The 72,089-nt window shown below is 41.7% G+C and overlaps 1 protein-coding gene and 1 long non-coding RNA gene across 2 annotated transcripts; one reads left to right on the top strand and one right to left on the bottom strand.

Moving 5' to 3' along the window:
* Window positions 1-32,282: 32,282 nt before the first annotated feature.
* On the bottom strand, window positions 32,283-34,943 carry JUN (Jun proto-oncogene, AP-1 transcription factor subunit). The gene has a single exon (XM_081949315.1). The coding sequence runs from the start codon at window positions 33,891-33,893 to the stop codon at window positions 32,949-32,951; it is 945 nt and encodes a 314-aa protein (XP_081805441.1). The 5' UTR covers window positions 33,894-34,943; the 3' UTR covers window positions 32,283-32,948.
* A 6,327-nt stretch (window positions 34,944-41,270) lies between these two features.
* LOC309390193 lies at window positions 41,271-47,652 on the top strand. Its single transcript, XR_014175085.1, has 3 exons — window positions 41,271-41,429; window positions 42,034-42,120; window positions 47,573-47,652. It is a non-coding gene; the product is annotated as an uncharacterized lncRNA (long non-coding RNA).
* Window positions 47,653-72,089: the final 24,437 nt, after the last annotated feature.

The raw sequence follows: 72,089 nt of genomic DNA, 5'->3' as shown, positions 1-72,089 counted from the left end.
GCACCTCACAGGGTTATTGTGGGGAAAATGCATTCAGTTCTGGTTGCCACGATGTAGAAAAGATGTGGAGACTCTAGAAAGAGTGCAGAGAAGAGCAACAAAGATGATTAGGGGACTGGAGACTAAAACATATGAAGAACGGTTGCAGGAACTGGGTATGTTTAGCTTAAGAGAAAGAAGGACTAGGGGAGACATGATAGCAGTGTTCCAATATCTCAGGGGTTGCCACAAAGAAAAGGGAGTCAAACTATTCTCCAAGGCACCTGAGTGTAGAACAAGAAGCAATGGGTGGAAACTAATCAAGGAGAGAAGCAACTTAGAACTGAGGAGAAACTTCCTGACAGAACAATTAATCAGTGGAACAGCTTGCCTCCAGAAGTTGTGAATGCCCCAACACTGGAAGTCTTTAAGAAGATGTTGGATAGCCATCTGTCTGAAATGGTATAGGGTTTCCTGCCTAGGCAGGGGGTTGGACTAGAAGACCTCCAAGGTCCCTTCCAACTCTACTATTGTATTGTATTGTATTGTAAATAGGAGGAGGGAGGATTACTATGCACATTTGCCATCTTGAGTTATTTATCAAAATAATAAAGGCGAGATAAAGATAGAATAAATAATAACATAAATTAGAATGTCACTACATTATAGTCATTGTTCTTAAATTTATTTGAAAATAAATCTCAGTGGATTATGGTTTAACTAAGGCTAGGCTTTTCTCTTCTTTTTACGACTTTGTTTTCTTCACCACCACCGTCATGTCAGCGTCCCTGTGTAATTATCTCTCTAATTTCATACATCCTTCACGATGTTATGCTTAGCTTTATTTTGTATGTAATGTTTACTCCTTTGGAAGAAAGCTTCTTTAAAATCACAGCACTCATTTACACAAACATTGTTAAGATGGCTTGCTAACATTTAAAACAAATTTAGGGAAGAGTTTTAGGTCTTTTCCTCAAGTAAATGTATTAAGATTGCTATTTAAAATTGTATACGTTTTATATAAACATATAGAAATTATATGACCCTGACCTGATGTAATCTTCTTATCATAAGACACATCACAAGACTCACTGATGACCAGGGATGGGTTCCTGCCAGTTCTAACCTCTTCTATAGAAGAGGTTCCACAAATCTATAGTGCCGTTTAGAACCGGTTCCAGCTCCTTCCCCCTGCCCGTCCGCACATCATCAAGATGAAGAGCGAGAGGAGGAATTCTGGGAGTTGAAGTCCACAAGTCTTAAAGCTGTCAAGTTTGAACACCCCTGGGGGAGGTTTCTAAGGGTTAGGGGTGCAAGGGTCTTGTAACTTGACAGCTTTAAGACTTGCGTGCTTCCAATGCAAGAGTTTCTGAGCCAACATTTTGGTTGCTAAGCAAGAGCATTGTTAAGTGAGTTTCATCACCTTTTACAAGTTGGCCATGTCCACCAATCATATGACTGGTAAGCCACTCCCACTCGGCCACATGGCTGGAAAGCACTCCCACTCAGTCACATGGCCAGCAAACCACTCCCACAAAGCAGGCCACACCTACAGAAGAGGTTCTAAAAAACTTTGAAATCCACCACTGCTGATGACTCATACCTGACCTCTCACAAGACCCATTATAAGAACCTCACTTGACACAACCACACCTGAAGAATACTGACACCCCCTAAACTCTGCTGAAGATGTTACCTAGCCTGGTAATGAAATGTTTGGAAACCAACCCACAAGGTTGGAGAATGTACCTTCACCACCCTTATTCTATACTTGAGCTACAGATATTTGCCACTATTGCAAATGTAAAATTGCAGTTCAAGTCATGAGCGGCAACTTCTATCTCCTCTTCTATCCATCAACCAGAGGTTGCACACATGTGCATGTTGATGTGTTCAGGGGTGCCCACATTCACAATTAGTGCCACATGCTGTCCCTCTTGGCTGTCCATGCTTTTCCCAAACAAGGACAGACAAGAGACAGGCAGAGTTGGGGAGGGGAGGAATGCCTTCTCACAGTTCTCTATTAGGCAGTTAAACGTAAAGTTAAAGATTCCCCTCGCACATATGTGCTAGTTGTTCCCAACTCTAGGGGGTGGTGCTCATCTCCATTTCAAAGCCAAAGAGCCAGCACTGTCCGAAGACTTCTCTGTGATCATGTGGCTGGCATGACTAAATGCTGAAGGGGCATGGAACGCTGTTACCTTCCCACCAAAGGTGGTTCCTCTTTTTCTACTTTCATGTTTACGTGCTTTCAAACTGTTAGGTTGGCAGAAACTGGGACAAGTAACGGGAGCTCACTCCATTACATGGCACTAGGGATTCGAACCACCGAACTGCCGACCATTCTGATCGACAAGCTCAGTGTCTTAGCTACTGAGCCACCAGGTCCCTTTTTATTAGGCACTTAGCTGATCATAAATAGTGTAAACTATTTTCCTATTATAGTGGCCAGCATTGTAAATATATTATTAGTTTGAAGTTATTCTTATTTGTAGGCAATATATAAACATCAGTAGCCTTTTCATCAACCATTTTCATATAGGGGTTGCAATCAGATCTGTGCATGAAAATGTACGTATTGCCTTATATTAAAAAGATAACATCAGCTTCAAGTCAGCCTTCACTCTGATGACTTCACTGGTACATCTAGTAGCTTTCCTGACAACAGCAGGGAAGTATTTGTCATGGCTTTCTTCTGGGAAAGTCTCTCTGTTTTCCAGTCCTGTTATTCAACAAATAATATATCAGCAATATAGAAAAGATGGAAAAGATGCGTCTAAAAGCCCTTCACCATGCCACAGGCCCACTCCTGCAGTTTTTCTTTTCCCCATCAAATTCCCTTCTGTGGATTTTGCTTGCATGGATACAAGAGTCTCAAAAAGATGTGGATTAGTTGCTTGGTAAAGAGGCAGTTTGGTGTAGTGGTTAAAGCATAAGGGACAAAGCCACTTGGGAGACCTTGGGCCGGTCACTCTCAGCCCCAGGAAGGAAGCAATGGCAAACCACTTGCCAAGAAATCTGCAGGGTCTAGTCCAGGCAATCCCCAGGAATAAAAAGCTGACTCAGGCATACCCAGAAGTTGCTTAGGGAAGACTTTGCCCAGGAGAAGAAGACCTCTGGTTGAGCAGATGTCCCATAACTCCCCTCATACTCATGAATCATCCCATCCATTTTGCCTCTATTAAGACAGATGATTGATGTATGGAGAGAAAGGGCAGCAGACTTGTGGGACAGTTATGAAAAGAATGTTTGATATCAGAAGGCAGACTCTGCTTTCTATTTTTGGAAAGAGATGCAAAACATCTCCTATCTCCTAGGATGCCTCCTATTAACCACAGAGCTCCAGCCAAACTCATCTTACGGATCCTTGCTGAAACAGCCTCATTTACAATATTATTTTAAAATGTATTATATAAAATATATTTTCCTTTGGTATAATTTGGCAGCTGAAACCTAAAAGATATTCATTCAGATCTCCAAGCAGCACATTTTCAATAAGAAAAAGAAAGTTTTTTTCTTCAATAAGAACAAGAAAGTTGCAGCCTGTGAGTTAGGAAAATTCATGTGAAATCAGGTTATTTATGTGATGTCCTAGGTCATCAGGGCTATTTGAGCTTTAAAGATTAATATATGTATTTCAGATGAAAGCAAACAAACAAGTCAGTTGTGGCAGGTATAATCTCAACCGTTTTCAAAATAAAAGTTTCAAAATAAATTATTGTGGCCAGATCTGATTTCTGCTAAAAGAAGGCATAATATTCCCTGATCCCACCACCATCTGAGTAAAGGAATAAGGCTTGATCATTGTACTTCCCAAACTGCAAATCTGCTACTGAAGAAAAGGTGAGCAGATGAATGCAACTTTAAAAAAAAAATCCAATATGTCAATACCAAAATGATGCTTTGCCAATTTGATAGATCCATTGGCAAATCTAAAACAGGCGCTGTATAAGGTACTGGAGGAGAAAAATAGGAAGGAAGGACTCTTATAGAAACAATGATAAACATCCTTTTGGACTCTAATATTGGCAGCAAAGAACATCTACAGAATGGACATGGGGCAGAATGGCTGCTCGATAAGTAGGAGAGAGAATGAAGTTCTCAGGATTTGAAATAACCATCTGGAAATCAAATAGCCAGATCAACCAATGATGGCCATACTTCATTTAGCTTCTCAGATTAGGACTTAGTTATAAACCTTCACCCTGCTACTCTACGCAGCTTGATTAGGCTTCTAGGTTTAAGCCAGGGCTAGATAAACATCCTTGAAAACAGAGAGAAATCACTTAAATGATTGTTGCTCCCAGTCTGAATAAGATACTGTCCCCATAACACTTGCTGGTGCTTCCTACTTTCCCTTATTTCAGCAGGCTACGTGCCCTCTGCTTCTTCGTCTTGAAGCTAAGCAGTGATTGGCTATTGACATACCTAACATCGGTGGTGGGATGCTGCCGGTTTAACAAGCGGCTCAGAGAGTGCACGCTTTGCGTGTGCACCCCCCTAAAGCACTTGCCTGCAGTGCTTAAAATGGAGCATTTAGATGCTCAGTTGCTTACCTTCCAAGTCAGCAACCGTAAGTAGAACAGCGACGGGGGAAGGGGGTAAATCAGCTGTGCCATACGATTGAGATGAGCTAGAAAGCAGGAAACAAAGGAGCGGAGAGGATAGGGCGGGAGCAGGTTGGCGAGGCCAACTGATCGTCCGAGCTACCGGTTGGCCTGAATCGTTACGAACCAACTGAATACCACCTCTGCCTACCATCTCTACCTTAAGTACTGCTGGCTTCTGTCTTTCTATTCATACTACTAAATACAAAGAGTAGAAAATGGAAAGTAGATTCTGGAACGCTGATGGACAAGTATCAACCTGTTAGGATTATTCTGTCATCCCCTGGATATGCAGAAGTGAGCAACTCCACAGATGTGATGGGGATAGGATTGCAATCATTCAGTCACCCTCATATTCTTAGACCAAAGGAAGGAACAGCCACTCTCTTCCTGACTGGAAACACCATGACAGTTTTCAAGTATCCTATGCAGATCCATTAAGTTAAATCCCCAGTGGCAGCCTTTGTCAACCTGACACCCAGGCCGCTTGGCCAAGAACAGTCACGAGCCGCTCGCAAACACGTTGGCATTTTTCTTTTGGCTGCTGTTTCCATCCCTTCCCTGCAAGGGTGAAATTTGGGGTTGGGGAGAGCTGAGGTGACGTACGCAGAAATAACAACCACCAGTCACTTCAGAAAGAAAAATGTCAACGATAAACTTCACCTTTTTGTCCGGTAGATTTTTCAGGAGGTGCCCAAAAAGCTAGCAGAAAGTAAAGCTGAAGGATTCACATACTGAATTGGTTTCAAGAACCTGAAAATGGAGAGAGATCATAACACACTTGGCAAAAGGGTCAGACTCTCTCCTTTCCAGTTTCAGCTAAAGATTTCTCTCTGTTTTTCTGTCAAAATTAAAGCTTTCTTGAATAAATCTTTTTCTTTTCTTTTCCAGAGAGGTGGGTAAAAAGCAAAACGTTGACTTCTTTGATCCCTTTGCAATCAAATTCTCCTTGGGATTTTTTGCAGATTTTTTGCATTAGAGTCATATTAACTATTCACGTTTGGTTCCAGAAGACACATCTGAACTTATCCGGACACTTCTAGAGCTTGCTCTGCACCACATCTAAGCACTATGAAGCACCAGAAAATGGATAGATCAATGACGAATGGGGAGGGTAGGGGGACATTTATGTTCTCTTCAATTCTGGAGTTACCCCAGCTGGAATGTATGCAAGAGACCCCGGATAGCCTCTGGAATAGCTATCCATCTATATCCCTCCACCCACTGTGAGTATTAAGATTTGTAAACTCAGCACATTGGGATGGTGTCAGGTTGGGATAAACAAGGGTTGAAGGATGCCATATCTTCCCCTAGGACAGACCTATCTGGTGCTGGCTGTTTAGGCAGGTCAAATAGGAGCAAATATTAGACCTATGAAACACTTCAGATGCAAATCCAATGCATCTTTTCCCAGAATTGGAAAAATAATAAAGAGTTCTTTCTGAGCACATATGCACGTGATTGCACTGTAAAACTAGTGACCAGGATAGGATGGATGGATAAAGTGCAAATATTGATCAAATTTATATATATACCATCCAGAGTCACCTTTGGTTATAATCCTTCTGGATTTGTTTTAAGCATGGGATCTTCATTTTCTTTGCACCGTCTGTCCTTTTTCTCTTGGGTTCTACCATGTTCAATATTGTTTTAAAATAATTCCTTAATGATAAGGATAATCGGCTCTTTGTTTTCTCTTCCTCTCATTTTGTGATCTTTAGTTCTGGCAGAATTATGGTTGTAAGTCATGCCAATCGTTAAGCAGGTGCCACTTTTTATGACCTTTTGGTGCGGATTATAAAGCAAGTGTAATGAATCCATCATCCACAAAGCACTTTTTTTTTTTGCCAGAAATCAGAAGTAAAGGATAGTTTCTGACAAAAAAAACATAGTAAATTTCCACCACATGACCATAGGAATGTTGCAAATATATGTGGGCTGGTTGCTGAACCAAAATGTGATCATGTGACAACGGGGATGGGAGAGGCCTGGTCCGCAGAACTTCGGATCAGTTCTGGTCGCCACGATGTAGAAAAGATGTGGAGACTCTGGAGAGAGTGCAGAGAAGAGCAACAAAGATGATTAGGGGACTGGAGACTAAAACATATGAAGAACGGTTGCAGGAACTGGGTATGTTTAGCTTAAGAGAAAGAAGGGCTAGGGGAGACATGATAGCAGTGTTCCAATATCTCAGGAGTTGCCACAAAGAAGAGGAAGTCAAACTATTCTCCAAGGCACCTGACGGTAGAACAAGAAGCAATGGGTGGAAACTAATCAAGGAGAGAAGCAACTTAGAACTGAGGAGACATTTCCTGACAATTAGAAAAATCAATCAGTGGAACAGCTTGCCTTCAGAAGTTGTGAATGCCCCAACACTGGAAGTCTTTAAGAAGATGTTGGATAGCCATCTGTCTGAAACGGTATAGGGCAGCGATGGCGAACCTTTTTTGGCTCGCGTGGCACAAGTAAGGGGAGCACGGGGGGGGGTCGTGTGCGGGCGTGCCGCACCCATAATGCAACGCGCATCCCCCAGTGCGCATGCACGCACAACGTGTGCCCCCCATTTTTACATGCTTTTTTTGCCCTCCCCAGGCTCCAGAGGCTTTATAGGAGCCTGGGGAGGGCGAAAAGAGCCTCCCCCGCCCCCCCGGAGGCCCTCCGGAGGCTTCGGGGAACGTCTCGGGACGGTCCCTGAACAGGCACGAGACGTGTGTCTCCATTGCCCGGGCCCGGATTGCCTCCGCCGCGCGGCTCCTCGGGCCCGGCGTCCTTGCGCCGCTCCGCCCAGCCTCGGCGCACTCGCCAGGGCCTGGCCTTCACATCGCCGCCGCCGCCGCCAGGACAGGCTCGGCCGAAGGGAAGTCCGTCGGGCCTCGGTCGCGCCGCCCTCGCTGCCGCCGCCACCTCCTCCTCTAGCCCCCGCCGCATCGTGCTCAGCCCCGCGGGTGGCTCCGTCCTCGGAGCTCGGCTGCCTGCCGCCTTTCCCCTCCTTTGTCTCCCAGCCGGGCGGCCCGCCGCCGAGTTGCGACTATTGCCTCCACCGCCGCCGCTGCTGCCGCCATTCACGGGACCCACCTCTCGCCCTCTTCCTCCGGTCGGCAGGTTCCAACTCGTTCGCTGCCTGCCAGGCCCCGGCGCCGCATTCGAGCCGGAGGGGGAAAGGAGGAGAAGGAGAAGGAGGAGGAGGCTGGGCTGGGCTTGGTTGGTCTGCGCCACCTACCCCCCTCGCTGCCTGTGCAATGGTATGATCCGGAACACTCCGAGCCATCGCCTTGACAACAAAGCCCCCTTTGCTTTCCCCCTCCCCCTTCCACTCCCTTTCGGCTTAACCCTTGCGACGCCTGCGCAAAGCCCCAAGGGGACAGATTCCTGTGCGGGACGCATGGCAGAAAGACTATAGAGTTCCCCCTCCCTCCACCGTCCGGACGTCCCTGAAGTCTTCGGAACGCTTAAAACCACCCTCCGACCAACCCGGAAGTCACTTCCGGTTTGCTCGGAGGGTGGTTTTAAGCGCTCCAAAGGCATCAGGGAAGCCTCCGGACGGTCCCTGAAGCCTCCGGGGGGGCAGGGGAGGCTCTTTTCGCCCTCCCCAGGCTCCTATAAAGCCTCTGGAGCCTGGGGAAGGCGAAAAATAGCTTTTAAAAAGGTGAACTCAGCTGGCCAGCGCGCGCATGCGCCTCACATGCTCTGATAAATGGCTCCGCGTGCCACTTGTGGCACGCGTGCCATAGGTTCGCCATCACGGGTATAGGGTTTCCTGCCTAGGCAGGGGGTTGGACTAGAAGACCTCCAAGGTCCCTTCCAACTCTACTATTGTATTGTATTGTATTGTATTATTGTAATACACAGGCAAACAATAGATACAAACTCAAGGAATCCAGGCCATAAGTAGCCGTGGGAGGTCCATTGTAACTTTGAATAATCACTAAGGACTGGTCATAAGTTGGGAACTACTGTATCTGTATTTGCAAAACATGCTCTAATTTAAAGACCTTCTGAACTTGAATTACCACTGTATTCCTCATGGCAAATTTATATAATCTTTTAGTAATACAGGTAGTTCTTGACTTACAACAGTTCATTCAGTGACTGTTCAAAATTACAATGGCACTGGAATAAAGCGATTTATGACCGTTTTTCACACCTATGACCGTTGCAGCATCCACGTGATTAAAATTCGGATGCTTGGCAACGGACTCATATTTATGACCGTTGCAGTGTCCCGGGGTCATGGGATCACCTTTTGCAACCTTCTTACAAGCAAAGTCAATGGGGGAGCCAGATCCACTTTACAACTGTGTTGCTGACTTAACAACTGCAATGATTCATTTAACACCACTGGCAAGAAAGGTTGTAAAATGGGGCAAAATTCACTTAACAAATGTTTCTTTAAGCAACATAAATTTTGGCTCAGTTGTGGTTGTAACTCGAGGACTACCTGTAAGTGGTAGCGGTGCCTTTACTCACAGAGAAGACAAGGTAAAATATACATTATTCAGAAAGGGACTCCAAAGCCAGGCATGGTACTTGGACTAAAGAAGCATAGCTGTCTCTCATAAGGAACTCCAAGAATTTGAATCCAGTTAATGGCATTATTAGGGACATGGTGGCTCAGTGGCTAAGACGCTGAGCTTGTTGATCAGAAAGGTAGGCAGTTTGGCGGTTTGAATCCCTAGTGCCGCCTAATGGAGTGATCTCCCGTTACTTGTTCCAGCTTCTGCCAACCTAACAGTTCGAAAGCATGTAAAAATGCAAGTAGAAAAATAGGAAACACCTTTGGTGGGAAGGTAACAGCGCTCCATGCGCCTTCGGTGTTTAGTCATGCTGGTCACATGACCACGGACACGTCTTTGGACAGCGCTGGCTCTTTGACTTTGAAACAGAGATGACCACTGCCCCCTAGAGTCAGGAACGACTAGCACATACTGTATGTGCGAGGGGAACCTTTACCTTAATGGCATTATTGGCCAAACGTGTGATTACATTTGATTCATTCAGAACTTCAGGATTAGAGCCAGGGCATGGAAGACAGTAACTGCTGAGAGTGGTCCAATTTTACTTTCTATATTGGCATTAAGATGTGTGTTACTGCCATAAGACCCCAAAAGTTCCCATTGATAAACCCTTAAACATGATGCCCAAAGATGCATTTTTCCATTCATAGAGCTATGGAAGACTCAAATAAAAGAGACTCACCTTAATAGGCTTGTACATATTGGGGCATACAAACTAGGAAAGATGACATCAGGTTTAGATCTGGAGTAAAAAGGAAAATGGAGAGAGGGATTCCCTAGGGAAGCCCTACATACAGGGTTGTTTTATGTGCTATGAACATAACAGGAGGAAGAGAGGATTAACCCTCTCTTCTGTATTTGGAAAACAGCTGCAGGAGGGAAGATTAGTTTAATTTTTTAAAAAAAACAAAACCTTGGGCTGTTTCAAAATCAAACTGATTTCCCATCACTTAGTATCGTCTGGATTATGGTGAATGACACAACAGGCATCCTGGATGTAATGGTCCAAGATTCCAAAACTAAATAAGACGGCAAAAGGCCTCTGGTTGAAACTCTACTCATCTCCCATTGATATTAATAATACTGATTTAGGTGGAAAACAGTGTAACCTGGTATTGTAGGAAGTTAAAACCCACTCCTCTGCTAGAAAGATGAAATATCCTGGGAAACATTAAGAATGCACAATATTATAAGAAATGGAGAAACATATTTTAGGCAGGAAACAGATTCCCTCTTAATAGCCCCCACTTTTGTCAATGGGCCATTAAAAAAGCCTGGGCCAATCTATTCTACATAACAATGATCTCCCCCCTTCAGCTCCAGGGTGATGGGATTAAGGCATTATAGTATTATCCCTTTATCCATCTCATCACAGGGACCATCTGGGAACATAACCAAGCTTGGGACTCAAAAGACACACAACCTACAAAGTTAGCTAAGACACACACACACCGCCCCATGGGAGTCTGACAATCAATCAGAATACAAGATCAAGATCAAAGGGCAGAGAGGGCATGAAACCAGGACCTTTCAGCATCTCACTTTCTTTTTCTTCTTCACCCAACATCTGGAAGCATGTGTTACCCCTTTTCTGTTCAGGAGCTCAAGCCAGGTGATCCTGTCCACCATTAAACCATCTTTCCAAGCAGCCTCCATGTTTCCAGTGTCTTTCCCCAGTTGAAACCTAGAAGGACATTTCTTCCAACAGTATAAACCAGTTTATGGAAAGAAAGATGGGACAGAAGAATACTGTGAATATGAAAACATCAAGATTCCATTCATCCAAAGGGCATAGCAACATGTACATCTTTCATGGTGTGGCTTTTATGCAATGCAGCATAGGAAGTGAGGCACAAACACTACGATTGAATAATGGAAGCCACAGAGAGTTTTGTGGCATCTTAAAAACTGGATTTATTATGGCATAAAGTTGGATGGACTGGAGCCCATTCATCAGCTGGAGTCAACAAAAGCTTCAGTCAAGATTTCCTGTTGTTTTAGCTGCAATAGGCTAAGATACCTATTCCCCTGGAAAGGATATAATGATTACAACATGGAGCTGCTTAAAGTTCTCCTGCTATTTTTTGTCCATATATTTTTCAGTCATTGGAGATTGAATTTTAACTTCAGAAATGTTCAACTTTGTCTCAGAGTTTCCCACGCCTTCCTCTTACACAGTTTACTTATTAACTAATTGTGCTCTTTCATATTTTAAGTCATAAATGCCTGTCAGTTTCCCTCACTTATGTACAGTAATGTGAGCAATCCAGAAAAAACAAAAAAACTTTGCCCTAATCTTTTTGTGATAGTTTTCCTGGGACATTTTCTTCTTCTGTGGGATCATCACTGAAACCATACTAATCTTTCAAATGTAACTTTTAAATGGAGAATCGTCCTATATTTCTCAGTCTTGCCCTCAGTATAAATGTACTGCCTTTTATGACTGTCAGATCCAGGCTGCAGAAATCCAACGGGTCACTAGATGGTGGCAAATAAACACAAAACTTTCCTCTATAGTTCAATATTGTGGAAGCTCTTACAAAATGGATACAATCATAAATGTGGCCAATTACAATACAGCCACTTATTGGAAGGGAATTGATAAGGTTGCTCTGTGATATCTTCAGTTGCTCCTCACAATGTATTATGAACACAGTTTGCTTCCATTTTCCTCCTCCATGCCCAGAGATGATATTCAGCCGGTTCTCTATAGTTTGAGCAAACCAATAGTAAACGGCTGCGGGAAGCTCCGCCTATCCGCCCTGACATAATGCATGAGCACTGCACAGACGCAGTGCGTGTGCTCACATTTGTGAACTGGTAGGGAAGGCAAGTGAATTCCACCGCTGTCCACGCCCCATCTGATAGTCTGATAAAACTAGGTTCAAAGAATAGCCACTCTTCCTTATTTCTTGTGGGTCTTACATAAGGCTCAGAGGTATTTTTGTAAGAAAGGACAGCTCTAGACTTAGAGATTTGTTCTTAAGCATGCCAGTTTCCAAAGTCCTTTAAACAAAAAATCTAAAAGGATATTTAAAAAATCAGGCAGGGCAAGAAATTTAGTGGTCATTCCCAACCTATCCAAAGAGGTCAGGGAATGAATCTCTTTCAGAATATTTTGCCTTCCTAGCTATGAACTACTGCCTCTTCATTTAAGTTCCATCATATTTTTTCGATAACATCACTTTTTGGTTGCCTAGTCCCCAGAGTAAGCTCTACTGAAATTTAAGAGAATACATTCATGATCTGAAAGGATCTCAGAGGTCATTTAACCTGTCAACTTCCTCAGTGCAGGATCTCCTTGTCAGGGGAAAATTTCACCCTGAGCTAATGAGGTGTAGACCGTCGGCTTTCCTAACAGCATATCTTCAGAAAAAGCGAAAATAAGACCCGATAACAAGTTCTAATGAAAACAAACTTTTAATATGAAAATAAAATAAAAACAAAACCTTACTATCTAAATTAATTACATCTCTGCAGAGCTATGTGCCTGCCTCATGGCAGGCGAAGATCAGAAGTCTCTTTCCGGAATGTGTGTGAGCAGACGCAGTACGTCACTTGCTGATAAGGCCTGTGACCTGCGCAATAAATCTTTAGCACAGCTAGCAAACAATTAACGCAGTGACACTCCTGAAGTATTTTGGTCATGTGGCTATTCAACAATGGTGGGTTCCTACCGGTTCGGCTGAACCGGTAGTGGTTTGGCGGCCTGGGTCATTGGAACTGGTAGCAACCCAGGCCTACCATGCCCCTGAACCGGTTCTCCGGATGGCGCCATAGGGGACACCATCTTGTTTTTTGCTTCTGTGCAGAACAATTTTTATTGCAGTGTGCATACGCATGCACACGAGCAAACTGGCAGTAGTGCTTGCCAGAACCCACCTCTGCTATCCAACCTGTGTTTGAAGACCTCTGGTGAGGAGGAACAAGTCACTTCATGAGACAACTTGTTCCATTGTTTGGCAGCTCTTATTATCAGGAAAGTCCTTCTAATGTGTAATCTGAGTCTACTACCTTTTCTTTTCCTAGTGTTGGAATTGATCTCCAGGGCAAGATGTTTTTGAATCTTCTCTTGGTCTTCTCAAGTGTTAGCCAAACTTCCTTGTTTCATGTCATCTGCAGATGTGATAATCAATTGTCTACCACTTTATCATAGTTAATAAAAAATGTTATATATCCCAAAGCCCAGGTTATGGTCCTGTGATATTCCAGTCAAACTTACTCTCCAAACATATATGGAGCTCTCTGAATGCAGTCATTCAGTCATTATGAATTTACCTAACATGTCTATCCACTGGTCTATCTTTTATCATTTTATTAGAAAATATATCATGAGAAACTCCACTGAATCAGGTTGTGATAAAGAATGTCAGTGGCATTCCCCCAGTGCATTAATCTAGTAATTCTGTCAAAAATTAAGATAAAGTTAGCATAACAAATCTTGTTAATTTTAGCCCTATATCCAAGTCCTTAAAACATAATGTTTAATAAACCACTGAAGGAGCTTGCCCAGTATAAACATGAGGCTGACAGATCTGTAATGTCCTGGACCTTCTGTCTTCCTTTTTTGAATGTAGGGAATTTGTTTACCATCCACTCTTCAGTCTCAACAATCTGCCTTCAGGAGTTTTCAAAGATTAGAGTTAGAAGTTCTTCGATCACTTCCTCCGGTTCCTTCAATACCCAGGATGTAATTTATCTGATTTTGGAGGCTTGGGTTCATTTAAATTCACTCAGCATTCTTTTATCTTCCTCTTGTCTATCCTAAAATGCAAATCTGTCCTCCCCCAGTGGCATAATGATGACCAACTAAAGCTTCATTTCCCTTCTCTCAGAAGGAAAGAGACAGACATAAAGTAATTTATTTTGCCTTCTTCCTATCAACTGTTACTAATTAATCTCTTTCTCCTCATTACAGACCTACAGCCTCTTTGGGTTTTGTTTTTGTATGTGTGTGTTTCTAGTACACCTTGGAAAAAATCATTTTTGTTGGTTTGGGCATTTATAACAAGCCTTGGCTATTTCTGAGGCTTTAGTCTTTGACACACAATGCATACAATTTCTGGAGTCTATCTTGTATCTTTCTTCGATTAGATGATTCTCATTCCGTGATCTATATTTTATTTTGACATTTTGCAAAGCTGCTACTTAGATGCCTCTCATTTTTCTTCCATGCTAGGGAGTATTTGTGATTGCACTTTCAGCATCACATTTCAGAGGATTTCTCATCCCTTTCAGACATTTGGTTTCTTTAGGATTATAAGCCATTAGATCAGAAATTTATTCAACCTAAAGTCTTCAAGATCTACACATTTGGTAATCATCATCCTCTCAATCCTTTCCTTCATTCATCCAAGTCATTGTTTAAAAAACATGTTGAATAGCACAAGGCCCAAGAGAGATGCAAATGTCTAAGTTGATATGGAGCCATTTATGGATACTCTTTGGGTGGCCAACGAAGAGTCCATCCAATGGTCACCACAAACACTCAACGTGGTAGTTATAATCCGTAAATTGAAATAAAACATTCACAACAGTAAGTAAATAAAAGAAAATTAACACAAAATATTAGGCTCAGATTCTGGTCCTCCACTAAGCATAGATGATGGCTGGAGTGGATTTTTTTTTGATCAACAGATGCTTCAGTAATTACCTTTATGGCCACTTTTGTCTCAAACCTCATTAGCAAATTGAAGTATTTATATTCTGTTACTGATCTGGGCTACTATTTTAGCCAAATTGAAACAGCAGCAACTTTTGACTTGTTTGCTTCCACAATGGTTCCTTTAGGACTCCTACGTTAGATTATGACAGATTTAGAAACGAATGCCCTTCTCAAAACAGTGCTGTGGAATTTTTAATCTGCACCTGGGCAGCCACCAGAAGAGAGGTCAACCCAATAACTCACGTGAAGGTCATCACTTTAACAGTTGATACTGTCCAGCATACATTCCTTCACTACTGCTGCACTACATGTAGCATATGGGAACTGGAAGATTTGTTGTCCAGCTGGAATGTCACTCAGTGAGGGCCACAGGTGATATGTACATTCATTTAGCCCAGGGGTGCAATGAAATATTGGGGAGGGGGGGCACAAGAGAAGGGTTGTATTTAGTCTTTGAGTTATATACTAGGGTGGGCACTTTGCAAAGCAGGCAAGGTTAAAACAAGATGGGCAGACCTGGATTAAAAAATAAATAAATCTGATCAAATGAGAATTATACTTGGAATTAAATACGGTTCATCTGATAACTTTTCATGTATTTAATGACTGGGTCCTTTGATCACACTAAAAATGACCATTCAGGAGCCAGTTTTGGAGGGGCTCAAGCCCTGCTGTGGTTGTAAAGACATTTAGCATGTGGCTATTTATATCAGACTAAGCAACTGAGATTTTATCCCATGAAACTCTTCCTTTGCATGCAGATATTTCTGATCTATTTGATTCTAGAACTATATATAGTATATACTTCTTATTTCACCTTCACACAGTCACTAGGATTGGAATTATTGAAAGCTGTTTTACATCAGGCAAAATTAGTTGGCCATCTAACTCAATGTTATGACTGACAATATTTCAAAATTTCAACCAAATGTTTTTTCCATCATCTGTTTCCCCACCTTTCTAAAAGTAGAGGGTAGAGAATGATCCTGGGCATTTAAGTATGCAAAGCATGTGTTCTATGATTGAGCTGCAATCATTTTTATTATGGGCAGTTATTGATTGATTGCCCTCTCCTGCAGCTGGTTTGGATGGTGTGATCATTGCTTGATGGTGACATGAGCTACATATAGGGATCAATCATCCTGGGTTTAAAAATCCCTGAACAATATTGGCTCAACCTCATTGATTTGCAATGGGATCAGTGCATATATTGAGTATTTCATGGAAAATATATCACATCTATATTAGGGTTCAGATGATACAACAGGAAGTAGAAACCAGTTTAGAAGTATCATTGATTAATCAAAGTTTCTCAGTACTTGTGAGATGTTGCAGATGATACTGTATATAGTGTGGGCTACAATCCTCAAAATATATTGTTATTCAGCCTATATTTTTTTACTTATCTGTATCTTCATGCTGAATGTGTGATTCAGAGGTAGAATTATTCTATGGAATTATTTTTTCAAATACCTCTATTAAAAAGTTTATAAAAGATCTTCTAGTGATCTCACTAACTGTATCCCTACTCGGGACTTCTGTTTATTATCTGAAGTTTCTTGCTCTGTTAGTAAAAGTAGCATATTGTAGATGATTGTAGGCTTGACCATTACTCATTATAAAAAGGGAGCAACTGACCAGGGCAAGTTAACATTTTTAGATATTACCATTTCAAATCAGACCAAACTATGTTTTTGTTGTTGTTGTTGTTGTTGTTGTTGTTGTTGGGGAAGAGGCAAAGTTTGCTATTTCATAACTTCCCAAAACATCAATAGAAAAGGGTTTATAAGGAAGGTTTAAAATAAAATAAAAGGGTTTATAAGGAAGACAGCTCGCATCCTCGACATAAATTGTTTCAACTCCTACCATCAAAATGATGCTATAGAGCACTGCACACCAAGACAACTAGACACAAGAACAGTTTTTTCCCAAATGCCATCACTGTGCTAAATAAATTCCCTCACCACTGTCAAACTATTCACTAAGGTTGCATTTATACTACTGTTAATCTTCTCATCATTCCTATCACCCACCTCCTCCCACTTACGACTGCACTACTGTAACTTTATTGCTTGTATCCTTACAATTTATATTGATATTGATTGTTTCCTGATTGCTTATTTGTACCCTATGACTATCATTAAGTGTTGTACCTTATGATTCTTGACGAATGTATCTTGTCTTTTTACAGTATGTACACTGAGAGCATATGCACCAAAGACAAATTCCTTGTGTGTCCAATCACACTTGGCCAATAAAGAATTCTATTCTATTTATTTGCTCTGATACACAGCATCTATATTCTTGATTGGGAGCCTGCCCAGAGTTTCGTATAAGATGGGCAGCTATATACATGTTTTAAATAAATAATAAATAATGACTTGAGGCAGGAAGCAACTGACACTCTTCTTTCATATATTTGATTCCAAGATTTTAAGATGAAAGAAACTCTGAAGGAGTTTTAAGACATCCTCAAGCAATGTATCTGGGGCATACCATTAAATAACAGCAGATAGGCTGTTGTTTGATTTTATTTTGGATTTCAGTTTTATTTATTTACTTTTTAGATACGATTGTTTTGATTTTTCCACTTAGCCAACAAAGGTCTTTGTAAAAGGTCCTATGATGTTTTTTTTATCAAATGGGAGGATGTGATCTAACTAAATATGCAGATAGCTCTATGCAGCTTAATCTTTATTTAGGTGACTTGTTCCCCCTGTAATTCTCAATGTTTTATTTCATTTTTTTCAAATTAATGTAACAAAGCATAAAATACAAAAATATAAAGAAAGATGAAGGTGAGCTAGGGGAGAGAAAGGGAAAGAGGAAAAAGTATAAGGTAGAGGGGGAAAAGAAAAAAAAACATTGACTTCTGACTCCTTTTGGTGCAGTAGAATAAAATAATAACATGAAACCACAAATTTTTACTTTTATATAATAGTATATACCAGCCATTTCCATAACATCAAACCTATCTCATCAGCAAAATCCAAAATCAAAGTTTTAGTTTTTTCCATCTCAAGCACAAAGTCCAAAAGTAGTTTCCAAGTAGAAAGAAATTTAATTGTGTTCTTTTCTTTCATCAAAGCAGTCAGTTTAGCCATCTCTGCTAATTCCATCAACTTTTGCAGCCATTCGTCTATTCTGGGAGTCACATTTGTCCTTCCATTTTTGTGCATAATGTAATCTTGCTGCCGTCAACATGTATAAACATCAAAGTTCCTTTTTTTTTTTAGTTCTTTATCTGTTAGGCCTAAAAGAAAAGTCTCTGGTTTTATCTTTATGTTCACTTTAAGAATCTTCTGTATTAAGGCACTTCCTAATGTTTTAGAAAGAACATCGAATTTCTGCAAAGGCTCAAAGCCTTGAAGCCCCGAGAGACAAAAGAGCTTCATGATCTTGATGTTTTTATAAAACTATAAACATTCTAGTTCCTTTAGTCTCACTTCATGGCAACAAAGGGTTGCAACGAGGAATGGACAATGGCTAAATAGAGAGGAAAAGCTTCTCTTTTATATCTTAAATATTCTAAATATAAAAATCATGGCAATGTGGGGCGGGGAGAGATTTTAGTATAATAATTTATTATGTGACTCTTATTAGTTTTATTGTTTTTAAATTAGGTTTTATAACCTGTAAGACTCCTTGAGTCACCATGTGCGAATAGGCGGCAATATAAATTTTATAAATACATACATGCATGCATCGGAGTAGTGAGATGATTTTGGTGGCTCTGAGCTATGTCCCAAAGGTGCTTTTTTCCAGGAGGCAACTGGACTTTCTTCTTTTTTCTTTGAAGATGCTTTGCTTCTCATCCAAGATGCTTCTTCAGTTCTGATTGGATCGGTGGTGGTATTCTGACAGTTCTTACTGGTTCGGGCGAACTGGTAGCAGCGGCTGCTGGAGGCTCCGCCCCCCCCGCCCCAAAGTAATGTGTGATCTTCTGCACATGTGCAGAAACACAGACCAAGAAGTCTAACACGTGCGCGAGTCAGAGGGTGCAGACGAAAGCCCCGTGGCGCAATGGTGAGGGCCAGCGCGCGCCGGCCAAGGTGCACATGTGCAGGTGGTGCACATCAGGCATGACATCCTCTTACCTTTGCTACAGGTTCAGAACCGTGGTTGTGCGTGCACACTCACTTCGCTCGCAGGTGGCACTTCTGAGCATTTGCAGTGTCTGTGATGTTGTCTGGGCAGGTGAGCGGAGCCGCCGGCCGCCCCCACCGCTGCCACTACTGGTTTGCCCAAACCTGGGCGAATTGGCAGAATACCACCTCTGGTGTGCCTGCACAGGGGGCACATGCAAGCGCGCTCACATTTGCGAACCAGTAGCGAAGGTAAATGAATCCCACCACTGGATTGGATGGTGGAGAATGGAGGCATTTATATTCCTTGCAGGTAGCTGGTCACTTGCATTCTTTGAGAGGGTCATTGGAAGCCATTTGGAGGTTTATCTGTGTGCTTGGGGTTACTTGAGTAGTGTGAATTGGTGCGGAGTCTTCTTGGCTGCAGGAAGGTTTCTGCCCTATGTCCTTTCCCTGTTGAAGACAGGAGCAGGCTGTTGGGGATGAGTCTGGGTTGAATCTCAAACTGAAGTGCAAATGGTTCCTGTAGTCTGCAACTTTTCTGGAAAATCCGTTCATACTCCCATACCATTTGAAGGGTGTCCATCCCAAAGTGCACAGCTAAAAGTCTATGGAGATTCTCCGTCAGGCCACAACCACTCCCTAAAAGAATGTAAGTGACCGATTGTCTGCAAGAAATATAACCAGTGGTGGATTCAGCCAGTTTGCACCACTTTGGGAGAACCGGTTGTTAACTTTCTGAGCAGTTTGGTGAACTGGTTGTTGGAAGAAATCATTAGGGCCGAGAACCGGTGATTAAATAATTTGAATCCCACCACTGAACATCAATCCTTCCATTCTGCACTATCCAGTCGGAGCTGAAGATGTTTCTTGGATGAAAAGCAAAGAAAAATCCAGTTGCCTTTGGGGGGGGGGGAAGCACCTTTAGGGCAACCATGACCTGGATAACTGAGAATCTCCATAGGCATTGGAGTAATATGAAAAAGCAGAGGAAGAAGCAGAGAAAGACAATGTCATGACTGAAAGCAGAGGTGGGTTCCAGCTTCTGTTACTGCCGGTTCTCTCAGGGTCGCGCTTTGCATGCATACGCGCTTGCGCAGTAGTAAAAAAGCAAAAAACAAGATGGCGGCAGCTACAGTGCCGGTATAGAACCGGTTTGAGGTCATGGCCAACTGAGTTACTACCTACTTGGCTGAACCAGTCCGAACCGGTAGGAACCCACCTCTGACTGAAACAGTACAGGGTAAGAGGTACACAAAATTCAGCCCATAGGTTGTTAGGGATGTAAACACTGAGTTGGAATGTGAATTTACTCCGCCCTCTTTTTACAAAAATCTTTATTTATTTCCCTTTGTCGTTATGCCCACTGCTATTTCTTTGCAGCCAAAAGCAAAGCCTCTGTTGCACAAGGACACCGTGTCACCTGCACCCTGGTGTCACGTACAGCAATTGTTCTTTGAATGAACTAAAGGAGTGGTTTGACTTAAGGAGATCTGCATTTTTGCACTCTGGAATGACAAGGCCGGGAGATAAAAAGTGCCAAAAAGAGCTCTTGAGAGCAATTAAGAGTGGGCTAGGCATACCTTGGAAATATATTTAACAGGCCTTCATGCCAACAATCGGTGCTATTTTTATAGGTGGCAGCCTTTGCTTCAGTTCTTTTCTTCTCTCTCTCCCTCTCTCTTTTTTTAAACAAGGCAGGCAATTCAGAAATGTAGGTGTGCCTCAAGTCAGCCACAACTTCAATGAGGCCTTTTTTTTTTTTTACAAGAGCTGAGCTGTCTTTAAAACAATGCCACCTTTTAAGGTGCTGAATTTGGAGCTCAGCACATTCTTCCTATGGAACTAAATTTCTCCAAAGACAGGGGAGTAAAAAAAAATCCAACTTGCCTTGCCCAATTTGGTACCTTCCAGATGGACTTCAAAAGAAAGTGAACCCTAAGTTCAGGATGACTCCCCGGCAGACAAAGAAGCCGGGTGATCCATAAGGAGCGAAGGAGGACTTTAGCAGAGTTCATAAGTTTATGTAAAGCTGTTTGCTTACTGTCAAACAATTAGTTCCAAGTAAGTAATTATGCTACCTACAAGTTTTCTCAGGAAAAGAAGCAGTGCTTATACAGTAAAAGGATTTTGTATTCACCGTTTTGTTTTTAATATGAAGAGTAAATGGCTTGCACTTTAGAACTTCTGAGAAAGTATTTATTTATATTACGCCTTTATTATTTTTACCAATAACTCAAGCCGGCGAACACATACAATGCTTCCTCCTATTTTCTCCACAACAACAACCTTGTGAAGTGGGTTGGGTTGAGAGACAGTTCCTGCTTGAGCAGGGGATTGGACTAGAATGGTGATGGCTAACCTTTTTGTCATCACATGCCAAAAGCAGGCGCATGCGACGGCACTCGCATGGCCACACCTATAAGGCAATGTGTATGCTGCACCCCATTGTATGCCCCTCACCTCCCCCCCCCGCATGTGTGTGTGACCTCCCCCCGTGCCTCATTTTGGGCCACCCCATCTAGGGGTGGGTTCTGGCCGGCTTTACTGCCAGTTCGCTGGTGCACGCTTTACACGCATATGCAGTTCAATTAAAATTGTTCTGCACATGCTCAGAACTTCAAAACCAGATGGTGGCGCCGACCAGGGAAATGATTTGGGGGCATGGCAGGCCTGGGTTGCTGCCAGTTCCAGCAACCCAGCTGCCATACCACTACAGGTTTGGCCGAACTGGGCCGAACCAGTAGGAACCTACTTCTGGCCCCATCCCTCGCCCATTCGCAGCAGAGATCCGAAAATCAGCTGGCCAGTGGGAGGCGTGCACACATGCACAGTGGAGCAGAGCTGGGGTGATGGCTTGCGTGCCTGCAGAGAGGGCTCCACGTGCCACCTGTGGCACACGAGCCATAGGTTTGCCATCACAGGACTGTAAGATTTCCAACTATTCTGTTAGAGCGACTAGTCTAAAATCACCCAGCTGGCTGTTCATGGCTAAGGCACAACTTGAAGTCACAGTCTCTGGCTTTCTAGTCTAATGGATAAAATATCAAAGTGCCAATACAGCAGAGCATAGTCTAGGGTTTGTGATGGCGAATCTATGGCACGCGTGCCACAGGTGGCATGCAGAGCCATATCGGTGGGCATGCGAGCCCAGCTCCACTGTACATGCGCATGCCAGCCAGCTGAGTTTCAGACTTTCTGGTCCAGTGGTGGGTTTCAAATTTTTTTAGAACCTGTAGGTATGGCCTGCTTTGTGGGAGTGGCTTGTCGGCCATGTGACTGGGTGGGAGTGGCTTGCCAGCCATGTGATTGAATGGGAGTGGCTTGGCAGTCATGTGACTGGGTGGGCATGGCCAACTTGTAAAATGTGGTGAAACTCACTTAACAATGCTCTTGCTTAGCAACCAAAATGTTGGCTCTGAAACTTTGGTATTGAAGCATGCAAGTCTTAAAGCTGTCAAGTTACAAGACCCTTGCACTCCTAACCCTTTAGAAAAAAACCCCAGGGGTGTTCAAACGTGACAGCTTTAAGACTTGTGGACTTCAACTCCCAGAATTCCTCCTCTCGCTCTTCATTTTGATGATGTGCGGACTGGTGGGGGGGGGAGGGAGCTGGAACCAGTTCTAAACGGCACTGTAGATTTGTGGAACCTCTTCTGTAGAAGAGGTTAGAACTGGCAGGAACCCACCCCTGTTCTGGTCCAACCGGAAGTTGGCAAACGGGCCATTTCTGGCCTCCGGAGGACCTCTGGGGGGGAAGGGGAAGGCTATTTTCATCCTCCTGGGGAGAGCCTGGGGAGGGCAAAAAACGGGTCCATTGTGCCATTGCACACCAAAAGTGGGGGGGCGTGGGGGCAGGCATGCACAGGAGGAGGGCACATAGAATTATGGTGTGGGCATGCATGCACATGACCTCCCTGTTCTCCCCCCACTTTTGGCATACGATGGCAAAAAGTTTAGCCATCCCTGATCTAGGATTAAGTCCCATTGATTTCAGGGAGATACTGTATGTACTTGTTCAATTAATCTATTGCATGTTTATGTCCCAGAAGAGATGGCCTTGTATCATCATTATTATACTACCACCTTAGAAGCAGTGAGATTAAAGCAAAATTAACAAGGTTCTCACATTTCATCTGCACAACAACAACCCTGAAGTACAGACTTATATTTTCCCCAGTCTCACCCCCCACTCCCCTCTCTCTCAAAAAAGGATTGAATGGAATTTAATGGAATGTTGGTATATACATGAATCTAATCTTTGGAACATTGGTTTAAAATGAATGAGTAACAATTGTAATTGAATATATGATTTACAATGACAATAATGTACCTATGTATACCTGATGGACAATCTGTGACTTTATATATAATTGAAAGCAGTGATGCACAAACGATTTGTAACTAAACGACATGCTATATGTATATGTAATTGTTGATGATTTTATGTTTAATGTATTGTTTGTCCTTGTCTGTTTTATTTATATATACATACATACATGTATATATATATACACACATACACACATACATACACACACACACACACACACACACACACATACATACATACTATACTGGTGCTGCACTGGAGAGTACACAATTTTTGTCTGGTCACAAACTTAACAGGGTGGTTTAGACATTCTCTGTCCTGTTGTGCCCCTGGAATATGGCCATAGTAATCATGAAGATGATTTATAGAATATATAAAAGTGTTGCTTTTGTGGATATAACCTCTTGACTAATCAGTCTAGTCTTCACTCTGACAGTAGACACCTTTCCAAAATTTGAGCTCGTAGATTTTTCCAGCTTTTTGGAAAGCCTTTGAAGATGAAATTCAATAATAGGTTTCCTGAGATCTTCAGCTTATAGAGCATGTGCCCTATCAGTGAATTATGTACTGTTCCTTCAGGCAAAGATAGTGCATTTATGATAGGTCAGTCTTTCAGATCTGAGCAGAGTTTTCCTAAAATTTATGGAAAGAATATAATTGAATACTGTATCCTGATATTCATGAAAAACACAGATATTTATATCTCTCTGCTCTCAAGTGTACCCTACATGGGATTTGGGTATAATCCTTAGGAAATGTTTTGCTGGTATATGGATATTACAGAAGGCCTTTTCCTTTTGCTGAAAGGTAGTTAATTTGGTGTAAGCAACTGTTTCATAGCAGATCACAGAAGGAACTAAACAACTGATCAAAGGTAATAGTCAGAATACTACCCCTATTCATTCCTCTGTTTAAAAGAGAGTTGAAACATAAAAGTTGAAGGCCAACCACTTGTTCTGAAGTTCAGGGTCCTCCTGCTTATATATACAGCCAAGATTCTCATTATTACTAGGAGTAGTGCTGGGAGATTATGTGTGTCCGACCTCATTCCTTAAAGACTTCCAGTGTTGGGGCATTCACAACTTCTGGAGGCAAGTTGTTCCACTGATTAATTATTCTAACTGTCAGGAAATTTCTCCTCAGTTCTAAGTTGCTTCTCTCCTTGCTTAGTTTCCACCCATTGCTTCTTGTTCTAACCTCAGGTCCTTTGGAGAATAGTTTGACTCCCTCTTTTTTGTGGCAACCCCTGAGATATTGGAACAATGCTATCATGTCTCCCTTAGTCCTTCTTTTCATTAAACTAGACATACCCAGTTCCTGCAACCGTTCTTCATATGTTTGAGTCTCCAGTCCCCTAATCATCTTAGTTGCTCTTCTCTGCACTCTTTCTAGAGTCTTCACATCTTTTCTACATCGTGGCGACCAAATACTTTTCAGAATTCCAAGAGCTACAATCCCAGCACATTTGGAAGGTATCCGGTTAGAGGCCAGCATCCATACCTCCAGGAATATTGCTTTAGGACATTGTACAATAAAATACAATAAAATTCCTGTGTTTTCCTTTAAAGATAAACGGTTGGCTGTCCTTTGGCTACTGATTGCTGACTGCCGTTGTAGACATCTGATTATTCAATATAATTACAGTTAATCAATCAATGTAAAGATAAGCAAAAAAGGGTTGGTTTCTGAAGAACAAAACAACAAGGGCAGAGAGAACAGTTCTGTCTAGACAGCCCTGCCCTTATTGTGGAGATTTTTAGAGTCACATTAAGTACATGCCAGACACGTCACTGTTCTCAAAGGTGGAGGAGCAGCAGAGATTAAACACTGCCAACATATCCAAGGATTTCACTCTCTCAAGTGTACTTCTTTCCTTCCCACTCCTCCCCACACCCATTTAGTTCACAACTAGTTCAACTCTTTTTTCATTTTTATCTCTGCCGTATCATGATTGGATTGTCACAACTCCTGCTGAAACCAGTACCAAAATGGGCAGGAGATAGGAGCCACCACACAATCATTCTTGTTGATATATCAGGGCTCCAAATATCCTTCATACTCTAGGGTTGGCCTTCACAAAAGCCCCATATGGTAGCTGCCTATGTCCCAATTTGATTTCCCCCCCCTCCCTAGCATTTTCCTGCAAGTCCAGGTTCTGCTCCCTACCCCACCATCATTGAATCATTGGCTGCAACAGGAATTGACCGACAGCTTCATGCCTGAATCTGATGTCATGGACTGAGAGAGAGTGACTGCCTCAAAGTTACCCAGCTGGCGTTCATGCCGAAGGTGGAACTGGAACTCATGGTCTCCTGGTTTCTAGCCTGGTGCCTTAACCGCTGAAATGAAAAGCAAAACAAAATTGGATATTATAACAATCCAATTTGTTTTCTTGTTCCACAGCTGACAATGCTGGAGCTGGTTAAAAGTTCCCAGTTCTTTACCGCGTCACAAATCTGGGAAAAAAAGTTTGTTGCATGATTTGATGTCATAAAAGTAATTGTGTGGTGCAAAACATTTATTTGTAACTGATATCCAGGATTGTTTTGCATTCATATGTTTTGTGATAGGTAATTATTAGACGTTATTCACTCAGAAGAAATATCTCAAACGTAAAGCTGATTTCAGAGTCCTTAAAGAAAGGGCCTTGTGACGTTTTGAAGACTGACACAGTATTTAGTTTAGAACAAATTTCTGTGACACACAATTCATTTTATCCAACAGAGAATTGTTCACTTAACATTCGAAATGAGAGCCATGGTCTTCAAGATTTGCTGACATGCAACTCGCAACATGACATTGCATTGTTCTGTATTGTATACTGTGCTGCACTGTGTTAGCAAGGTTTTCTGGGTTGTATTTGAATAATCTTATTTCCGCTCTGTATTACTGTAGATCTTTGTACCTCACTTCAAGTTCTTGTTCGAATGGACGAGAGGTTGGTTTTTGTTTTTTTTACATGCCTCCCATCACTAACTGAACATGGGAAATTTTGACAAGCATAATTCCCACAATTAAGTTTTGGAGTACTATAGACACTTTTTCCCTTTCAACTCACCATTTTTACTCCAGAGAAGTAATAGTGAGAACTTCACTGTAACTTCCTGCCTTGGAATTCATTTGACCGCATGGTTCAAAGAAAAGCCATTTTCCAGGTATGTAGGGTTAATGAGAGGATTTGTTTCTGTTTGGTAGAAACTCCCTTCAGGGGCATGAATATTCTCCCTAGAAAAAATCTCTTGTTGTGGGGGATGATTAAGCCAGAACATACTCAAAAGATAAATCAGATGTCCCTGAGGACCTAATCTGTTACTGGAAAAGATAGAAACCTATATCTGATCTTTCCAAGCCTTTTCTTTCTTTCTTTTTTGGCAGTCGATTGGTTGGGAAGCAGAAAATATACTCGCAGAATCCCAGCCTGTTGATGGTATTCATCAGAAAAATGTAATTTGCAAAAAAAAATGGTTAACCACATGCTTTGTTCTCAGGAAAAAGCACCTTTTGAAACATTCTTTTAAATTCAAGCTTGCCTTATGCTCAGTCCATTGCAGGCATATTTGAATCTTGGTATTTGTAAATACTTTGGCCACCTAATGAGAAGGAAGGACTCACTGCAGAAGAGCCTAAAGCTGGGAAAGACTGAGGGCAAAAGAAGAAGGGGGCAACAGAGAATGAGGTGGCTGGATGGAGTCACTGAAGCAGTCGGCATGAGCGTAAATGGACTCCAGAAGATGGTAGAGGACAGGAAGGCCTGGAAGATTGCTGTCCATGGGGTCGCGATGGGTCGGACATGATTTCACAACTAACAATAACCCATTTGTAAACCTGTTTTGTGTGGCTGGCTGGAGAGATTCTTCATTCCCTGTTTGTCAAACAGTTTCAGTTGTCAGGACTAGTGAAATGTCTCTGTGTTTGACAACTCATGGTATAACTAAAAACAGTCTGGAAAAGGGGTTAAGCAAATTTATAGGGGGAAACACTATTAGTGGCTACTACTCATGATTGTTTAATATTACCCCCTGGGATGGAATAGGTCTCTCAAGAGATATGAAGAAATGCTTTCTAGTCCAATAAACTGAGCAAGAGCATCCAGCCTTGGCATCTTTTAAGACTTCTGGATTTCAACTTTCAATATGGGTTGCTGGGGAACTCTGTGAGTTGAAGTCCATAAGTCTTTAAGTTGCCAAGGTTGGACACTCTTGATATAAAGGGTGCCAGAGTGGGGAAGGTAGAGCCAGATCTTCCTCTGGTCCACCAAAGTTCCTTGTTACCATCTTATTAAGTTTTTTATCTTTTATCCTCCCACTTCTTGGTTTATGTTTCCTTCTGGGGAACTGGAATCTATTTTATGAAACACCATTTGTTTAATAAACCATAATAGCTGTGTAAGCCACAATGCCTGGTTTCAATGTCATTCTAAACCATAAACCATAAATTGTAAAATGAACAAATGTTCTTGTCCATAACAAGAAATCTGTAGACCACTAAAACTTTTGTTTATATAAATGTTAACTGGGCAAAACAACACATCATAGGGCAACAATTTCTGAACTAAGGTATCTTAAATGTATAGACTTACATTTAAGAAGAATACATCTAACGGACTCCTGACTCCTGAGAAAATGCTTTAGGCTGCTGCTGTGATCAAATTACTGCTGTGGTCACATGATCCTAATTTTCAATGTTCTGTGACAGTTTCCCAGCCACTCTTGCAATCCCTTGCTCCTGCTGAGAAGGGAAGGAAGAGGGAGGGAGATTTCTGATATTCCCTACCATATTCCCACAAGGAGACCCAATGGGGAAGGTATCAGGAAGTCAGAGGTCACACCTGCTGTTACTGCTTTTTCACCTACCTGTGATTATTCTGTTTCTCTGTTCAGGTAAGGAAATATATCCAAAATGATGACCCAACAGGATATGGGTTGTCTAGTACTAAATAAATGTGCTAGTTTTCCAGTGCCACTTACATTTACAGTTTATTTTTGTAAACTGTATCTATATAGATACAGTTGTGTATCTATACAATCTATAGAGTTTCTGTTCATTAAAAATAAAGCAATCCAACTGTCCTATTTTTACATTTCTTCTAAAGTTGTCAGTGGTTGTGGTGGTCTGTAATTTTAACAGTTATTTTATTAATTGAAATTGGTTAACCTTTTTCAATTCCTATAACTCAAATCTTATTGACTGCATTGCCATCCATCTCAGTTAAGGGACATTCATAAAAGCTAAACCATGGAACTACTGACACAAGTTTGTTCCACTCACCAAATCATAAGCTAAGCATATCAACTTGGTTTCACAATTGATGGGCTGTGTTCACACAATACATTTGCCCAATAGTAAATGAGTCATAGATTACTTAATCCCATTTTCTGGGTATGCACAACACATGAAATCATAAACTAACCAAATGGGGGCTGATTTGGACAGGACTAACTTGTGATTGGCTAGTTTTCTGTCTCAGGCCCAGACCCTGAGATGCAAAACACAATGAGCATAAGCCCACATGGTTAGTTTATGTTTCAGCATATTTTACAAGTCCAGCTAATAAAGATATAAGAGTCATATCAAAAAGCAAAATCCCAGGACCAAGTATCCTCCAAAATGGTCCACGTGTCCTGGGATCCCAAGGAGATTGGCAGAGACTTGGTATGTTCAAGCAGTCTTTTTCTTCGCTTAAAAATGCTCGCTGGGATCCTTAAGAATCCCTTCCTTAAATCTGCACTGAACCTCTCCAGTATTTTATTTTTGCGTGGATACAGCCATTTGGAAACCAAGTTTTACAAAAAAGGTGAATCAGTGGACAGCCTTTAAAAAAAGGGTAGAATGAAAAGACGTTCCTGGAAATGTCAAGGAGTTTAGAAACACCAAGATTAAATCAGGGCAGTCTGCTCCCGTCCAGAGTGACATGGAATGTTTAGAACTATAAAATCTCTTGCGCAACAGAAGTACGCTTGATAGTTAAGAGATTTACCTTTCCAGGTAGGCTGCTTGATTTGCTAGTTGGCACTTGTTGGGGAGCAGAAAGACCACACCCCACTGAGTTTTATGCTTGTTCGGCCCTTTGATTGCCTGTTCCTACAGATGGTCAGAATCAACTTGCTTTCCAGCTTGCTTGTGTCAGCACTAGGGACACCCAATAAAATATGCAATCATCCTCATTAACCCCTTGGTTGACAACTTTTCCTTTCACTGACTACTATTAAATTTAGAAGGCAGCCAATTGCCACGATTAATTCAGCCTCTTTTTAAAAAGATGCGATCATAAAGAAACCACTCTTTTGAAGAAAACTAAAAATTGTTGCATCCTACTACTTAAGAACACTGCATTTCAAATGGTCTAAAAGCATTTCTTAGTTGCCTCTGGGTGTTTATTTTAACAGATGCACAATAGGCAGAAATTTAGTGGGGGAATCTTGCATAAATGAATTATCTCTGTTTTTGAAAATGCAATATTCTGTAGACAAGGGGTGTCAAACTTGCGTCATCGTGGCGTCGTCACGTGACGTATCGTGACTTTTCTCCCTTTCGCTAAACCGGGTGTGGGTGTGGCCAGTGCATGACGCATTCGGCTTGCGGGCCACGAGTTTGACATTCCTGCTATAGACCTATTTCCAAATCCACAAAGGAAAGAGCAGAATCTGCTTAAAAGTTCATGCTAACTTACCATTTGATGAGGAAACCTTTAGAGAGATGATACCACCACTGCAAAAACATCACCTTCTGCAGTTTGACAGTAGAAACCAGGGATGGGTTGTTGCCGGTTTTACTACCAGCTCACAATCCATGCACAATGTGCACATGCGTGTCAGATGTGCAATGCGCATGCACTGTTCAATGTCAATTGTTCTTCACACATGCGCAGAAAAATTGACAGTGAACTGCGCATGCTTAGTCACTAAAAAACAAAATGGTGGCGGCCTAGCGGTAGCAAGGCATCCAATTTAAAATATCGCAGGCCTGGGTCGCTGCCAGTTCTGCAACCCAGGCCTGAATTCCACTACCAGTTCAGCCAACCTGGGAGCAACCCGCCTCTGGTAGAAATCAAAATGCTAAAGTATTTCCTTAATTCAGCCATGGAAAAGTTATACCTGATGGAATTTGTCATGAAAAGAACGAACACTGCAAACCTCATTCCACTCTAAAATGCCGGTGAGTGTCTATGGTAGCCCACTCATTTCTCTTTAATCTTCAAACTTACAATTTTGAATGCTTTGAACAATTTTCCAGGATAAATAGAAGTAACTCCAATTGAACTCAGTAGCCAATTACATTTTCTTACAAAAGTAAAATCTCTCTGTAGTTGAGGCTAGCTCCTGGTGACAGGGCCACTAGTATGCATTGTTAGCATGAATGCAGGCTTGGTTTGTCTTTTCATCTAGTATTTTTTTAAATCATGTATTCCTGAGGTAGGCGATAGCCCAAGCTCATCAGCTTATAAATCCTGCTGAATTCAAGAAAGTTTGTTTCAACATATAACATAATTGTAACCTACTGTTAAGGAAATATGCCCCAATGCAATTGATGAAGCTGGATTCTAAAGAAATCTGGTAAAAAATGTTAATCCTAGATGTAATTGAGACTCTACTATGAAATATACTGTATTTGAATATAACACATTTAGAAGGACTGTGGAACTTACTAATGCACATAGGGTTACAGCTTTGAAAATATTTTTTCCATAAACACAGATAACATTAGCCTTTTCAAGGGAAAAGACTAACTTTCTCATAGACATAGATAACATCAGTCTTTGCAGTGAAGTTTATAAGGCAATTGATCAAGCACTAACAGTCAAACTATTAGTCAATTTGGCACAGATTATTTTAGGATTAACCCTGGATATGTATTTTTGATGTGTTCAGCTGTTGAGGAAGCTTTATTACTTTAAACAATAAAACCTGCTATTATTAAAAACCACTTCTTCAGTATTTATGAATTTTACTTCCCAAATTCCAAGGTATGCAATCCGATTTAAATTATTCTCCCCTCTCATCTGTTGTGAAATAATCTATAGTTTTAAAGAACCATCACCAAAAGAGGGCAAAGAGATTCGTATTTGCTGGAAGATTAATAGAATGGTTTTATTGGACAACAGGCATAGTCCTAAATACTTATGAACAGAGAGCATTTTTTTAAAAAAAATCAAAGAGATAACAAAACAGAAACGTGACAAATTGAAGGCTGCTTTTAAAAACAGTGGTTTCTTCTAAAAGGTTATCCATAATATTTCCTTAAGAAAAAGAACATGTAATTGTGAAATGGCCAGTTAATACTTTTTAAAAAGCTTATTCTACAAGTACGTAGATACAGAATAACTTTACTCCCCACCCCCACCCCCTTGTTAAAATTGTGTCAGTAGCACTTTGTGGAGCAAACCATACAAGTTTAAAGTCAGATTTGACAGCAGCTCTTTTTTTCTACCACAGGGGGTCACTGAGATGTCTCTTGTATTCCAGTTAAAAGCAGGGTAGGCAAAAAGTAGATTAGAATCTACCAGTAGATCACTAAATTATTTGCAATGGATTGTCAAGCATTTCTGGTGCCCAGTTTCCCCCCCCCCCCTAATAATACCACCTCCATACATTATGCCTTTAAGAGGAAGACTTACTTGAAATAAATCTCAATGTGTATAAGTCTTTGTATCTTTCCCATCCAACATTTGTTAGTAACCTAGGAATATAAATTTGATGCCCTTAGGGGGGGGGGGGAAATGTACCCACCTGGGAATTAGAACACAAGGAATCTTATGGCACCCTAAAAACCAATAGTTTTATTGTAACAGGAGTACCACAAGACTTTTAAAATGGTTGTTACAGTATGTGAAGATCAAATAAGAGTTTCTCACTCCTCCCTTCAGTAGAGTTTTAACATTCAACTAAAAGTTGATTCTGTATATCCCTGATTTACAAGTATCTTTTTGTGTGTATGTCTACTCAGCAGTAAGCCCCACTGAATTTAATAAGACTTGCTCCTAGGTTAAATGTGCGTAGAATTGAAATCTAAATGATACTAATCAATAGAAAGTGAGTAAGGATTACTGGAGCTTTCTTAAATAAGATCAACCCTTTCTTTCGTTTCAGAAATAAACATTAAAAAAATTATATACTTTATTACAAATGGAAAAAAAAACTCAAAAGTTGCTAAAAAAATCTCTTATTTACAAACAATACTGGGCGGAACCCAAATGAACATAAAAAATAACTTACAAAGTCATGAAGTAGTTTTACTTGACATTAATCAGTTGTCGTAAAATAAAAAAAAATATGTACATACACAACTCAGACAGGCAGTATAGCTCAGTTTCTGTTGTTAGCTTCCCCAAAACACCCTCCCTATTTTTTTTTTTTAAAAAGGAGCACTAAGAGAAAGCCATCTACAGTATCTACTGCAGTTTAACTTTTAATACTGAATGATCATTTAAAGTTAGGTCCATGCAAGTCTTGGTCAATGTTAAAAAAAAAGAGAGAGAGAGAAAAAGAAAGACGAACACAAGGCGTCCATGCCTTATCTGAGCTGGAAGAGCTCAGCTGTTTCGCTGAGTTGTTCTGTCAACTGATATGCCACCACCTCACCCAGAAGGCACACCAGTCTCTCCACACATGCATTTGACTCAGGGGGGTGGCAGTCTTCGGAATCAATGCCTTTCAACCTTCTCTTTCCACCCACCACAAGTGTGTGTGGGTGGAGGGGTTCTGCCTCCCAAATGCTTTCCTCTCCTTAATTTCTCCCCATCATCCTAAAGTTACTTTTCAAGTCCTTTCAAAAAGTTTGCAACTGCTGTGTGAGCATTAGCTGGCATCCACTATTGACGTGATTCATGACCTTCTGCTTCAGCTGTGCAACCTGCTCTCGCAGCATGTTGGCAGTAGACGCCAGTTCTGAGTTCTGGGCTTTCAAAGTTTTCACTTTTTCTTCCAACCTGGCAATCCGCTCCAACTTCCTTTTCCGGCACTTGGAGGCTGCAATTCGATTTCTCATACGTTTCCTCTCTGCCTTGATCCTTTCTTGGGATTCCATGTCAATAGGGGACAGGGGAGGAGTCTCCCCGGGCATTTCTGGGACAGTCTGAGGCTCTTCTTTCAGAGCTTGGAGGCGCGGATGCTGCAGTGGCATCTGGGGGTTCATAGGATGCTGTGGAGGAAAGCCCAGGTTGTTTGCATTGTAGGAAGGCACTGTATTGAGTGCGCTAGGATTGAAGTTACTGAGATTAGCATAGACAGGCGGCTCGCTGTGCATGTTAGCATTGAAGCCACTGTTTCCAGCCATGGAAGAGACAGGGGCCATGCCGGAGTTCGTAGGCGGAGCAGCGGAGGTAACACTCGGCATGGTGTTTTGATTGTGTAGCTCTGCGAGTGCCCTGACAAAGCCTTCAGCGAAACCTTCTTGCTCATCGGTAACATTTTTGGGACAGAGGAACTGGGTTGGTGTCGGAGTGGTAGTGATCAGTCCATTGCCTGACTGAATAATCAGCCTTTCCAGTTCAGGAGAAGCCAGCTTGAGGAGACCAACATCTGGAGAGGTTAGGATATCAGCATTTTTGTTCCTCAAGTGGGGCTTGAGGTTACTGGAAGGGTCAGCCAGGTTGAGAGTCATGTTCTGCTTCAGAACTTTGGGATTATTATATCCATAAGCACCACTTTCTGGCTGCGCAAAGGTGGCATTGATGGCATCGTCGTAGAATGTAGGTTCCATCTTTGCAGTCATAGAATACAGTCCACAAGTTTGTTCACCTACAGCCCAAAAAACAGACCTAGGAAAGGAAGCCGGTTTGTTACAACTGAAAGAAGTTCACAGCTGCCAGAGTTACTAAGTAGGAACCGTTCTTATAACAGCACTCTTTCAACCAGGAAGACACAGTTCAAAAGTGGTCAATTAAAGTCTTACTTTTTTGCAACAAGGCATTGATTCGAGTCCCCAGTTTGGCTAGAAAAAAGTCAGACACCAACAAACACAGTTTCACCTCAAAGACCCAGCATACGCATCATTTCCCGACTGTGATTGTTGGGAGGGGAGGGGGAGGAAGACCCAAATAAAAGTTATTTTTCAAATTCAGAATCTCTTTCTCAGTCCAAGGAAGGAATAATGCTGCCGGCACCTTCGGGGGCCTCTTTATCGCTCCGGGCAAGGATGGAATCCAGAAACTTTTTGAGTCCTTTTCCCCCCCTCCTCCTCCGCCCCTTCGCGCTCCTCGTGGGAGTGTCCTGGGTCGGTCTGGAGCGTTTCCGAGTTTGTCTAAGTCCTCTCCTTTCTCGCAGCGGCTGTCAAAAAGCAGGTCACCTCAAGTCCCAACCAGAAAAGCAAAGAAAAAGTTGTCACAAGTAGATCGCCCCGCTTCTTGTTCACAGAAGCGGAGGGTGGGGGGGTTGGTGGGAAAAAAGAAAAGATTCCCACGCTCGGCAACTTCGAGACGAGAAGAGCTGAAGCGGGGATCCAGGAGGCAAGTCACTCGGGCGCTCCAAAGGAAAGGATGCCCGGGCAAGTTCAGCCTTCGCGCTCCGGCTGTGGGAGGATAGCAGCGACCCCGACCCGACTTTGTAACAAGGGAGCGCCGGCTCGCTCTCTGGGCGTCAGGTTCTCAGGAATAGCCGCCCGGACCCTGCTGGCGTCTGGAGCCGAAACTGGCCCTGCTGTGGCCGCTGGGGCTTCTTCTCTTTCTCCTCCTACTCCTGCCGGACAGGAGCGCTGCCACCGTCGCTTCTCCCGCCGCCACTCAATCTCACTCTGAGCTCTTTCCCAGCGTGGAGCACAACACTTATCAGAGAGCAGTAACCCACTAAAAATAGCCCATGATGTCACCCCGGGGCCTTCCCATTGGCTGCCGCCGCCTCTCAGGGGGAGGAGGGCGGTCGGGCCAGCCTGTTGCAAAGGCGCCCATCTCCATGGCCACCCCACCCCGATAAGTTTCTCCGGCCCCTTTTCGCAAGGCATTGTGGGATGAGGTAATGCCTGAGCTCCGGGCAGGGCATTGTGGGCTGACGTATTGTTTTTGAATATCTGGTTACCCGCTTAAGCGCTCTAGCGGGGTTGGAGGAACCCGACAAGGAGGAGGGGAAGGTGTCCTACACCGGGACATACCAAGCTTGAATAGGAAAGCGGGGGGAGGAACTCCGAAGGGCCAGCTTTAAGATGAGAAGGCGCACTGGAGGGAGAAGCGACCTTCCCCGCCCGCGAAGCAAACGATGATGTTTTGTTCTTGCTTTTCCCGGAAGAATGTCGCCTGATTCTAAGGCAGGCGGCCAATCAGGAGTCGGAAGCCTGAAAAGTAGCTTTCTAATCCCCCCCGCCCCCCAAGCCTCTCCATCTCACCTCTTTCAATGCCCGGGAATAGAGTCCTCAGTGCGGACTCTCGGGTTGAGGCAGAGCAGAGGAGGCGGGGGAGGGGTGTGATGGGCTGACTCTCACGTGACTCTCACCCCCTCCCCCAGCCTCCTCTCGCGCCCTCCCCTCCGCCCCCGAGAATCCTGTTGCTCAGCAAAGCGCTTCCCGGGAGGGGGAAACGCGGGGGCGTGAGGGAGAGGTCTGTTGCCGCAGCCTGTTGGTGTTCCCGTGGCTGGGAAGCGAGTCCCGCTGACATCAAAGGCGGTCTCTTCCGAGTCCAGCGCTGCGGTGACCACCGGGCTTTTTACGAGTCGGAGGGACTCCCTTTGGAAGCCGCGAGCTTTCCCCTTGGAAGCCGGGACTGAGAGAAAAGCCTTTTATCCCCGCGCGCCACCCTCCTACTCTTCCTCCCCCACGCTTTTCCTGAGGCAAACTTTGCCGTAGCCCCCCGGCTGAGGGGTGCCGAACTTGAAAACCTAAAAGGCGCTTCTTCGGGATCGTCGTCCCACCTTGTCCGCGGAGAGAAAAGCGGACGGTTGTCTGCATTTCTTTAAAAAGGCTTCCTATGAGGAGGACGCCGAAACCACGGCGCACACCTTTGCCAGAGGGAACTGTTTCCTTTCTCTTTTTTTAAAAAAGAAAGTTCATTCATTTATTGATGTCCCGTGTTTATTATTTTCACATCTCTTCTCCCGCTTTAGTCTTCAAAAATAAAAGTCACGTTTGAATCAGTTCCCTCCAGGAACTCCAGACGTTTACTCTGGGTGCTCTTTCTGATAAATGGGAGTTTTGGTTTTTGGTCCTCTGGTGCGAGGAGTCAACCGGACTCTTGTGAGGGGAAGTGGGATAAGGAGAAGGGGAAGGTTTCCCGCATTAGCGGCGGGATCTGGGGGCAAACGTCGGCTTCCTACTAAACGGGCTGTGGTCGCCGACAATCATAACACATTTGACTGCTGTCCTGGTGTTTTAACTCTGCCGCTCCCAATTTAAGGAGCTGAATGAATCCGAGACTTTAAACAAGCCAATTCTAAAACGCACCTCGCGAAAGCGAAGTTCCAACGTTTCCACTTGTGGGCAACTATGGGTCCTTCGCGCCTGTGGACTTCAACTCCCAGAATTCCTGAGTTAGCATGGCTGGTTCAGGAATTCTGGGAGTTGAAGTCCACGGGTCATAAAGTCGCCCATCCCTCTTTGGTTTAAGTTCACAAGCAAGTGAAAGCTGTGATGACCTCTCAAGGAGTGGAGTTGGGAAAAGCAAATAGCCAGGAAGTCCTAAAATGTTGGCTCCCAGGATCTAGAATGGAACTTGGGAGGGCTGTGTTCAAAGAAAGCTCTAACTGGTAACTGAAATGGTTTCAAGTTGCACCCACAGCTGCAGGGATAAACAAACAAACAAACAAGAGTTGCTTCCCAACTTTTGAAAAGAAGGCGTTCTGATGTTAAAATCCACCTCTGACTGTTGATTGGAGATGAAGCAGAAAATAGAGACATGAGCCTTTAGAGTTAATGTATCAAATTGGGTGGCTTTTGAATTGATTTAATAAAAGGATATTTTGATACTTTTCTGGATTTTTTAAAAAGAGTTAACGAATTTATTTATTTCATTTATATGCTACCCATCTCAAAGCAACTCTGGGTTTGCAACAATTTTTTTAAAATTTCCAAACAGAGAGCAACCCTTCTCAACATCATGAAATTTACTGAGGTATACTTAGGATTGCTCTGCTTCTCTGCAGTCAGCAGTGTCTTCAGGTATCAGGTGCCATTAAATAGACACATTTAAAAAGGATAAAATGTGAGATTAGGGTGAAAGAAGATTACCAATTATGGGATGCTTGCAGCATTGCTGCTATAAGTCTCACTAGCCCCCAGGGCCAGATCAAGAAAGTTGGGCAATGGTTCAGAAATGAATAATGGAATATCACTATGTCTCCTCTCCTGGAAAACATTCTAATTCAGGACAAAGATCTGTGATTAACTCTGCTACTGGGTAACTGCCAGAATTAGCCAAATCTAAGAAAACAGAAATAAACCTGTCTGTCTTGTCTTGTTTTGGGTAGCACAAAACAGTTAGAACTATCCAATAACCTGTTTTCATGATAGCCTTGTGTAGATGTTGTCTGAATACACTTGCAGAACCAGAGCCCCTACTTGCTATTTCTGCTATTAGTGCTGCAGATGCTTAATTCAATAATTCAGTCTTCCTTGCTGAGACCCAAAATCCCAGAGCTATCGTTTCATCTTAAGAAAGCATTGCTTTCAGTAGTCCCTTCACACTTGAGTTCACTGGGCTAGCCAGCACATACATGGGATCTTTAACTCATCCTGAAAATTATCCAAGGACTTGCCAGAAAGGGGAACAATTTGTTCCAAGATTGACCTCAAGAGGTTTGTAGCTAAAATCATGAGTACAGATGCATTGCATTTTGAACTTGTGGTGGATCTTTATCCACATCTAGTCACCTGTATTTAGGCAGCTGTTAAGCAATAGGCAAATGGATTTCCCAGTGTCATGGAACAAGATAGGCTGAGCTTGATGTGCCTATACTTGTATTTCCATCACCTAAGGTAAAAATATCCTGCATTCTTATGGTAACACTGCAGGCAACCATGTCATTTCTCGACAAGATACCTAATGCTGGAATTTTCACTACCAACAATATCCCCTATAATGAAACGTCAATTTGTGAGAGCTGGCATAGATTATCAAACTATACCAGTTTAGCTGCCTTTTGCAGGTTAGCTCCATTTTCAGTATCTGTGAGCCCATGTCTGAGATTTCATAGAATAATGGTCCTCTATTACCTCTGCTGTACAGGCTATGTCTATGACCTCTGTGTGAACAATGAATGTTCCACAGGGTCCTAAAGCCTGGAAGATGCTGCTAATAGCATCTGATTTCTCCTTCCCCAGTGAGTGGAAGGGGTTAGCAGGCTGTGTCAAGGTGTGTCAAGAGACATGTTTCTTACTATCAGCTCCTGTTGCTGGCAGCAACCCCAAACAGGTCTTCCCTGTATATCTGTTACAGGGTGGGCACCACCTAGCTTCTGAACATGGTATGCCTAGGGATTCTAGATTTGAGACCAAGCAGCTGGATAATACTGAAATCTAATATCTTCACAATGCCGAATGGCATGTCCAGAGCCACCCCCCACTCCCCCCGTAATAACAGGTGTGACCTCTAATGACTTTTGGCTATCCTACTTTTCAAATTCTGACTACTGCTTGACTCAGCCTTAGGGCACTATGTTCTGCATTGAAGTGAATGTCTTGCTGTTGTTGACAGCATAGATTTTCAATCACTACTATTAGTTGCAATAAAGCTTGTATGTTGCTTATGGTAGGTATCCCCAATATCACAAGTCCTTGTTCTTGCTAATCCGTATTTTGAATTGGATGCAGATGGTGGATCAAGAAAAACAAGCTTGAAACATTTCTACATGACTGCCTCAGGCCCACAACATTCCCCTTCAGTAGTGACAGAATGTCTATTGATGCTTCATTCAGAATTTCACCTTTATACAGCCGGGATTCCAAACTAAAAATATTTTAAAGGAAGGCTTTAAAGAAGAAGTGTTTTGCAAACTTACAAATAATCCAATTGGATGGAACCATGTTTCCGATGAGAGGTGTCTATAGGTATAATTAAAAAAATTAAGATGGCAGCCATTATAGTATGACTGATGCACATAATAACAGCTGCAACTTTGATTTCACTTTGTTGTGGCTGCCATCTTGCCTTTTTTTAACCACACTTTGTGGATACCTCTGACGCCAGCTTTGGTTGATAGCAATAGCAATTAGACTTATGAACTGCTTCACAGTGCTTTACAGCCCTAAGTGGTTTCATAGTCAACATATTGTTCCCAACAATCTTACTGACCTCAGAAGGATGGAAGGCTGTCAACCTTGAGCCAGTGAGATTTGAACTGCCAGCAGCCAGCAGGCAGCAGAAATAGCCTGCAGTACTGCATTCTAACCACTATGCTATTTCAACTGTTCTTTTTAAAAAAATCTGATATCATCTACTAATTAGTTCGCTTTTGGCAAGATTAAACATAGCTTCAGAATACCATTAAAGCATTGCCTAAAAGAAGCTGACTGTCATCAATGCATTCACAAAAAATATTTATGAGAAAAGGAAGCAACTTTTGACAGGTGGTTAGACTCTCAAATCTAGCCACTGGACAAAGTCTGCCTTCTCCAGCCCAGCCTCACCTCAAATTAAGAAGCTCTGGATGTTTTCCCACTGACTGGTAATATTTGCTGAGGCAGATTAAAAAACCAAAAACAAAGCAAGGGAATCCAGCAATCGCTGCCTTTAAAGTGTCCTATAAACTGCAAATGAAGACTTAGCATCAGAATGGCTATTGAGGACAGCACACATTTTATGTCAGCATAGTTTTCTATCACCTCAAGATCTGGCAAGTAGATAACAATTTTACTTCAGTTCTCTGAACATGGCCAAAGCATGGGCATCTGGAATAAACCACAATACTCCCCACCAGCACAAATGACAAAAATGATGGTTTTACAATATGATTTACAAGCTTTTTATGCTTGTGTCCTGATGTTGGGCAAAGTACAATGGTCACAGGGTTTGTGAGATCATAATACACATCTTCGTCTTTGATCCCTTGCCCTCTCTGTTCTCCAAATCAACAGCAAATACTGTGCTGATTATACCATAAATACTGAAGAGAATGGATACTCCTCTTAATTAGAGATAGAAATAAAAAAGATAGATGTAGGGCACTACAGTTGTTTTGTCATCAAATATAGCACTGCAAAATTTATTTCCAATTTCTCCACATTTCTTTTTGCATTAAAGAACTTCTTCCACTCCTCTCTAAATGGATCACTGGTATAACCGGTTTAGGGCTTTCCTTATGTTATTTATGACAAGACTTGGTAAAGTGGCTTCTCTTCTTTCTTCTGTTACCATGAATTAATTAATGGATTGATGTAGTTACAAATTAGATGGTTGGATGAGATTGTGGAAACTTAAATTCAAACACTCACTTAATCATGAAGCTCAACAAGTGAATAAATGTGCAGCAGCAGTTAGAGCAGGTCAGCACCAACAAATGAAATATCATTTGCTAGCAAACCCAATCAAAAAGTACAATCCTTCTCTACAAGATGATCACCCTAGGAGAGATGAGGCTGACCAAATTCCCCCTGGGAATTTCCAGTTCCAAAGAATGGAGTCAGCTTGAGAATGCCTATCTCTAGTCCCACCTAGTATTTGGAATACTGTTCCTGGCATGTTAATATTAAATAGTATTAATTGGTCACTTGATCGCCCCAAATACTATGCAATACATTACAGGTAGATATCTAGATTCAGTAGTATTGAACATCCATGTAAGAACTTATTCTGCATGTGTAAAAAAGGCAACATCTAAGTTTCATCCTTGAACCTTCTGAGGCTAGGCTCATAAGGGTGTGCATTCTTGCATTCCTATAGAGAGATTTATTGCCATGCCTGGGAGTGTCACCAGACTAGGGTGACCTGAGTTCAAATGTGCATTTGGTGACAAAGCTCACTAACTGATCTTTGGTCAATCACTGTCATCTAACCTTTCTCAGAGTCATTATAAAACTAAAGTAGCAAAAATCTATGTAAGATAACTTGAGCCACTGGGAAATGTGTTATTAGTGAAGCAAGCAATAATCCAAATGTAGAGGACGGTAGCTGGAGCAGTAGAGAGGCAAAGTGCACAGTACTGGAAGAAAAAATAGATGAATGTGGTAGGGATTTCGATTTGATGTTTCTCAGCTGCTTTGCATTTCAACTTTTGTAAAGTTTATAATTGTTTTTATTTTATTTTAATTCTGTTTTCTGCCCAGTCACTTGATGAGATGAGTATCCACATAGATGTGATCAATCCATCAATAGATAGATGAACATTCAACTCCGTAAGTTTTTAATATACAGGAGGGTAGCCTAACTCTGGTATTGCTTTCAGGAACAAATACAATATTGTTATAAGTGTTTATCCAGTTGATAAACATACAATATAGTACTAGACTTTTACAACATGGTGGCTTGGTGGATGAGAAACAGGTATGGACAAAGTACAATAGAAAAGCTGCTTAATTCTTTTCATTTTATTTCTATTTCGGAAAAGGGTGGTAAAAGTTATTACCTGGAGTTAATTCCTCTATCTGTTTAGCAATAGGAAATTGTTGAGTGCATATTCATATGACCTCTGCATGTTTTATTTTTTCTATGTATGATACCAATTTTAAGAAACTTTTGATTTAATGTAATGAATTGCAATCTTTAACTTTCCTCCTACCACCACCTTCGCAGTGATTGTTACAGAAGGCCAAGAGCAAAGCGTTAGAAAATCAAGCTACTTATATCTACACACAGTTGAGATGCTTAATAGTTTTTCAATCAAATCAAGCCTCTGTTTTTCTTGATGACAAGATATTTTTGGAGTTTGTTATATTTAGAGCATGTCATTCATCATTCACTTTTCCTCATTTTTCCCTTTCCCCCCACAAATGTTTATAGGACCTAGACTTCCGTTCGTTCACAAATGTACTGTTGGAGCATAGCTGTGGTCATAGCAGGGTGTTCCAGTATTTCTAGAGATAAGAGGTAGGTCTTTAGCTATGAGAAATACCCTTCAGACCATTAATCATACTAATTGGTACTTGTTTTGAAGCTCTGCTAAAAAAAAAACCCTTTGTTTTCTGATCTCAACTTTCACAGAGTTGCCTAAGTTGTCAAAAAGGTTGAGTTTTGCTATAATCATATTGTATACTGTCAGGATTTGGTCAATATAGCTATCTTTTCAATGACTCTAAGGTAACTATAGATTTAAAAGCAGATTTGGGATGAATGCTTCAAAATTCAGCCTTTTAGAGTGGTCATAAAAACTTAAATTCTTAATCAGATATTCATTAGTGATTCCTGGTTTTGCTGATGCCTCCAAGTAAATATTGCAGACACATATGCATATATAAAATATAACGGTGCAATCCTATAATTCAACTTTATGTCATGCTTTTGCTCTATTCTTTTACTGTCTGCTACATATTAGCTGAAAATTGGGAAATGATCCTTTCTAGGCATAGAGGAAAATGGATAAATAATGGAAAGTCAGCAAAAGTACAATTACTTTCGGTGAAGAAAGGGCATTTGAAGCAGTAGGAAAAAAAATAGCCAGTATTGTATATGCCAGTAGTTGAAAGAAAGCCCTAGAGGCATCTGATCAATGATAAGTAAGGATGTAGCTAGTTATGTGATCAAAGCGAAAATAAGTGATTCAGATAAGTCAATGAACCTATGTAGATCTTGGAACCAGAGAGCTGTTTAGGACCCCCCTTCCCAAAGTCTAAGGCCTCCTAAATGATACATTTTCCCAGATCTCCCTTCTGATAATGTACCAGGGTATAGACACCCCCAGGAATTGGTTTTATTATAAGGTTGGTCATTGTAGGATAATTGTTCCCTGCATTCAAACAGATTCCAGAGCACAGATGAGTTAAAAAAAAGATTATATTTAAGGGGCTTCAGTGGGGGCAAGAAGGGAGAAACAAATGATGGCTCATGTATGACATCATCATCTAAATACCATGACTTACGTATTTGCATTTGTCAGCCATACCTGGTAGACTAGACAGGAAACAAAATCAGTTAAATTAATTCTACTTTATTGTAGTTATATTAATAGAATCTTGCAAGTCTGAAAGTACAATTCTGCTGCCACCTCCTTTACAGCCTAAGAAACTAGGGAGGGTCACTTCTGAGCCTCTTGTCTCATCCACTATTTCTCAAGGCTACGCTATTTCTTATCTAACCATTCCCTAGGCAGTATCTCTTCACCCTATCTTCCAAAGTGTTTTCCACATACTATTACACATTTGGTACTGTGATACAAGCTTTTAACCATAACAATGACTATGTCATTGAGTGAGTGTCATCATCTTGGTGTCATTGTGGTTTGTTATGAACATTGTTGCGCATATTGCAATTAACGAGAAAGTAATGTATCATTCCTTTATAATAAAAAAATGATATCATCAGCTAATGCTCTGTGGTTGCTTTTTTTAAACTGTTCTAGGTTAGGCTTGAGGAACTACAAATAAATATTTTTGTGAAACATCCTTTTGGTATCAAAACACTGAGGGAGAGAAGGAGGCAAGAAGGGAGGTAGAAAGAAAGAAAGAAAGAAAGAAAGAAAGAAAGAAAGAAAGAAAGAAAGAAAGAAAGAAAGAAAGAAAGAAAGAAAGACTATTCAAGTTGGCATTTCATACTGTGGCAGCAGCTGTCAGAGCAATAGGATTTTTGACAATCGGGAAGGAAGAAGAGTGTGAAGCCAAAAAGAGAGACGGAAGTAAAGCTCTGCCAATTCAGGGAATGCATTGTAATGTGCAACCAAAGGAAATCCTAATAGTGCTGTGAACCTCCTGACTCCGGTGAACACAGGAAGTTGCTATATGCAGTGTGAGAGCATTGGGCCATCTCATTTCATACTGTTTACATTGACCAGCAGTGTCTTACTGTTTTGCAAGGGACTTCCCCCTTCTCAAACTGGAAATGCTAGGGTTTGAACCTCAGGCCTCCTGTATCCTATTGTTTGTTTATATCACTTTCCTGTTTGTAGTGTGCACCACAATCTATTAGCGCAGAAAAGCAGGATATAAATTATTAACAGTATTTTTTTGTTAAGCAGCAGCAGTTCAAACACTAGTTTCTTTGTAGGCCTTGGGTTTTTCAGTGTTTTCTTTTTCTTTCTTTCTTTCTTTTTCTTTCTTTTTCTCTCTCTCTCTTCACTCACTCAGTCACTCACTCAATGTTTTGATACCAGAAGGATACTGTTCTAATTTAATTTGGTTTTCATAAAGTTATGATCACATATTGGTCATAATAAAAAGCAGCTTTTGGTTATACAATATACATGCCCTTCAGTTTATACAAGAATACAGTGGCATAGATCTCAGGATCTATGTTCAGGATTATAGCCAATTGATTGACAACTTCTTAAAAGTATTATGCATTCTGCGTTTACCCATAAGGGAAAATATGATAGAATTTCCTCTCCTCAATTTGAATATTTTAGATAAAGTGCTCGTTTTAATTGGTCATGTTTGTATACTTTGGATCAACTGATTTAAAAAGTACTTAACATACATTCTAACAAATGCTGAATAATGATGCATATCTACAAATAACATAAAGCAAAGCTACCTGTTCCATGACTAAATTTAATTAACAAGAAATAAACAAGTGCCGGGGCTCTTGACTTTCATTTACATTCATTTAGCAACCATTCTAAGTTACAATGGCAGTGAAAAAAATGACTGATGACCAAGCCTCACACTTATGACTATCACGCCATGCCCACAGTCATGTGAACAAAATTACAACAGTTGCAGCATCTTGGGGTCATTTGTGATCTGCCTGGTTTCCAACAAGCAAAGTCAAAGAGAAAACCAGATTCATGTTATTCACTTAACAAGTGCAATGATTTGCTTAACAACACTGGCATAAAAGACTGCAATATCAGGCATGGCTCATTTAACAACTGCCTTATTTAGCAACATAAATTCCGGAATCAATTGTAAACCAGGGACAGGTAGTCCTTGACATATGGCTACAATTGAGTCCAAAATTTCAATTGCTAAGCAAAAGTTGTTAAGTGACATTTTACAACCCTTATTGCCTGTTAAGTGAATTAATGCAGCTCTTGTTAGTAACATTGTGAATGAATATGGCTTCCCCATAGACTTTGCCTGCCAGAAAGTTGCAAAAGGTGATTCCATGACCCAAGGATCCTGCAAATCATAAATATGTCAATTGCCAAGAAACCAAATTTTGGTCATGTAAACCACAAGGATGCTACAAGACATGTGAAAAACAATAAGTCATTTTTTCCAGTGCCACTTTAACTTTGGTCACTGAATGAATGGTTGCAAATTGAGGACTACCTGTATTCCACTTATCTAAATGATGTAGCAACTTGTACCTTCTTATTGCACAGCGGTTCTATTTCATTGGTTTGTAGAACCACTGCAGATTTTGCTAACCTGGCTTCTTGCAAATATATTAGGACTGCAATTCTCATATTAATCACAAGAAGTAAATTAGGAAAGATTTGCACGCACTCTCCCTCCTTTCACTTTGCAGTGAAACTGTACTGGGCTATAGATGCCTAAGGTGCATATATTGACTTTGCTTCTCTATGTTCTCCCTTTTCTGGTACATTAGACAGCTGAAAAATATAATATTCTAAATTCCTTCCTTTATAGAGAATGCCCAGAATTTTATCTTAATACATCTAAAGATATGTGACATTGGGGAAAAAATTGTCCAGAAAATGAATGATGTATGGAATTCAGAGTTCTAAGCATTGTCAAGGTGTAATTAAAAAAATTAATTCATCTTTTAAAAAATATAATTTTTATTGAAAGTTTTAAAAACAAGTAAACAAAAAAAGTAAAAATCAATTCAACCTAAAGTAGAATAAGAAATTAAAAGGAATAAATAACAGGGAAAGCTAAAATGAAAAAATAAAAAGGTAGAAAAAATAAAAAAGATGTAAGAACCAGCATTTGGTCTTCTTTACAAGTTACAACTACAATTGTACATTTACTACTTTTCTAAAGTTACATCATGATTCTTCTTCCCCAAATCTCCTATCTAATCGTCAGAACCAGTTCATTTTTTTCTGTTCATGCAAAAAAAACTTCATAAGGGGTTACCAGTCAGCAATAAACATAGATATTATCTTCTCTCTGATCAGCCAGGTCAATTTAGCCATTTTAATAAATTATGTCACCTTCAGTAATACCTTCATTATAGGTATTGCCAAATCCTTCCATCTTTGTACATATAGCAATTTCTCTGTGGTTATCATATATATGAAAAGTTTCATGACTTTTTCTCCAACTCTTTATCAATCCAAGAGGAAAAATTCTGATTTTAGTGGTATAATTTTTACAATCCTCTGAATTAATATATTGGCAAGCTTCTTTTTTGCACAACCATCAAGCATGATAAAATGACCTTATTATTTACATTTCCAATGTAGATTTGAAGTACCTTTAAACAGTCAGGAGTTGCCACAAAGAAGAGGGAAACTATTCTCCAAGGCACCTGAGGGTAGAACAAGAAGCAATGGGTGGAAACTAATCAAGGAGAGAAGCAACTTAGAACTGAGGGGAAATTTCCTGACAGTTAGAACAATTAATCAGTGGAACAACTTGCCTCCAGAAGTTGTGAATGCCCCAACACTGGAAGTCTTTAAGAAGATGTTGGATAGCCATTTGTCTGGAATGGTATAGGGTTTCCTACCTAGGCAGGCGGTTGGGCTAGAAGACCTCCAAGGTCCCTTCCAACTCTGCTATTGTATTGTATAGTCTAAGTAATTTTTCTGATGTCGTATATCTGTGGTACATCATTTCATGAAAGTTCTTTTTAAAATTTCAATAGTTTCAACCACATATTTTCCAATTAATCCATCTGTATATTATAAACAAAATTCTGAGCTGATTGTATATATTTTCACGTGTTTCAAATTTTAGTAAGTTTATGTATTTTAGTAACCATATGTTCTGTACACAATTTTGAATCAATCTCAGAATATCCAATACCATAAGTGTTTGTCTTTGAATCTTTTTGATAATTGTAAATAAAAAATGATTGACAATTATGCCTCTCTGCCATCAGTTTCTTTCTTGATTTTATTTTGTATTTCCCTTGACAGAATTGAATCCCACAGTATGTAAGCCGTTTGTGTTTGCGTATTATTTCTTATCTATAAAATGCTTCTTTTGCCAAGAACCAAAAAGATGCTCTTTCCAACGACAATTGTATTTTTCTCATCTTTACTTAACTTTTTAACTTCATTCTCTGTCTTAACAAAATTATTCTGATATAACATATAATTCATATTTGTCATGGGGATAACCAAATATTTTACTTTCCCCCCAATCTTAAAACCTGCCTGAAACACTATTTTTATGTTTTTGTTGTCTAAAACCTTAAAATCTGCTAGTGTATCAAATTATTTTAATTTTTCTATTAATATTTCTATTCCCTCTAGGAGTGTCACGGGCTGGATGCGTCATGCGCAGGCCACACCCACCCTCAACTCTGCAAAGGGAAAAATGTTGCGATACATCAAAACGAACACCAAAACAGCAGGAAATGCCCTTAAAAGATTTTTAAATCTTTATTCCCACAATTCTCTGGCCTTATATCTGTATTCAATATTTCAAGAACTAAAATAAACAGGAGACAATAGGCATCTCTATCTTTTTGTATCTCATGGGGTTTTGTTAGATTTCCATTGATAATTACTGTATTTATGCTTTCTATGAAGTGTAAGTCAAACTTACCCATTTAATAAAATTCTTTCCAAAATTACCATCTTCCAAAACTTTAAACAATTCAAACTGTCAATTCCTTAATCTAACTTTTAAAGATTTAAACTAGCTAAGCTCTTGAGAAGTTTAAACATATCTGTGGGAAAATAGATAATAACAGGGCTCACCCTGGTTCCAATTTGGGATGTTGGTAGTTGTTTTTGTTTTCCCTTTTCTGGATCTCTTGCATAAAGTGCAAAAAGGAAAGTGTTTGGTCAGCAAGTCAAGCATAAATGTTTAGGGTGTGTTTATGTTTGTTTACAAGTTATTGCCAGGTGTTTCAACTAAACATTTAGATCAAAGAAAGTCATAAAATCAATTTAATATATAGTCAATAACTGCATTCAAACAAACAAACATAAATTTCAGACAGGGTTTATTTGATCAAAACATAATTCTATGCCAAAATACTTCATGCAATGTAAAAACAAAACAACAATATGGTTTTGCATGTGTGAACTTAATTACTTAACACGAGTTCTTTTTTATCATTTTATTTATCTACTATTTTATCAACTTCTCTACCAGACTGCAGGATCGCAGATATTTCTTTTCCATATTTTAAAAAAAAGTAGATACAAGGACTGAAGTTACAATGTTCTGCTTTAAATATACAATGTATATTGGACTAGATAAACTAGTAATCTTTCAGGTGGTTTTAAATTGTGCAAGGTCAACATATGAGTAAAGAAATACAGATAATTTTGTTCTATCCCTCAGCATTGATCTCCACCTCTATTGATGTAACTTTCCATATGGTTTTAGATGTTAGTATAGTTACAATATAGAACCAGAAATAAAGAGATGAAGATGCAAATGCTCATTTGATCCTTAATCTCTCTGGGGGACTTGGTCAATCATTATTTTTCAGATAAAGCAACTTCGCTGAAGATAAAATTTGGAGTGAAGTTTCTGGAGAAGGGGATTGTAAATATAATAAGGAATTAGCTGCTAGAAATTCAAGATTATGACCTGTGTGGGCATTTTGATGAGTACTGTTTTCCCATTACAGAAAAATACAGGAGACCGCATAGGCAGAAATAATATATTAATAATTCTTGTACTAATTTCTAATTTGTAGAATTGACATGTATTAAATATGCTGGAAATGAGCAATAGTAGTTAAGCGAATCATGTAGGCAAATCTGGTTTTTTCCACTGGAAACCAGCTGGGACGGTTACAAATGATGATCACTTGACCCCAGGACAGTGCAGCTGTCATAAATGCTAGTTGTCAAGGAGCCAAATTTTGATCATGCGACTGTGGGGATGCTGCAATGTCATAAGTGTAAAAAGTGTACAAACCAGTCACAAGTCACTTTTTTTCAGTGCACTGTAGCTTCAAATGGTCACTAAATGAATAGTTTCAAGTTGAGTACCTATATTCAGAACTGCTGGATGTTGACAGCCATTGGAGAGATGGAGCACAATATATATTTCCTTCCTAAAGACAAGGAATTATAAAACCAACAAGGCCCAGAATCAGAGTTTAAAGTAGCCATGGAGAGGCCACAAAGAGCCCAACCCTCTTCAGTATACACTAAACTTTCTCCAAACAGAAAGTTGTCTAGTCTCTCTTGAATATATCCAGCAAAGAGCAGCCATCTCCCCTCTTGACTCTCTTACTTTTAGGACTTTAAATTGAAAAACGCTGTCCTTAAATTGAAGGCCATTATTCTGTGTCCATCTCTCTGGTAGAGGGGTGGGCAATTATGGCCCCTTTGGCGAGCTGCGGACTTCAACTCCCAGAATTCCTGAGCCAGCCTTGCTGGTTCAGGAATTCTGGGTGTTGAAGTTCACAGCTCGCCAAAGGGGCCACAGTTGCCCACCTCTGCTCTGGGGTGGAAATAATGGCTTTTTTGGTGCCACTCCTCCTTGGGCAGGGATGGGGTTGGACTAGATGACCTACAAGGTCCCTTCCAGCCGCGGACCTTGTAGGTCACCTAGCCTGGGGTCTTTAATTCTGCCACCTCATTACACCTTTAAGAACTCCTTCTGTGCAACTTTTCTCAACACCAAACATACTTTAGGCAGCCCCTTTCCTTCCCTCAGGAATGTTGGTCTCTGACAACCTGGCTGGACATTTGTCTCTCACAATGGGAATCGCAGCGGGGTGACAACCTAAAGGGCGCCAGTTTTTAGGAAGGCAAACGACTCTCCCTTTTCCCCTCCCACAGTGGAGCGGACTGCTTTGTCCCGAGGCTGCAGGAGTTAATCATAAGCCTTTCCCAGGAAGAGGCCGCAACCGGAGACTCCTCGGGCTTCCTTCTCCAGGCCCTTTCCCCCTCAAACTGCCGTGTCATCCGGCCGTGTCGCCAGCAACAGCCGCCGCCGTCGCCTTTCTCCCCCCCCCCGTCCCCCTCCCATTGTTTCTTCGGCACCTTGGCTAACCGCAGCCGGCGTTTCATAAATCTGTCAGCGGGTCGGCCGAACCAAAAACTTGTCTCGGGATTCGGGCGCAGGAGCCTTTCACCTGGCGCCGCAGACAAGGGCGAGCGGGGCCTAGGAGGGGGACGGGGGACGCGAGCGGCGGGGCAGTGGCGGACCCACCCATCCTGTGGGAGCGAGGGAGCGAGGGAGGATGGGCCGCCTTCGGTTTCCCCCTACGCGACGGTTGCCGCATGATTGCGACAGCGCGCGAGAGAGGGGATTAGGTGAGCCGCCGCACGTACCCGGCGGGAGGTTTTGCTCTTGGGCAGCGCACGCCCAGAGAACGCGGCGCTCCTCGCCAGGCCTCCCTAACGGCGGCAGGGGAGGGGGAGGGGGCAACCCAACGCCTGCGAGGAAGGGGGCGGGGCCGTCAAGCTGCGCGCGCGCCGCGACCGTTGCTGGTTCGGCTTCTACCGTGTATGGTCACGTTCGTTCCCTCGCTCCTTCCTGACCGGCACGCGGGTTTTTGAAATAAATAAAAGGAACGAACTGCCCAGGGGGACCCTGCGTTTGCTTTTCTCTTCAACCTCTTCCATTAACACCCAACACACACACACATCCTGCGTTACATTTTCAATTGACACCCAACACACATACAAACACACACAAAAGTTGCTTCAACACTTCAGGCTTAACACTTCAGACGGACTAACACGGAATACATGAGATTCCTTACCTTGCTGGTACGATAGATAATAGAGGATGTGGTGGGGTAGGTGGTTAGGTTGATGTGGCAGCCTATTGTGGTTTGTAAAGCCAAAATTGCATGCATGAACCTTGTCTTCTGGCTTACTCCGCAAACCATAGTTTAGAGTCATGCATGAAACCCACCATTATGTGTGAAAATGCACCGAAGGATATTTTGGAAATATCCCAAAAATGTTTTTTCAAGAGGCAACTTGACTTTCTGGGCTTCTTCAATTTCTTGGCTTATTCCGTATTACCAAAACAAAGTCCTATATTGGGCTTTACATTCTAGTCACAGGATGTTACTCAAAAGTTATATCATTTTTCTTCCATCCCCATTGCTCCCTAAACAAGTGCTTTTTTTTAATGTAATCCAACCGGAATGATAAGACATAAAACACTCAAGTACTGTCTATGTAGATTTTCAATCATCTAGGTCAGTGGTTCTCAACCTTCCTAATGCCGCGACCCTTTAATACAGTTCCTCATGTTGTGACCGCCAACCATAAAATTATTTTGTTTTCCGTATTTTTTCAAAAGTACGTATTTTCCAAAGGTCTTAGTTGACCCCTATGAAAGGGTCATTCGACCCCCCAAAGGGGTCCCGACCCAAGGTTGAGAACCGCTGATCTAGGTCATAGTTGTCCCAAAGGTGCTTTTCAAAAGGCAATTGGACTTTCTTAGTTTTTTTCCTTAAAGATCTCTTGCTTCTCATGCAAAAAGCTTCTGAAGTTCTGTCTAAATCACAGGGACAGGAAGGATTTATATTCTTTAGCAGCTAAGGAATATAAATCCTTCCATTCCCCACCATTCAGAAAGAACTTAAAGAAACTTTTTGGGTGAGAAGTGAAATCTATTCCAGGAACAAACTAAAAGGAAAAACACAGGAAAGTCAGTTGCCTTTTGAAAAGCATATTTGGGACACTCGAGCCCAGTTCTATCAAAATAGCTTTATTTATTCTCAACCAGAATTTCCTTAAAAGAAGAGAAAAATGGCAGAATTTCCATCAGGTTCTTGAGCCTTTTGTCTCATCCACACTCACTCCCCAAAAAGTCCACTGCAATTTGGGAACATCACTTAAGGCCTGCAGTATGTATCTTTTGTCCATGACTGAAAAGATATTTAAAACTGACTCTCTCTTAGATTCTTTTAACTTTATGAATTTCTGAACTTGCCTTTAAAATCTATTCAGGGCGAATTTCATGAATATTTTGGGACGGAATCCTCTCAAGTTACATGCATAAAGAAAATCCCATTGATCTTCCACAAGGATACCAATAGGTTTTTTTTTCTTGCTAATAATTACAACACTTGTTCACCATTGGCATTGACCAGGGGTGTCAAACTCAAGTTCATTGAGGGCCGCATCAGGGTTGGGTTTGTCCTTGGGGGACCAGGGTAGGCATGGCCAGGGTGGGTGTGACCAGCTCGACATCACGCGTGTTGCTGCCTGTGGTGCCCCGAGCGCTCTGCCAGAGAAAACGGTCTCAAGCTCCGTTTTCAGCTGCAATGGCCTCCTTCAACCCTCTGCCACCAAAAACGGAGCTCAGGAGTGCCGCCCAAGGGCTGTCATTTTTGCTGACAGAAGCATCGTGGACCAGTACTTTGCTGTTTCCAGGGCAGCCCTGGGCCCAGTTCTAAGCACCCTGTCAGAACTGAACCATTAGAGATTACAATGGTGCTGAGAAGGGTGACTTACAACTGCTCCTTGCACTTACAACTGTTATGGTGTTCTCATGGTCATATGATCAAAATTTGGGCACTTGCCAATCAGCATTTATTTATGATGGTTGCAGCATCCTAGTACATGATAATCATCTGCAACTGCCCCATCCAACTTCCAACAAGCAAAGTCAGTAGGAAAAGATGGATTAACTTCACAACTATGTAAATCACATAATGACTGCAGTGATTTACATAATGACAGCAGCAAAAAAGGCTATCAGATTGGGTGCAACTTGCTTAACGATTGCTTCACTTAGCACCAGAAATTCTGATCCCAATTGTAGTTGTAAAATGAAGATATCTGCACATATAATGGGATTTAGCCGTATTTTTCCTTGATAACCAGCCGTTGGTCTAATCATATGCTAGTGACCTTGTGACTTCTATCCCAAATGTGGCAATTCTTAGACATGCCGAGACTATGTTTCTTAATGTTCCAGGTCTTGAACTTCATATCCAATAGCAAGATGATTACAAGCAATCTTTATTAAATATTCTCTGTCTAGTCCTACTTCTCTGCATTAATCTCATATGAAGAAGAGTTTTCAGAGTAACTTGCATCCTTCTATTGATTTATAGTAACAGTTGTTCTTTCAAAGGGTACATCAATAATTAATACCAATTTCATCGAATTCTTTCAACTTCTCGTAAAAATGGATCAGGAGGTCATTTGAATCATCCAAAATGTTAGATCTGGGCAACGAGAGAACAGACTGCGGACACGAAGTGACTTAACAGCTCTTTATTAATAGTAGTAGTGATCCAGCTTGCTCTGTGGCCGGAGGGTTCCCCTTTTATAGTACTCGGGTACGCCTCTTGACCAATCAGAGCGATACCTGTTTCCCGCTGTAGCAGCGGACCAGAGAGGAGACTTCCTCCGATATATGTTAATATCTAACACCCCTCCCCTCCTAGACGGAACGTTGCGGTTAGTAACATAGTCTTTTAGGTATGTTGGAGTTTGCCTTACTCGGGAGGAACGTCGCAGTTCGGGTTGGTTAGAAGTGGTTGCAGGATCGGATGCTTTTTCTGTTTCTCGTTCGGGTGGTTTCGTGCCTTCGTTGCTAGGGCGTTCCGGAGTCTGCTCGGTTACGTTGCTTGGGGGTTGCTCTGCTTCGTGCTCGATCTCTTGTTCAGACCTGGGCTCGCAGGTGTCGTAGTTCTCTGTATTGGGGCTCTCGAGTGGCTGACTTTGCGTTGGTAGGTAGCTCTCGTCCTCGGTTCGAAGGTCTGAGTGTGCTAGGCGACCGCGAAGTTGATCGATGTGCCTTTTCCAGTTCCGTCCATCTTCCAGTTCCAACAGATACGATCGTGGACCCGTGATGCCAATGACCTTTGCCGGCATCCACAATGTTCCCCCTGCATAGTTGTGGGCGTATACTGAATCTCCTATGCTAAAGGTCCGAATTTTGCTTGTGGAGTCTGGGGGTGCTGTGGCAGAGTAATTTGGGTGAAGACGGTCCAGGTGAGACCGTAGACGGCGGCCCATGAGTAGTTCAGCGGGGCTCCTACCCGTCGTTGCGCTTGGGGTAATATGCTGAATTAGGAGATAATGGTCAATGCGTGTTTGCCAATCACCTGGACCCATCCTAGCAAGGGCCTCTTTTGCGAATCGCACCATTCTCTCCGCCTGTCCATTTGATGCCGGATGGAATGGCGCGACGAGGGCATGCCGAATTCCCTGACCTGTTAGATATGTCTCAAATTGCATGGCCGTGAACTGGGGCCCGTTATCGGAGACCAGGAGGTCGGGCAGGCCATGAGTGGCGAAAAGTCGCCGAAGAACCTTAATGACTGCCTCTGCCGTGGTTGAAGTCATTAGGACTACTTCTAGCCATTTCGAGTATGCATCCACAACTATGAGGAAAGTCTGACCTTGGAATGGCCCTGCGAAGTCGATGTGTATTCGCGACCAGGGTGCTTTAGGCTTCTCCCATTCTGTGGCGGGCGCTTCTGGGGGTGCTGGTCTCGATTCCTGGCATGGGTCGCAAGTGGCCACCCATTCCTCTATTTCTTTGTCCATGTTTGGCCACCAAACGTAACTTCTTGCTAACGCCTTCATCCTAACAATCCCCGGATGACCCACATGTAAAGCATCTAATACATTCCTACGTAAAGCATACGGAATAACAACTCGATCCCCCCACAATAAGCAACCTTGTAACACTGATAGTTCGTCCCGTTTTGACCAAAACACTTTGAATTCCAGGCCCACGTTTCCCTTCGGCCACCCCCTCCAAACCCAAGTTTGAACTTGCTTTATTAACATGTCTTTAGAAGAAAACCTTGCAACATCGTAGGAAGAAACCGGTCCTGAGTCCAAACAATCAATGAGCAGCACCGGTACTTCAGGAGTGGGGTCTGGCAAAAGGTCCGGTAGTGGGCAACGGCTGAGCGCGTCTGCGTGTCCTAGAGTGGAACCCGGTCGATGAATTAGTTTGTATGAGTACGCAGCCAGGAAAACAGTCCACCTGGTCATGCGAGGAGAAAGGGAGACTGGAGTGGGGCGGTTTCCCGCCAAAAGTCCCAACAGCGGTTTGTGATCTGTAATCAGTTCAAAATCGCGGCCGTAGAGGTATTCGTGGAAACGTTTTACTCCAGCTACAGCAGCTAGCGCTTCCCTGTCCATCTGGCTGTAATTCCTCTCGGCCGATGAAAGAGTCCTGGAGTAGAAGGCGATGGGTGCTTCTTTTCCGTCGGGCATCCGGTGGCTGAGGACTGCGCCGACTCCAAATGGTGATGCGTCGCAGGTCAATACCAGCGGTAGTGTTTGGCTATATTGGACTAACAGTGAGTCAGTGGTGAGCAGGCGCTTTACTCCGGCAAAAGCTGCTGCTTCGGATCGTCCCCATTTCCATGGTGTGTTCCTCTGGAGTAGACGGTGTAGTGGCTCAGCAACGGTCGCCTTCTGTCTCAGAAAAACGCTGTAGAAGTTAAGTAGTCCGAGGAAGGCCTGCAACTCGGTCTGATTTTGTGGTGGGGGGCGTCCTGGATCGCCTTAATTTTCTTTGAAGTGGGGTGTATTCCCTGACCATCGATTCTATAACCCAGGAATTCTACGCTAGGCACGTTAATTTGGCATTTTTCCTTTATGAGGCGGAGACCCTTTTCCCTGATTCTGGCTAAAACAGTTCTGACTCTTTTATTTAATTGCTCCTCGTTTGCAGCGGACACCAAGATGTCGTCAAAATAGGGGACGACTCCCGGTATCCCTTGCAAAAGTCGTTCCATGACGCTCTGGAACAATCCTGGAGCAATACTCACACCGAATTGTAGCCGGTTGCATTTGAATGCTCCTCTATGCGTCACTATAGTTTGGGCCTCCGCTGTGGCGCTATCAACGGGCAGCTGCTGGTAAGCTTGTGCCATGTCTAATTTTGCAAATACCTTTCCTGGCCCCAACGAGTGCAATAAGTGCTGTACTACAGGCACAGGATATGCGCTTTGTTGTAGCGCGACATTAATTGTGCATTTATAGTCCGCGCAGATGCGGACTGATCCGTCTGGTTTGACTGGGGTCACGATGGGCATTTCCTAGCGCGCGTGATCCACCGGCTCAAGGATTCCTTGCTCCACTAACTTATCTATTTCCTTATCTATTTTTGGGCGGAGTGCAAAAGGCACTCGTCTCGGTTTAAGTCGGATTGGCGCCACTTTGGGGTCTAAATTGAATGAAATCGGTTTACCCACATACTTACCAAGACCGGGGCTGAACACATCCTCGAACTCCTTAAAAATCTGCTCAGCGCTGCTGTTTTCCACGGCGTTGATTCCGGTGACTTCTAGCCCCAAGGATTCGAACCAATCCAGTCCTAGGAGGTTTTGTAATGATGCGCTGGCGATGGTCACGGGCAGCTGGGCTACGATGTCCTTGAAACGGATCTGGAACGTGCCTTGGCCTACGATGGGGACTCGGTTCCCCTGGTAGTCTCGTAGCAGGATGTCTGGAACGCGTAGTTGGCTCTTTTTGAGGCTAGGGATAGCCTGTTTCATGGATGCCCATGAAATGATCGTCAGGGACGATCCTGTGTCAACTTCCAGCTCGCAAGGTGAGCCCTCCAAGAGGACTGTGACTTTCAGCTTTTTAGGCCGCTTGGTGCGGACCTGGCTTATTGTTGTGAGATACGTTCGCAATTCCTCTCTCTGGGTCAACTCTATCTCATCATCTGTATCCTGAAAATACTCTCGTTGAGCGTCTTGATAGAACGCTCTCTCAGCTCTTTGTGTGTAGTCTCTCTGGGGATACGCTCGCTCAGCTCCTTGTGAGTAATCTCTCTGGGGATACGCTCGCTCAGCTCTTTGGGAATTTTCTCTCTGGGTAAACACTTGTGGATTTCTCTCTGGGCGCCCTTTTTGATTTCGCCAAGCCCCTGGGTTGGGCTTCTGTTGGCGGTACATGGGTGGCTGCCGTGAGGCAGGGACTTCGCTCCGGCACACTCGTGCGATGTGCCCAAGTTTGTTGCAGTGCGAACAAACAACGTTCCTGAACCTACAAGTAGACCTGGGGTGATTCCCTCCGCAACTTGCACAGGGTGGCAAACGGAATCCGGGTCTCCCCCCAGGCCTCATGTGACTGCTCCGCATCAGGTGACTGTCCTCGAACTCGGGATCCTCGTAGTCGGGGCTTGTGTCCTCGTAGTGAACTCTGGTTTGCCTTGGTACTGGCTGGTTTATGCTGAAACCTCGTTGTATGGTTACCGATGATTTCTCTGCTGACTCTGACGCTCTTGCTTCGTTTAGAGCTATCTGTAGGGTTAAATTCGGGTTTGCCAACAGCTTCTTTTGTAGTGAAATGTCTCTTAACCCACAGATAAGCTGTGCTAAGATATGCTCGTCCAGATCCCTGAACTCGCAGTGAGTTGCTGCTTTACGCAGGGCTGCAACATATTGATTGATTGATTCTCCCACCTTCTGGTTCCGCGTGTTGAATTCCTTGCGGCAAACATGGCGGGAAGGTTTTGGTGCGTAATGGGTCTGTAGAGCCTGTTGCAACGCCGTCCATGATACTGCCTGTATTGGAGTAGGCGCGGTGAGGTCTCTGGCCGTGTTGAAGACTTCTTTCCTGCAGTAGCCGAGGAAGATGTTTTTCTTCCGGGCGTCGGTGATCCCCGTGTATTCATTCGCTTCGAGAAAACACTCGAAGCGAATCATGAAGGCTTCCCACTCGTCGTTCGCTGGGTCGAATGGAGCGGGGGGAGTATGCATCGCCATTTTCTCTCGTTTGAATTTGCCGCGCTGCGGTGACCGAGATGGCTGCCGGAATTTCTGCCGAATTCCTGGGCTGGATCAAATCCGGAGATTCTGGAGTAGCGTTCTTCGTCCTATCTGTCTCTCAATCCCACCTTCGTCGCCAATGTTAGATCTGGGCAACGAGAGAACAGACTGCGGACACGAAGTGACTTAACAGTTCTTTATTAATAATAGTAGTGATCCAGCTTGCTCTGTGGCCGGAGGGTTCCCCTTTTATAGTACTCGGGTACGCCTCTCGACCAATCAGAGCGATACCTGTTTCCCGCTGTAGCAGCGGACCAGAGAGGAGACTTCCTCCGATATATGTTAATATCTAACACAAAACATTTAACATTTACGCTTCAGAAACAGCGTAAGGACAGGACAGAGTAATCCAAAGCAATAAACTTCTGGGAAGCATGCTAAATAAAACCAAACACAGTTTTAAATTGTAGAAAAGGTTTTTAAATTCTTTTATCAGACTAGAGTAAATTCATATATGTCCCATGATCACAGGTCAGTAAGAACAAATGTGTCAAACAACAAAGCCAGGGAAAAGTTTAATAAATACCCAGTAAGGAACCTTCACACATTAATAATCTTCATGTAAATCTGAATGTGATTTTCTTTTGAATGCAATCAGTACATGGGTTGAGAAAGTGTTGCCCAGAGTATTCTAGATGGGCGTTTAATATGGCACAATCAGATCCCAGGATTTCTTAGTAGTACCTGGGTTGCATAACATGACGATAAGGCATGCATTTGTGCCTATTTATGGTAATACATTGTGTTTTACAAACTGTGTTGCACCTTTGACCTCTTCCTTTTACTGTGGCTTCTTATTTTAAATATGCATGTTCTTTAAAATGTTTTTTTTTAAATAAAAGAAGGTCCAGGCAGTTTATTGGGATGTTTCTTTTGAAGCATGAACGACTGTTTCAAAACAACCATCCTGAACATTTTTTTTATTGCTCCATAAGGTCATGGGCTAAAATCCAGTAAGAGGAAATAGTTGTTTACACTTTACCTTTAGAATGGCTATAGAATGCCTTGAAGCTATCTAATACAAATGGTTAACCCCCATGCTCATTTCATTTCTAAAGATAGCCTAACACTGTTTTTTTCTCATATTTTCTTCTTCCCCTTTGACCCAGAAAAATCCAGGTGGCTACTAATGATAAAGAAAGAATGGTTCAGCATAGTGAGTCCTAATCTTTTTAGCAGTTTCCTTCATATATATATGAAGAATCCATTTTTGGATGGATCCTGATCCATTTTTACGAGAAGTTGAAAGAATTCGATGAAATTGGTATATACATACATACATACATACATACATACATACATACATACATAAGCAAAACCCACTCACACCACATCACAAAATCTCCAGAACCATAAAGCCTACAAACTTGAAATGTGGCACGTATGTTCCTCTTGGCTTCTAGGTGCTTGCCTAGAAAGGATTTTTGAAAATGACCACCAGATCATTAGTATTTCTTATATTATTATTATTATTATTATTATTATTATTATTATTATTATTATTATTATTATTATTATTATTATTATTATTATTATCATCATCATCACACTCTGATGCTAAGGAGCTAGATGTTCTATTCTCCCTCCCAACCTGAAAATAACTGTTCCAACTGCCACTTGGATGTGGGTGTGGCGAGCGTATGACTCATCTGGCTGGCTGGCTGGGAGTTTGGAGAGGCGCCTGAGGGAGAGAAGGGATGGGATGGGATAGGAGAGGTTTCTGTGGGTCAAACCTGAGGGAGAGAAGGGGATAGGATAGAGGAGGATTCTGTTTGGCAAGCCTGAGGGATAGAAAGGGATAGTATAGGAGACATTTCTATGGGGCAAGCCTGAGGGAGAGAAGGGGATAGGATAGGGGAGGCTTCTGTGAATTATTACTTCTACCTTTCTTTCCACTGAGCTATTGACATCTTAATTTTTCCCCTTCTTCTTTAACCCTTATAAATACCCAAGTCAGAGGTGGTATTCAGCAGGTTCTGAACAGTTCTGGAGAATCGGTAGTGGGAATTTTGAGTAGTTTGGAGAACCGGTAAATACCACCTTTGACTGGCCCAGCCCCCATCTATTCTCTGCCTCCTGAGTCCCAGCTGATCGGGAGGGAATGGGAATTTTACAGTATCCTTCCCCTGCCACGCTCACCAAGCCATGCCACGCCCACAGAACCAGGAGTAAAAAAAATTGAATCCCACCACTGATACATAGGAAAGAATGGGGGGGGGGGTGGAGTGTAATTTCCTGGAGTGCATTCCATATTTGTTGGGAGCAATATGGAAGATCCTTTCCCATGTCAGGCAGCCAATAAATTTAAATAAATAATGTGCCCAACAAGTAGATTTCAGAAAATGGCAGCATTTTTAATAATGGTTCCCTGACTTATCTTAGCTCAAAGGGTCGTATCTAGTGAGGCAGCCCTTAAATAATCTAGTCCTTAAGCCATTTAGGGTTTTAAAGGTTAAAACCAAGTCCTTAAGATGCATTAGGTAAACAACTGGCAATCAGAATAGATCTTTTTACCATGTGTAATATATTTGGGTCAATAAGAGTAATCAGTAGGACTAATGCACTCATTATCATATGGCTGAAGCTGTAATGCAGAAGATGTGAGCAGCTTTTTGAGGTTTGGTGGCCGCACTTCATGTGGCTCAAAAATAAACTACAAACATTTTTTAAAAAGAAAGAAAGATCAGAACTGCAAAATTCTGGACAACTACTAGATGGCAAAAGAGAGAAGAACTTTTTACTGCTACGACCACTTACTTTGTTAGCGACCATTCGTGAATAAAATGATAATTAACAGTAATTTAAGAAAAAGTGCTGGAAGTAGTAAAATATAGAAATAGCAGCCCTATAGCCTCTAGGATTAGGTTATGGGAGGCCAGTCTGCTATTTAACACAATATAATAGCGCTAGCAAAGCATAGTGAGTATATTTGTCTCTTTTTCGGAATATGAGAATAAGAGAAATACAAAAGTGAAATCACATTTTGACATCAGCAGTTCCTGGCATTGATCATCGTTCAGATAGAGACTTTGGAATTGAGGTCCACAATATACAGTTATTCACAGTATACTGCGGAAAGGTTAATCGGTTAACAGTTATGGATTTGGGGATTAAAAGGGTTAAAGAAGAAGGGGAAACATTAAGATGGCAATTGCTCAGTGGAAAAAGGGTGGAAGTCATAATTCTATTTTTTTTTCTTCCTAGCCCTCCATAGAGATATCAAAGATTGAACCAATGGTGGGTTGCTCCTGGTTCGGCCCGGTTCGGCTGAACAGGTAGTAGCGACGGTTGGAGGCCCTGTCCACCCGCCCAGATGCTTTTGCGCATGCGCAGAAGCATTGTGAGTGCGCCCAAATCAGTAATAAAAATATTTGCAACCACCACTGGATTGAACCTAGATCTTTCTACAGGCACTGAGTTATTCCACAATTTGATTGTGTTCGTTCGTTGTTTGGGTGCGTGCATATAACCAAAACAAAAAAACAGGAATTGGACTGAATCACAAGCTTTACCGAATTTGTTAAGATGTATAAAAAGCCACAAACATGCTATGCATTATTATGAAATGCACCCTTGCTTTTTAGTAGCTGTTAGTAAGACCTGGAGTTTTAGAAAATTCAGGAAGTCAAAGGAAGCATTTTAAAGCAATAGTTCTGAGCATTTTCACCCAGTTTTTCACCCATTTTACTCCAAATCTTTGATCCAGGGCTCTGATTTAAAATTTTTTTTTACTTACTTGTCATTTTCAAATCGCCTCTGAATTATCCAAAATTATAACTTATAAATAAGCATATAAGCTGGAAATTTCAAAAGGCTTTAAAAACATGCACAGCCTTTCAAAGCAGGAATGTAAGTAAAAATCACGACACTCTGATTAAACCATTGACTACTAAGGCACTGTTGAGCAACTTCTCTGTGAGCATGATCAACTGATTTCCCACAGTTTAGAAGTCAGACTAAAAAGCTCAGTATTTCAGAAGGATGTGATTCAACTAAAATGAACCTCAAAATTAGGATGTGAAATGTAAAAGGAAATGCTGTTAATAGTATGTCTGTGTGTGTGTGTGTGTGTGTGTGTGTTTTTAAAGAAACGCAATATTCAACCTTCTTCCTACCAAACCTTGTCGGGCATAATTTGGATAAATTGGGTAAATTAGGACTGTTGACCTTAATTTTCCTCCAAATTTTGAAATACTACAAAAGGTTTCAACAGATCAAACATTCATCCAGGATCCTGTTCTCTATCCAACTGTAATATGGAATGAAGTTGAGGCTGAATTCTGCTAAAGTTAATTTTTCAATGCTTAGATAAAGGACTACATATTAAGATGTAGCTGCATCTTACCTGTGCATCACAGAATTGGACTCCACTGAAACAGCACCTCAGATCTGTAAATCATACTTTGTCGTATTTGTCATAAACAATGTTAGGGAATATTAGTCTGTCTCTGAAGGAGACGTCTTTGATCTCCCTAAGACACATGAATGGGATCTATTTTTCTGTATTAATGTTTTATATGTAAGTTCAGATTTGTAGCTGAAAATTTTTGCATAGTACAAATGTATCATCAAGAGCTACGATAATATTTATAAAATATAATGGATTTTAATAGGATATATACCAGGGGTGAAATCCTCCCATTTCGGCACATTTTGGCTGAACCGGTAGGGACAATTGTTGTTGGTTCTGTGAACTGGTAATAAAAAAAAGAGCTTCCAAGGATCGTGCGACTCAGCTGTGAACTGCGAGATTGTCAGAAGCTCCCCCCCCCCCCCCGCTTTTTAAAGCAATTTTTCCTGCCGGTTTGGGAGAATAGGCAGGAAAAATGTTTTAAAAAGCGAAAAAAGAGCTTCTGACCATCACACGGATCAGCTTGGAGTCATGCGATCGTTGGAACCTCCCCCCCCCTTTAAAACATTTTTTTCCTGCCTATTCTCCTGAACCGGCAAGGAAAAAATGCTTTAAAAAGTGAAAAAAAGTTGGCCATGCCCACCCAGTCACATGACCCCCTCCCCACCAAGCCACCCACTTTTTTGCCCAAAGTGGCAATAGATAGATAGATAGATAGATAGATAGATAGATAGATAGATAGATAGATAGATAGATAGATAGATAGATTTCACCACTGATGTATGTGTGTGTGTTAAAAGATGTGAGTGTTTTCACTGAATTATGTTTTGTTACACATTTGGCAAGCAATATACCGGCATGCTTGATTATTTGCATTATAGACAATGTTTCATAATTAAAATAAAATTGTATAGTTTTGTTTAAGGTGACTGAACATGACAATGAAGCATTTCAGTATACTGAATAGTAGCATAAAAGCCATACATAGATCAATATATATATTATAATTTTACTCTCATATTTTTAATTGTGCACTCATTGCATACATGCACTGGCAAATATCATAGGTAATAATACAACATTTCTGTTGCTAAATGAGACATTTGTTAAATGAGTTTGCCCCATTTTCCTAGCTTTCTTGTCACAGTTATTAAGTGAATCACTGCAATTGTTAAGTTAGTAACACAATTGTTAAGTGAACCTTGTTTCCCCATTGACTTTGCTTGTCAGAAGGTTGCAAAAAGGGGATCACAGGACCAAGAGACACTGCAATCATCATACATGTGAGCCAGTTGCTAAATATTCAAATTTTGATCATCTGACCATGAGGATACTGCAATGGTTATAAATGTGAAAAATGGTCATGTCAGTTTTTTCAGTGCCGTTCTAACATTGAATGAATTGTTGTAAGTCGAGGACTACCTGTATACATCCCAGGAAGATAACTGCAGGGTCAATTCAATCTGATTTTCAGGATTCCTACTGAAAGTTAGTATTTGCCCAAAGTTAGAAATTTGAAAATCTTGATCTAGAAGGGCAATACAGAATACAGCTAGCAAAAGGAATATAAACGGAGAGGTAAATTAATCATATTATATATTTGAACAAGATAATGTACATTTAAAAGAAAGAGAGGCAGTATGACTAGAATTATGTTGTTTTCCAATGGAAGTGGCACAATTCAGGAAGCTATTTTGAAAGACGTGTTGTGGCCCACCAACAGCCAGCAGAGATGGTGGCAGACTTGGATACTGAGGAGGTTGGGGAGGAACATGGGCCACTCCTGGAGTCTGGGGAAGGCTCTGATGAGTGCTCTGCATTGGAGGCAGAGATGGGGCAGGGTCATCCGACAGTTATCAATTACCTTCGGAGTCGGAGATAAGTGGGGCAGAAGAACAGCTGGAACCTGTTCCCAATGTGCACATGCACAGAGCTGTCAGAAGAAGGAAACAAGGAACAGAGGTCAACTCGGGAGTAAAGGAAGAAGTGGATACTGATTGGCCACTCCCATAGGAAATAAATAGGAGCAAAGAGGGAGTGGTCTTTGCAGGAGACAATTAGTTCATTTCTTAGTGTGAAGATTTGCTTATCTGAGTTCTGCCTCACAGAGACTCCTTGCCAAGTATTTCATTGTGCAGCGTTGCGACTGGAAGCTATTGGCCTGGCAACTATCCAAGGACTGATAAGGTCTGTTGTTGCAATTCATCCTTGAAAGACTGGCCGGACTTCGTTGGATGTGAATGCTAGGAATTCACATTAACCAAATAAAAAAGGGGTTTTTTTCGGGACAAGGAATCTGTTTCGTGATTTGGTGAAGCCTAGGTCAGAACAGACGGAGACTATCTCAACTTCATGACAAATGATTGCATTCTGAACAAGCAAGGGTCTCTGTCCAAAAATGCCCAACATTCAAGATATTATTATCTTCCTTGAAGCTTCTCCGTTGACCCGGCACCACTTATATGACCTGGCGATTCAGCTACAAGGCTCCCCTGAGCCAGCTGGGATTCCTACCCCACGATTTGGGAATTGCTGACATGTGCAGTGAGGAGAAACAAGAGTGTTCCCTTAAAGCCATATCCTGGAAATGAACTCCACTAATCAACTGTTCATGACTTCAACAGATGTTTCTATTTATCAGACAATTGAATCCTCCTGTTTCGGCTCTGGACCCTTTTACCCCCCCCACCTTTAAGACAAGAAGTAAAGGCCGCTACACATCTAAAGCTTCAGAAATCTGCCATACGATACCAGGAACAAATGTGCCGATCTGGTCTTTAAAGTAGGCATTGAGTAGTGGTTCTGTTAAAGAAACAACAGCCAAAAGAAGTTGGTTTTGGGAGGGAGGGCAGCAGACAAGAATACAGCTTTTCTGGTTTTGTTCAGGATCTGAGATTTTAAAACATCAAGTGAACTCCCACTAAAATTTCCTTTTTGTGTTTGAAAGAATTTACTAGGGTAAAGAGATAATCAGTGTTTTTTTAAAAAAAGTTTATGAGTCAGGCTCTGTCAAACCACAGTCTAAAAAAATGCTGAGTGCTTATGTAAAGCTTCCTGTAGTCTTCCATCTTAAGAGAAAGTCCACACTAAGTTAGGAGAAAACGGTAAGTGACAAAAGCCACATTTTTTTTCTCCTTTTGCTGCACACCAGTGGTAGGTTTCAAAATTTTTAGAAACTCTTCTGTAGGTGTGGCCTGCTTTGTGGGAGTGGCTTGCCAGCCATGTGACTGGGTGGGAGTGGCTTGCCGGCCATGCGACTGGGTGGACATGGCCAACTTGTAAAATGTGGTGAAACTCACTTAACAACGCTCTTGCTTAGCAACCAAAATGTTGGCTCAGAAACTCTGGCATTTGAAGCATGCAAGTCTTAAAGCTTTCAAGTTACAAGACCCTTGCGCCCCTAACCCTTTAGAAAACTTTAGACTTCAACTCCCAAAATTCCTCCTCTCGCTCTTCATCTTGATGATGTGTGGATGGGCAGGGGGAGGGAGCTGGAACCGGTTCTAACCGGCACTGTAGATTTGTGGAACCTCTTCTAAAGAAGAAGTTAGAACTGGCACGACCCCTCCCCCCGCTGCACACCCTATCTGACTGTTGCTCTACTTATTCATTATTAGCAAGTTATTCATCCATGAGCATCATTAGCTTCTGTTGTATAATTTTGAAATGAAATACAATGTTTGATGTTCCAAAAGGATGTGGTTCAACCTCAGGCCACCAAAACCAAAGATAACATATGAGATTTAGCACCTGTTAGACCAGTTATATCAGATAGTTACATTTTTCAGTCACCAGAGAAAGAATTTGGTTAGAAAAGCATCTGCATATCATACAACTCTCTTTCTGTGACTGACTAATGCAAACTCTCCACTTTCCCAACTAAATTATCATTATTTTATAAGTTCATCCGAGATCAGTTGATCAGATATGCAATTTATCATCATCCACTGCCTGTTACGAAGTATCAGCTAAAACCAAAGCAAGACTACTCATCCAAATCCATACAATAGAAACAATTGTCAGCTGAAGCTCCAAATTTCAGCTCAAGCCAATTGGATCAATGTTAAGACACTGTTTTTATCTTGGGGGGGGGACCCCAAATTTTCAAATACTGCTCAGAATGTCCATAGCTATAGAATATTATTTCTTTTACTGTGCCAAAAGACACCAGTTCTATTAAAGATATTACATTTTTGAGTCTCAACTTTTGAAAACCTTGGTTGCAAAAGCAATTGTTTTGTTCATGAGACAAAAATCCATATTAAAGATTTGCAAAGGATGGGTCATAACTCTTGGATTTATTAAGAATTCTTTCCTGGAATGAAGTCACATAATGTAACATAATTGCTTTTTTGTTACGGATGTTTTCTAATAATCAGCACAATCTGAGCTTACCCTGTGTTTAAGTGGAGTATGGCAAGTACCTCCGACAGTAGATTTGGATTTCTATTATCCGATAGTAGTTACAGAAATGTTTAAAATCCATAAGAGAGAAAATATATAACATAATTTACAAAAGAGTAATAGAGTCTAGATAACAAATTTAGGAAATTGATGGTTCTATGTTCTAAGAATTATGATTCATTAAGGTCTGTCTATCTATCTATCTACCTACCTACCTACCTACCTACCTACCAGTTTCTTTACTATATTTGAGTGGAGGGTTGGTGGTGGATGGGATGTCTGGAATAACATCTAGTTTGGGGCTGGTGATACCATTCCATTGAACAGAATATGCTCTTTTTCCTATGCAGGTACAATTCAGTTTGGCAGATACGGCACCTTAGTAGTGATGCTATTACAAGCACCTTGTAGAAACCTTGATTTTCCAAAATGTACTGCAAACCTTCCTCAGGACCAAGATTTCCCAAAAGGTCAGCAAAGGTAGAACTCAATGGTTCAGAAAAATGATACGCTCTAAAAGTCAGAACTTAGACACTTACTTAGATCCCATGTCACAAGTAACTTCCTTGGAATTCTCTTGGAACTTGACAAACCTGACTTTCCTATTCGGAATCTCAACCTTGATACAGATAAAATAATAAAATAAAAGAAAGAAGGAAAGAAAGAAGGAAAGAAAGAAAGAGAAGAAAAGGAAGGAAGGAAGGAAGGAAGGAAGGAAGGAAGGAAAGAAAGAAAGAAAGAGGTAGTCCCGGACATATGATTGCAATGGAGCCTGTCTAGCCAGATGAAGGAGGGAAAGTTCTGCAGGGACCTGTGTGAGGGAGAAAGGCTTGCATGAACCTGGTGAGAGAGTGAAGGGCCTGCAGAAACCCAGTGAAGGAAGATTTCAGTATCTTGAATGCCCAACAGTATAATAATTTGAAGATAACTTCTTATGGAATATAATAATACCACCCTTTTTAAAATTACAGTTTGCAGACCTAAACCTAAGAGCATAATACTCCAAATTTGCTGTCAGTCTTAAAATGCTGAAATTTTATTGCAAGGGTGTTTAAGAAAAGAAGACATTTGTATCACTGGCAAATGTGATTCTACTATCAGTGGGACTTCATTATATCTGCAACCCCTTACGTTTTTCCCATAGTAATTGTTATTTTTACAGAGATAATCGCTGTTAAATAAATTCCCAGGACTTCTGCTTTTGAGTCCCATAGAAGTAGTGTATTTTCCCACTGGCTAGACTTAACTGGGGGAGAGGTGAGTTAGCATCTTGTACAAAGATGAATACTGTCTACAATGGAGCAGGAATGGCTAAGTTTTAACCCCAAGCAGACCCAGAGTTGATCAAATTTAAACTGCCATCTTTAGGTCAAACTATTGTACAAACTGAATGAAAAAAAAGAGTTGACATAAAGTTAAGCTGCAGAATGCTGCATCCTTAGCCAGTGTTGGCTTACCACAAATTCTCTGTAAATTTTCTTGTAAATCATTTTTTTAAAAGACAGCCAATATAGCCGCTACCAAAGAAGCTAAGATGAAAATGTTTATTTTCAGTATGATTAGTGCAGCTTTACATTGAAATGTTCCTCTGCCAGTAATTCTCTAGAACAGTGTTTCTCAACCTTGGCAGCTTCAAGATGTGTGGACTCCCAGAATTCTCCATTCTGGGGAATTCTGGGAATTGGAGTCCATACATCTTCAAGCTGCCAAGATTGAGAAACACTGCATTAGAAAATCAGAATCAGCAGTATATTGGGACACCCTTGTTGACCCACTGGGCTCAACAGAGCCTATTTCCAGAAGGTTAATATGGCATTCTAACTTGATAACTCACAATCAAATTATAAGGATTGATCTTGCCATTGTTCTGAATGGACTTTGTAATCTGTGAGAAGGGAAGGGCAGCATCGGTTGCTGTTCTTGCTAGCACTCTTATGAATTGTAAAAAGCCTCAGTAACTCGGTGACTTGAATTTCATGCTGGAACCGGAAGGGATCTTCTGTTATGATTCATGCTAACTACAAAGGGCTTGCAACAGCAGCCACCCACCACTGAATGGATGCCAACAGCTGGCACAAGAAGCAGTTGTGTTGCAAGGCTGTTTTATTGCTCAGATCGCTGGCACTTCCTTTGGTGCTTGACTGAGATTCAGAGAGGCTTGGCTCTGAGGATGCTTTACTTTTTCTTTTGCACATTTGGATCCTGAAAAGTTTGATTCAGATTTTTTTTTTTGGTTTCCTGTTCAGTTTATAGCTCTGGTTGTTTTTTTATTTTTCTCCTGATGATTAGGCTTTACCAGCTGTTTTGCTGATGAAGATGTCCTCAATTAATTCTAGGCTGTCTGGTTTTCCAGGAAGTCTCGTTTTACTCCTCTGGACCTTCCCCCACGCCAACTTCTCTTGTCATTCCTGACTGAAATTTATCAGAGCCACCGCAGGCAGGAAATTTGCTTCTTTACAAAAACACACACCACTGCTTCTTCTTTTTATTGTTTTAATATTTTTCCATGGTGGGTCCAGGACGAGAAGACAAGCCTGCTTCCTTTTTAGAGAGCTTTATTAACCTTTCAAATGCTGATGTCAGTAAATTCTTCCTTGCTATTACTGCTTTGTATATTTTTAATCAATTTCCTTTGCATGGGATTCTTTGCATGGAATCATCATGGGTTGGTGATTTCGCCTCTACCCCTTTTTCAAAATACCCCCCCTTGCCCCCCCCCCCAAGTTATAACAGTCTCTTTAGGCTGACAGGGCCTATAGCTATTTTTTATGCTTTTTCAAGTTTAAAGACAGCTCAATTAGTTCCAGATACACTGGGAAATGGGGATTAAAACTTATAATATGTCTATGAGAGACAGAATACTGAAATGTGATACAGATAATATTTCAAGATTTCAGGACTTTTAGGGGGGGAAACCCTAAACAACCCATATCCCATTGGCTCATTGTTTCAGGTTTATTTCTTTCTATACAGAGAAACAGAATGATCAAAAGTGGGCAGAAAAACAGTGGGAGCAGGAGTGGCTTTCAATTTTCTGCCAGTTTACCCACTGATTTTACTTGTGGGAATCTGACAAGGAGCAACAGAAATCTTTTCTTCCTTCTCCGCTCCGCTCCTCTCCGCTCCTCTCAGCTCCTCTCTTCTCCGCTCAGCTCATTTCATCTCCTGACCTGACCTTCCCTCTTCTGACCTCTCCTTCCCTTCCCTGTGACCAGCCCAAAATCACCTAGCTGGTTTTGTGCCTGTAGTAGAACTAAGCTTAACTCATGGTACCTTAACAACTGCATCAAACTGGATCTCAGTAAATAAGCCACCTAATTAAAAAAAAATAAGCTATACAGCCTGGCAATAATCCATGGTACATTTAGTCTATCAAGGCTTGTTCTTGAAGATTCCATGCAAACGTCTGATAATCATTATGCTTTCGAGGGACTTGCAAATCAGTCTTTTATATGAACTGCTCTAGAACTTGCCAAGTGTCAAACTAATAGTATATATATTGTTCAACATACTATACAGATACATAGTTTTCCAGATCATTTCCCTTCCTTGTTTAAAGGTAGGGAAAACATTTTTCTCCTCCATTTATCTAGTACACTGATGGCTAACCTTTTTGTCCTCGTGTGCCAAAAGCCCCCCTGTGCGTAACACCCCCCCTATGCCCCACACCCCCTGCCCCTGCACATGCATGTGTGACCTCCCCCCATGCTTCCCACCCTCTGTGCATGCCCCATTTTGGGACTGGCAGGCCTCCCTGCAGCCTCCTGTGACCAAAAACAGGGTGCAGGGGAGCGCACTGCACCCCTGTTCTCTTCCCACCCTCACACACACATACGCACACGACCCTCGGTGCATGCGTGCACATCTCCCGCATGCGAGGCAGAGATCCGGATATCTGGCCGATGGGAGGCACACAAACATGCATGGTGGAGCTGACCTGGGTAATGGCTCATGTGCCCGCAGAGTGGGCTCCATGTGCCACCTCTGGCATGTGTGCCATAGGTTCGCCATCACGGATGCAGTATATCATCAGGTTTTCTCAAAAATACTACATAAAGACTTGACCACCTCATAGTGATGGAGCATGTATATTAGTAAGGAAGTCTCCCATTATCTTTTAGGAGAACTGGACATAAACTGACATCTGAATACACAATGCCTAGAGCTTTATGACCCTTGAAAGAACCCATTGATACTGTATTTATCCCTTTCATATCTGAAAAATGTTCCTGCAAACATTTTAATTATCCTCTTTATCGTGCTACCCTTTCTTGGCTTTATCTTTTTAAAATTGCATTCTGACATCTATACTGCCTTTATCAGTTAATCACCAGGCTTTGCCTTATTTGCTGTTATGTGCCTGATTTAGTGTGGACTAGTGACACAATGGCAGTACAAAAGCAAGACAACATTATCCCTGAAGGAAGATAGTGTTTTCCACCCACCCCCCACCCCCACAATACAAACAGGATTCTGGAGTTTGTGTAGCAAAAGTAGCCATCTGAATTCAGCAATTATTTGCTGAAATCTCCTTAATTTCTTAAATGGGATTATTTTAAGTAGTCTTTCTTTCATGGAATTTCTCTTTGGATTGAAATTATAATAAACTGCTCTTCAACATGTCCTGGATTTACTAAAAAATAAAAATCTAATCCTGGAAATCCAGGTCTTTTTTTAAAATAAAAAACAAGACCTCCCTCCAATAATGCTAAAGACACCTTTTTAATATGGAATGTCTTATTAGAGGGGGCAAATGTTAAGGGAATCTAAAGGTGAATCTAAAGGTGAATCCTGGCTAGCATAGTTTTTTATATGACTTCAATACCAAGGGGGGGGGGGATTCCAATCAATCCAGTTGTGTGATTTGGTGATGGCAGTTGTGGACCTTATTGTTGCTATGCCACAAGAACCCCAAATTTAAATTTAGAGTAGATGGAGCTAAGACAGAGGCTACATTTGATTTTGTTGCCTTCTATTTAATGAAATTGGATTATCATTGATAAGGTTAGAGCCACATCATAATTTTATATTCCCCCATGACATTAAAAATTATAATTTGTTATCCATTTTTATTGTCAATAATTTTGGGAGATCTGGGCCTTAGATTGTGCCTCTTTGTTTTCAAAATGTCCCTGGGACATTCCTCCTGCTAGTTATCTCACTCAATAGGATATAATCTAAAGGAAGTGAGAAGTGGAAGAGATGAAATACATTTCAAATTGTACTCTGACATTTCAGAACTATAATATTTATGACATTTTGGAATGATAACGAGGACGTTTGGCTCGTACAATAGAGTTTCATCTCTGAGACTGAAGAGACT

The sequence above is a fragment of the Natrix helvetica genome (genome assembly GCF_964273705.1).
Source record: "Natrix helvetica genome assembly, chromosome: 3".
NCBI lineage: Eukaryota > Metazoa > Chordata > Lepidosauria > Squamata > Natricidae > Natrix > Natrix helvetica.
The sequence above is the reverse complement of the archived record's forward strand: the minus strand, read 5'-3'. Positions and strand labels throughout refer to the sequence as shown.

What these genes read in the sequence shown, in the direction of transcription:
- JUN (XM_081949315.1), bottom strand. Translation starts at nt 33,893, where the DNA reads ATGACTGCAAAGATGGAACCTACATTCTACGACGATGCCATCAATGCC.